A 55543-nucleotide genomic window follows, 5' to 3' on the forward strand; every position below is an offset into this window, starting at 1 on the left:
AAGACTGGACGACATCTATATAGAATTCAAAGGGAAGTAGGAATATGTAACAATGACATGGGATTAAGAAGACGAGAAGAATCAGTTATAATAAGAATTAAAATAGGACATACTGCATTGAATGGAAATGTAAATAGAATTAAGAAACATCCGAATGGATTATGCATGCATTGTGGGATTTGTGAAACTGTAGAGCATGTACTGTTGCATTGTAGAGCATATAACAACGAACGACAAATGCTAGAAGCTAAAGTAATAGAAGAAGGTGGAAGCATGATGCTAGAAGATATATTAAGTAAGCTAAAAAGGAATAAGAATATTAGATTTGCTTTGTTGAAATATCTTAAAGGTACAGGAAATTATATAAGAATATAATGATGTTTATTTATTTGTTTATTTATTTATTTATGACTATTAGTATTATTATTTAGTATGATATACATGCATATGATACATATACATGCATAGATGCTCCACACTCCAATTCAGATGGTGGCGGTGATGCACTAATAAGCTAGTCTGCCAACCGCCAATAAACAGAAAAAGAAGAAAGAAGAAGAACCCCGTTGCACACCGTTTCCAGGAAACATGTCGTTCAAACCGGAAACCGTAGCAAAACAGCGATTATAAGTGAATATAACTACATTTAAAATGATTAAATGTGTGATAAGGGGAATTCTTAGTTAATATTAGAGCTAGTTATGCTGAGTGGTAAAACGGTTAATTATCGTTTTTCTCTCAGAAAAGAGAATTTTGTGGATTCTGAATATGATGTTTTCAGAACATACATCAGTCACATTGATGTGGTCTGTGGTTATATTTTGGAACAAAAGCTCAGTGGAACATTTACTGCAGCTTTCAATCATTCAGGAAGTACACAAACAAACTGTATGTAGAACTGAGAGTGGAGTGTTCAGCATTTACCATTTTAAATAGCTACTGTCACATTACATTTCACGCCATGCAAAGCTTTCTGAAATAAAATCTTATTTAATCAATAATAAATAGGAAATGTAATCAATAGACAAATAATAAATGTAATATATAGACAAACTACACTTAAATGTGATTGAATTACCGTTGGAAAAATGTGAAATAAAATAAATATGAAATAAATAAATAAAAATTGTATTTGTCACAGGCATCTCTTTAACACTAATAGCTTATGAATGCTCAACTGCTCAAGTTTTTATTCATTATCTTCATTTTTGTAATTGTGTCATTTAGTAATTATTTCTCACACTTTGTTTCTTTTTACATATGTTTACATTTGCAGTGTACTTTCTTGTAATTTTGACATCACAAAATTAAGAAAATATGTAATATAAATATATAATAAAATATATAATATAGACCTAAATCAATTAAATTTTTATCAACACTTGACATTGCATTTGTAAAACATATATTTGCGGTTACAAGATACTAAAGTTGTTTGTTTTTGAGTGTAATTTTGATATAAAGTCAAAGTTCAGATATTTTAAGTAGCAGTTGTTGAATGTGGGTATGAAATGTGGGTACAAGATACAAAAAAAAGTTTTAAAGCTGGGTCATTCATCTGTTAACGGGGAAGTGGTTCAGTTATGGTCATAAGATTTCATACCACTGAACACACAACTATCATAATTTTTGTTTAAACAGCTGAGGCTACTTAAACGGTTTAGTTTTTAGTTCAGTATGTTTCTTTTCTTGACTTCTCTTGGTTTCCGCTTCCCAAAATAAAGGCTCTGATGCTTTCTCTTCCACCTCAACAAAACTAAATCTAAGTCTTCATACCCACAGGTATGTCGTACAGATACCATGTTCTCTGAATTTGAAATAAAGGTGGTTTGGCATTGATATTTTTTTCTCTGAATGTCATTTATTATATATAACGTTTCTATACAGAGGTGTGATATTGACTTGGTATTAACATACTGTGTTAGTGTGATAAACATTACATCATTAAAACTTATTGCAGTAAACCATTTATGAAAATGACATTAAGATACTTTTACCCAAATATTAACTGTTTAACAGTTTTATTTAATATGGTCACAAAAACCCCTTAATAATCTATATAATCAATACATCATAAAACAAGTGTCAAAGATCAGATCCCACCAGGGGAATAAAAAAAAAAACAAGTTTAACAGACTGTATACACAATATCAAAATTTCCCTTATGAATTTCAAATATTGCACAAAACAGTTTTGACTGCATAATTTGATAGGATTAAGAACAAGACACCTAGGACACAAGAGGAAAATACACTTAATCTTTTAGAGCATTATTTAATGCTGGAGCACACTGATAGTGATTGAGTCCCTTTTGTTATTGGTCAGCAGCAGACAAGTTTGGTCCCTTGTGAGCTCCCTACTTCCAGCTCTTACATAACAGGGAAACTGGCCAGGCTGGCAATGCCACATGCATTGTTACGGTTACGAGCCATCAGGACGTACCCCTTCTTCCCCCAATCTTCACCCCAACTTCAGGAACAGAAACAAAAAAAAACAGATGGATTAGGAGAATTTTACACTAATACATGCTGACTCTGACAACATCGAAATGTATTTATTCTTTAAAAAATTAAATATTTATATTTTTAATTTAAATGTCATTTTTTAAATTAATCATATTTTTTAAATTATTAATCTTAATCATTATGTTTTTTATTTAAAATAAATCATTTTAATTCCATTTTTTATTCATTATTTTAAACAATGCTGTGCACTGCTCCCAGCAAATTTTTCGTACCTGTTCTTCACAATCCAGTACTTTTTCCCTTTTGGTGTGGCTCCGTAGCCAACAGCTAGAACAGCATGGTTGACATCGTCCTTGTTGCAGTTGGGATCATAGTACACACCTAAAAATGGGTTTTGAACATAGCAGGGATCAAGATTTTAGTCTTATTAGGGACCTTCACTATAAACATTTCAGCAAAACAACAACAAAACACTACGTAGATGTAAAAGTGATGTCAAGTACCGCTTTTGTAGTACAGGAAGGTGGACTGCATGGCATCTATACCCACTGATACAGGTCCCACCTTTGCCACGGCAGCAGTCAGTGCTCTCTCATTACCCTGAGGAATCTCTTTATACCCTTTACAACTGGCCGCTCTTGCTGACCTGTTATAGGCACACTGCTGGTCCTGCAGGGGGCAGTAGTGAGATGAAAAATTATGACCGTCAAAAATTTTTTAAACAATCTCTAGGACACATTTCTCAATACTTAGTTCCCATTTTCAAAATTCTTTACACAGATCTCCTTAAAAACTTTCAGCTGGGCACATCCAAAATGTACTAAAACAACCAAAACACTTCATGTCTCAAATCAAGTCATTCTTCCATTAGAGTAGTAAAAGTAGAACTTTGTCACTCATAAAACAATGACCTAAAATAACACCAACAACAGTGTAACTTGAAAGATGTAATCATTTAATGAATTTAGTGCCAAAGCAATAGAAAAATGTCTGCAGTTTAACTGACAAAGACTGCTGTTGAGCTCACTGTTTGAAGAGTTTCGAAATGTGAACTACTAAGTATTGTAAATTACTGTCATTGGTCATCAAATCATTGGTGTCTTTGTTTGCATTTTAACCAAATAACATTGATAAAGTTATTTTTTATTTCATTTGTTTAGTTACGCAAAAAAACGTTTAGCCTTTTAAGCCATTTAGCATAAGGCTAACTATTACCATTCCGGCATAGGGGTAGCTCTCCTCTGAATCAATGCCTTGGTTGTCTCTGACGTATCTGAAGGCATTTGTCATATATCCTCCACCACAGCCATCGTTGTCAGTCACACAGTCCACCAGGTTCTGAGGACTGAGGTCTACCAGCTGACCTTTAGTCTTCTTCAGCTGACCTTCCAAAGCCCCAACAGAGCTAAAGGCCCAGCATGAGCCGCAAGAACCCTGAGGTGAGCAAAAGAAAAAAAAAACACTGAAGACAGACTAAAACCCTAATATACTGGTGGAGAAATAATCTTTTTGACCACTTAATGGCACTTAAGTACAGTGATAACTATAGTTGACTTGAAAAAACAAATGATAGTTAGATGGTATAGATTAAAGTTAGATGGTAACCCTCATTCTGTCGAAATTTGCGTGAAAGCACATGAGGATAGGGTTGATCGTGTGAGAGTTTCTCAGAATGAGGAAATATTACAGCAACATTACTGAAATATTTTGAAATATTTCCTCACTTGGTTCTTGACAGAAGTGACGTATCCCAGTTTACGGTAGTCAATTGATTTGGGCAACTTTTCCACTGTGTCATAAGGCACATATGTGTTAGTTAGGTCCCGGTACATGGGCATTTGAAGTCCCATGACTTTCTCTGCCACTTCTTCTAGTGTCTGCAGAGAGATAAACATGCTGATCAACCCTCAAAAATGTTATCAAGTTACTTGGATCTAGTTTCCTTTATAATACATATGTTGTTGTTGGAACATTCCTGTTGTCATGTTTACTCCGCAAACAAGTTTAGCAAGATTGTGACATCTTAAACTTAAAGTGGCAGGATCACACATATACAGCTGTTTTCCAACATATTAGACTGGCAAATGTTTGAAAAACAATGCGTTAAACATTCTACAGCAGCAAATTATTAGTAGATTGAATTATGGCACTTACCATATCTCCAAAATGGTTCATGCCCAGATTATAGGTATGAATCCCCAGTTCGTACTCTCTGTTATGGGCCTCAATAAACAGCATGTTCTTCTCCCAAATCGCCCGTCGAATAGACTCGTCATCCTGTCCACCATAAAGCATACATGTAAACACTTGACACAAACAATGAGTGATACTGAATGATGTAGGCCAGTGGTTCCCAAACTGTATACAAACCACCAGCTGATGATACATTGCATGACCCTGGAAATGATAATAATCAAAAGAGGATTCATATTTTAGTCGGAAACAACTGTTTGAAGTTAAAAATGTCTCAATGGATTTGTTTATTACAAACATGCAGCTTTTTGCTTCACACAGAGTTAATTGATAGACTGAAGTCATGTAGATTACTTGATGATTATTGTGATGTTTTTATCAGCTGTTTAAACTCATTCTGACGGCACCCATTCACTGCAGAGGATCCATTGATGAGGAAGTGATGTAATGCTAAATTTCTCCAAATCTGTTTCAATGAACAAACAAACTCATCTACATCTTGAATGGCCTATGGGTGAGTAAATTGTCAGCCTATGGGTGAGTAAAATGTCAGCAGATTTTTTTTTTTTTTTTTTTGGTTGAACTATTCCTTTAATTAAGATGTATTTATACTCTAATGCATGGCACCTTTAAGTGAGGATTTAGGTGGAATTTGCACATAATACTTAAAACTCTATAAAATAACTAACAGATCCTAAGGCTGTAAGATCTTCTCTTTTTTTTTTCTTTATTGAGCTGCGCATGTAAAAGCACAGCCCTATTAGAAAGGGATTTAGCCGTTACATTCCAATCAATGTAGTCATTAAAAAATACAAGCTAGCTTTCCCCTCTTTTTTCCAGAGAAGGGAGAAACAGATGGCTTTTTCATGAAAAGACTAACCCAATCTAATTCATTAACTCTTTTGGCACCCTAAGGAAACAAATATTATTGTATTGTCTTTATGTGCTATTACTCACCAGGCCATTGTACTCCCTCTTGTGGGTGAGTTTCCAGCTCTCCCATGCTTCATCCAGTGTGAGATTCTCCAGAGTGTGAGCTAGTCCACACCACACCACCACCACAAGCAGGGTGATTCCACCAAATGTATGCATTATGCCCTGACAAACAGACCTAGTCAGAGGTGTAAAGCCACACTGTAAACTATAGCACACCCGCGGTGCTCTTGCAACCGTGTTGACCGTAAACCACAAACAAAAACGAGACCCGCAGTGAAACTTATTTAGTCAGTTTAGAGAAATGAGGATTAAGTTGTGATTTCTGAAATGAGCAAGAAGAGATTTACCGTGTTATTATATAGATTTTTTTAGTTATTTTTTTAAGGTTTCGCGAAGAATAAAAAGAAAGCGAAAGTGATTGCAACAAAGCTGCACCCACAACTTCAAATGTTTCGAATTTCCATACTTTTTTTTTTTTTTACAAGTATTAAAACAGCATTTTATAACACTTTACAGATAAACAATGCAAATCATTTACGAGGAGTTAAAAAGAAAAACAGAGTGGCAATGAGGAAACTCAGTTACCTAGATGATTTCCAGAAGTTCAGAACAAAAGGTGGATGCTGGTTTGAAACTGGGTTAGTGGACGACCCCTTTATATGCTGGAGTTTTGAGGAAGTTGCTCCTGTTGCGGGAAAAGGATGAAGACCCGCTTCATCTGGAATCGTTCAAACGCCAGCTCAAAGCGATGATGTCAGGAGTCAGGTTACAGTTTTAGGAAAAGTGGGAAGTTGGGAATAGTGTCCAAGGTCGTGGAAAGAGATTTGTATTTCAAATAAAAAATTAAATTTACTAAAACCAGCACTACTAACAAGAGAATTTATAATAATATTTTAGGGATCCCTTGTGTTATTTTCAGCTTTAAATAATATGAAATTATTTGCATATAATGTTGCATATAATTTGCAAGCAGTAGCAAGAAGTTCCTATATGCATCCATTATTTTTACATAAACAACCTTTAGTTTTACATAATGCATTTGGTGTAGCTTTTCCTTTATATACCAAAACTGCTTAAATTCTCTCTAAAGTCTTGTGAATTGCTTACTGATAGCGGTTTTTAATTCTTTCCATTGATTTGAGCAGGCTAGATGGTTTTAGTCACACTAACAAAAGAAACAGTACATCCAGCTTTTCAGGTAATATCTGTTGGGTTCCTGCAAATGGATGGATGTGATTAAGAGTTTCTTATTAGAGTTTGTAACCTTCTGTGCATTCATCAGCTCACAATTTCAGTTGGTATTTTAGCTGGCATAAATAGAGGACATATGACTTCAAACTCACAATTGATTTGATAGTATCAATAATCTTTTTGCTAAACTTCGTTCTCCTGAGGCCACGTTAGCTTGTCATGAACACTTCCGCTTGTTAGTCAACAACCTGTTCCCTGTGCAGTGTGTCACTGCATGAGGTCTACTTGAAAATTGTCCCATGATGTCTACTGTATAGGCATGCGGTCAGCACTAAGATATAAATGTATGTCGAGGAAAGTCCCCTAGTGTTAGTTGTTCATACTATGTGCAGATTACTCACAAACATACAAGCAAATCCATAAATATCACAGGCCAAAAGCAGCACAGCCTGCTGACATGGTGACAAGTCTGAGAAGACTATAAGAATGTATTCAGCTTTTGTTTATTGAAAAAAAAACTGTGTCCCAAATGTATCCAACTCATCTTAAAAACTGAGATTTGATTCGTCAGTTTTGCACAAATTGTTTGAGGAACACAGTTGCTATAAATTTCACCAAATGTACAAACTTCCCCCCCAGTGTAGCAAGAAAGAAGATACTTCAGATACTTACTGTGTACCTCATTTAACTGGAATTTCTTGGTAAAACATGGTGCTCACTGGAATTAATTTGATATTATTACATATTAAACTGCAATACCTAAAAGGAAGGATTGACTCTGACCCGGGTACATTAAATGATTGAAGCATTTTTTGGTAATACACACCTGCTCATTCATGGTTACAAAACTTTAGACTTTTTTTTATCATTCATCTGATCCTGATCAGAGCCATGTGTGTGTGTGTGTGTGTGTGTGTGTGTGTGTCTTTTTGCTAAAGCATTAATGATTACACCTTATATATCTTAAAAAAAAATTTTGATATTGATATTGTCGGTGTGAATAGTTAAATTGTTGTGAAATTATTTTGTACAATAAACAAAGAATTAGCATTACAAACAAATGCTCAAATAAACACAAAACACTGCAATGCAATCATATTAACCTGATTAAACATGAAATATTAGGTATTCATTTGAATACATTATTATTGTATTATTATAAATTGAAATAGCTCCAGCATGACAAATGTTCAGTTGTTACACAGCAAAAAAACAACAACAACAACAACAACAAAAACTCCTCCTTAACCCAGCTAGCTGTTAGCAGCAAACTCTACATCTGTTTTATGTCACTTTACATTCCAGTCTAACCACACAGCTGAAGGAACCCAGAATGCCTTGCTGCAATCACATGTCTGCTCCCATGACTGTCACTAGACTTTTGACACTTTTTTTTTACAGTTTATTATTCAGTGTGAGAACTACAGAGCCATGCATCAAACTTCCCTTTTTTGTGGGCACTATTGTATATGTCCTATACACTACCTGTCAAAAGTCGGACACACTTAAATACCTATTTTTACATTTTAGTGAAATAGTGAAGTCATCAAAACTTTAAATTAACACAAATGTAAGGTGACCAAAAGATGTTCAACAACTCAAGTTTATTTATTTTATTTAAGCTACTTCAATTGAGCTTTACACTCTGGAATTCTTTCAACCAACCTCATGAGGTGCGTTCTGGGATGTTTTTTAAACATCATTCAACGTGATTCAATGAGCAAATATTTGCATTTGATTCCATATGGGCAAACATTTTACTTACTTTAACTTTTTTTTAATGGGAGTTTATAATTTATATTTTTAAGACTTAATTGTTTAATATTATATTATATTATATTATATTATATTATATTATATTATATTATTGAGTAAAAAGTTCTGAAGCAGAGGCACTCCATTCATAAATCCCATCACAGGAGCTTGTTTCTGTTTTTCCAGTGCTGCCTCCATTGATGCACAGATGTCCACATGCTGGGGATTAGAGTTGAGACACAGAGGCCTGGCAAACTACACATTGTTACAGTGTGACAAACAGTCTTTGACGAGCAAGAGTACATTCACAATTCCAAAACTGTACTATCTGCCACGTGCACAGGGATCTGAGGGTTTGTGATGGCAGGATTTGACCAATACAAATCAGTGTGCAGCCCGTCTTACTCTAAACCAAGGTCAGTACGGCATTTATAAAGGCAGGTCAAGAGATTGTTGTGTCAGTGGATACAGAGAAAAATGGAGAGAGAGAACATATTCCGCTGGGAATGATGTAGTAGATTTCAGAAGGTTGTGCTGGGATACAAGATCAATCCTTTTTTAAATATACAACAAACAGCAGTAAGGCTTTTGTTTACAATATGGAAGAAAAAATAAAACTAAAAGCAAATAATCCCAATTGCTGGCTTAACACCAAGACCAAGCTCTGCAGAAGAAAGAGAAAACACTCTGAATGAGAACTAACTCTTTAAAGCGCTCTCATTTATAGGATTTTCTAAACACAACAAAGTAATATGGCAACGTCTGTGGTTATAATTTAATATTTTATATAGATTAATGGATAAGATTTAAATATTTTAAGGCTAAATATCTACATAAATAAATAAAGATAGGTACATATGGTACATTCAAAGATATTTTAGTAACTGCTAGCTTAAGCTGAACATGCAAACATGCAAGGACAAATAGTTTCTGAAACAAACATGTGCAACACGACAACACACAGGCATTTTAAACCCTATTCAGCCCCAGTCTTCTACCTCAGTGCCCAATTTAACTCAGCTCTCCCAAAGTCTGAGGCATTTAAGTTAAACAATTAGTTTTTTTTTTGCATAAATAAAGACTATTATATTATATAATATTATATAATATTATATTATATTATATTATATTATATTATATTATATGAATACATTATATTATATGATATATCACTGCTGGTAACTAGACTACAGTGTCGATAAAAAGACAAAGGGTTGTGCAAAATAGGCCAGTCTTGTTATGATGTATTACTTTTGTGAAGTTTAAAGAACTTAGAGCTACTAAATGAGGATAAAAGTGAATGTTTCCTATATTAGAGATGTTTCTGCTCTCAGTATCTTCCTTCATTTGAAATGTATTCCCTCTAGTGGCCAGATTTAATTAAAATCCTACAGGCAATGTGGAGGGTGTCACTGTTCTCCTAAACTACTAATGTATGATATTCCAGTGCAAGTATCTCTGTTTCAATGTGACTTGTACTACCAACAGTAGTAACTAAAGTAAATAACCATGTGGAAATAAATCTGTTGCCATTAGGGAACATCCTTATGATGCTTGTGAGCAAATGTATACAGTGTCTATGGCATGACCTGCCTGATTCACTGTTTTTGAGACTAAATATCACACCTGTTATTCATTTGTACATTGGTGACAGAATTTATTTATGGTTCATTGGGTGCAATATCTGTCCCCCTCACACAAAAAGAGAATAAAATAAAAGATGACTTATCATTTTACGTTAATAGTGCTGAGTAATGTTGTGTGATGCCCAACTTCAGGCACTGAAGTTATTTAAGAATATATGAATGTTAGTGATTGTGTAGCTTTTTCATCATGGCATGAAGGCTAAAATAGCTGCCACAGTCTGTTTAACCACCGACATGTTTTAACACAAGTTATATAACATTGTTGTCTCTCTACAGATGGTCAAACTTTGCATTTGCTTGGAGATCTGAACATGGTCAGCATATTAGAGGATCTTGGTTGCAGGCCTGCACATCTGACTCAAAGCCTCATGGAAAACAAATAGTGATTTATCACAGTCTTAATTGCACTGTGTTAGCCGACGCTGTAAAAAATTTTGTTAACAAAAAAGGATAAAAATACTACAGGAAAAAACTGAAAAGTGGCCAAGTTACCATACCCATATACGGTTAAACATAGTGTATACTTACATACATACACACAGACAGACAGATAGATAGATAGATAGATAGATAGATAGATAGATAGATAGATAGATAGATAGATTTGAAAGTAAAAACAATTAATTATCTCATAAAATACTGAGATACAAAAATGGTATTTAACAAGGCAATACATATACTTTTACAGTTAAATATTGTAATACATAAGAGTAATAATTATTATTAATATATTACATTTTATTAGGTATAGGCTACAAGTAAGAATCATATATTATTCATGTGGAAATGGGCATAAGCTACCCATAATTCCCTATGTGCGTTGTACTTTTAGTTTATGTTATAGCATGAGCTATTTATTGGCTTTCATAGAGATTTTTTAATGACTTTTTATGGCTAATTCTGTGTAATTCCGTAACTCTTGTAATATTGTCACCGTATTTTTATGGTAAAGTTCTGACAACCACATAGCTACAACCTTTTACCTTAAATTTAAAAAAAAAAATACATATGTTAAAAAATAGATACCGTTCTCTTTTCGACAAATGCAGTGCAATTATAACCAGTTTACCACAGAAAAGGCACGTTTAGTTTAACACTGTGAGTCTTTGTATCGTATAAATCGACTGAAGCAAACATGTGTCCTTATTTGAAATGTTTCCTACATCTACAAGCCACGAGTTTCACTCAAGCAACCATCTGCTGTTTTACCTAAATCCGGAGATTTGGCCAAGCCGCGCAAATATCTGTCATTCTCTAAGAGTGCCCTCACGAGGCGTTATCCTTCACTTGGCTCTGCTGAATAGACCAGTAAAAACCGATCTGCTCTCTAAAACCGCTGTGGTTTTGGATGTTCAGTAGCCTAGTACTGAAACGCGCAGGTGGGAGTTGAAAGTTAGAGGATCGAGTGCAGAGGAGCGTCAGTGCGGAGAACAGCCAGCCTAAATTAGGTTACAATTATCCTACTAGACCCTGGGGAGGGATGTGTCGTTGACAGAAGGAATTAATGAAGGAGCAAAGCGATTAAAAACATTCGGGTCTTGTCTCAAGACATGCTCGTCGTCTTTCTGAGCACGATGTTAGAGGACATTGTGCAGAAGTGAGGAACTGCGAACCGAGATGGACAGAGACCTGGAGAGCTATGACATCGCTGCCCTGCATATATCGTGAGGGAAGCGGGTGAGTTCCGCTTTGATTTTTGTTCGGATAGTTTATGCAGGCTATACATATACATTCAAAACGATGTTTGTTTGGAGTTCTTCAGGGTTACGAGTAATTTGGAAGTAACTCATTTTGTCACAACCAGACTTCTTACATGGACGTCAAAACATATGTTGTATATTACATTTAAATATATAAAATGTTAGGCCTATATTAAAGTTAAACAACAGACAATAAAGTTGACGGCTCTTGTTGTACACTTGAGTAATCACAATAATTTTATTTAAACACTTTGGTTTCCAAGGTAGAGGTGATAGAAGGCATATGTACATTTTCAGTTTGAATGCTTTCTTATGTATTTACGTTTATATGTTTCTTTTATAAACTTTAATTATTATTAAAATAATTTGCCTAAAATATCAGCTAGTCTGTAAAACTGGAATAGGAAAGCATTGATTTGACTCGATAGATAGATAGATAGATAGATAGATGAATGGATGGATTTGTTGACTCATTCATTGCTTTTCATTGATTGATAGACAGACTAATTTATAGAGTGTGGATCAGACTCATTGACTCTAGATAGATAGATAGATAGATAGATAGACTGACTGACTGACTGACGGACTGACTGACTGATTGATTGATTGATTAGTAGACAGACCAATTGGTAGAGCATCAGTTAGATACATCGACTCTAGATAGCCTAGATAGATAGATAGACTGAAAGATAGACAGATAGATAGATGGATAGACCAATGTGTTGATTGATTCATTCATTTTCAGTGATTGAAAGACAAACTAATTGATAAAGCATTGATTAGAGTCATTGACTCATAGATAGAGATAGACGGACGGACGGACGGACGGACGGATTGATTGATTAGTAGACAGACCAACTGGTAGAGCATCAGTTAGATACATCCACTCTAGATAGCCTAGATAGATAGATAGATAGATAGATAGATAGATAGATAGATAGATGGATAGACCAATGTGTTGGATTCATTCATTTTCAGTGATTGAAAGACAAACTAATTGATAAAGCATTGATTAGAGTCATTGACTCAGATAGATAGATAGACAGACAGACAGACAGACAGATAGATAGATAGATAGATAGATCTATTTCTTGTTCATTAAAGCCCACTTGACAGGGCCAAATCATAGTCCCATGAGGCGCATGACTTTGAAGGCCTTCCTTTTGGGAGTCAAACATACAACTAAATATAGTATTCGGGACCCCAGTGGTCAGCTCACACTGTGCGCAGCAGGTGAGTTCAGCTTTCTGTCTCAGGTCGCACGGTCACTGAGGCTTTTGGAGGCGCCTTGCAGTCATGGATGTCTTAATTAGCACTACTCAATCTGTGCAAGTTCTCTCTAATGAGATTTCAAACAGCATCCCGCACCGCCAGTGATGTGCACAAAACAAATTCCTGTCGCGCCCCGCATGAGCCAGCGCTAAAGGAGCGCAAGGTTTGGGGCCAGTCCAGATGGGCACTTTAATCAGAAGAGTTGTAATGCACAGCAGGGCCTGATTTATCACCAGTTGATGGGGCAGAGTGGTAAAAGCACTTACTTGATCACTGGTTTGTTTTGCTTGGTCACTCGACATTCTCATCACGCCCTTATGAGGTCTGCTGCTATGAGATCATTTTATAGCAGGGTTTAATATCACTGAACAGGTGCAGATACCCTGTTTTGACCAGTTTTGCCTTTTTAATAAAGCAGAGCAGTTACCTTTGGACTAAATTTGCAATTTGGGGCCCCGATAAGTCTGCCTCACATTGTGAGCATCATCCTGGTTCTTTGTGTAATCCTGCTGCCCTTAAACGGATCTATTTAGGACTGCTTAAACACTGAACTATCCAGGGCACCATATGACCCTGCTAATGGGTGTCCTGTATTACAACACGCAGCCAGATGCAGAGGTCTCACTGGGGAAATTTCTCAATAGACCAGACCTATCTTTTAACTAAGCAATAGCTGTTTTTCCCGTAAGAGTGTTTCATTTAAGAGCTGGATCTGTGACCTTGGATGGGAGGCAATCTGTCAGCGCGACTGGGTTGCAACCTCAATTGATGGATTGAAATCTATGGATGTCTAATACATACATGAGTGAAGCAGATTCTGTGCTTTTCACAGATGACATATGAGCCTAAACCACGTCCATATGTGTGACCTCTTCACAATCACACTAAAAATCAATGGACTCTGACTTGATTTATACTCTGTTCTTCAAGACAAGTGTATCACTGGAATGAAATCTGAATCCGGGCCTTCACAAACAAATTGTCTCCGTCCCACCAGCATATTTACTGAATTGCAGATGCTTTTGATGCTGCATGTTTCTTCACAGGTTTATATTATACAGCGTATATGCAAATGTTTGTCACCCATTGTCCATAAAAGTGCCTACAATTAACAATGAACGTGAGCACATGTGCAATGACCCAGTTACATTAATGCATTCAGTTTAGCCTGAGGTGTCATTGAAAAGTTCTGTTAAAGTCAGTTTAAACCACTGATACACGTTCGTGTGCTGCCTTCTGGCAGGCAGTAGGAACATATGAGATGATCTCATGTTAATTTTTTTTCCACACATATTTTTCTTTTGCATTACATTTGATTCTCTTTGGGGTACACAATATACATGCGCTGACTAGTGACCAGCCCAAAGCTGAATTATCATAATCTGTCCTTCAGACTGTTGTGATCTAAACCCAGCGTGACCTCTCTCAACTGCTCCACATAATCATGAAAAACAGAGAAGCATGAATATTCATATTTGTTTGTTCAAGTAAAATATAAACAACATATACAAAATATTAGATACTGTTCTCTAATACCTACAGCCATTACTTGTCTATAATTTACATTTTATTTAATCTTTCTGCCGCAAAACTAAATAATGTTCATACAACAGTAGCGAGTTTGAGTTTGTTTCTTCATCAGAACAGATTTAGCATTACATCACTTGCTCACCAATGGATTCAACCGCAGTGAATGGGTGCCGTCAGAATGGGAGTTCAAACAAAAACAAAATCACTATAATCCACACCACTCCAATCAATCAATGAATGTCTTGTGAAGCAAAAAGCAGTGTGTTTACAATAAACAAATCCATCAAGACATTTTTTACTTCAAACTTTCACAAGCTTCTGGCTAAAATACAAGTCCTCTATCCATAATATTGCTTTCTCCAGTAAAAAAAAAAGTTGACTCGTTTGAATCAGGAGAGAAATATGCACAGATCAAGCACTATTGAAAACAGTTCTAAAGAAATATGCTGGTGGATTTTGATGTGAGAGAACAACAGGAGAATGCAATACTTTACTGTATGAAACATTATTATGGATTGTGGACTTGGCCTGAGGGTAAATTTTCATTTTTGGGTGAACTATTTCTTTAAGAAAATTTAGATGTTATGGCTGGTAACAGATCAATGTCCAATATTAAAATCCAATACTGTTTTGTCCAAATAAATAAAAACGGAAATCAATGCTACAAGTGAATTTAGGCATCACAAATTTATAATGTACAGCATAAAAAAAAACAGATATTCATTTTCTGATATGCTAAAGCTTTCATTTAAACATTTTATCAAATTAGTTAGTTAGATAACGGCAAGTATAATTTAAATGTAAAAACAAATGCACATTTAAATATTCAGTATTTACAGATAGAAAAAATCTCAGTCAATAACCATAATTTTAATAATTCATTTAGTACTGAGCACTGTTGTTTGTTGTCGATTCCCAAGGAATGCATAAGCTGATATTAAAAGCATAAAAGTGTCTGCAAAATGTGCAAACCTACTGCCACAAAACTCATACTATATTACAGCCTGAAGTGTTTACAATACAAATTGATTGTTAGAGGCCTGTAGCCACCCTCGTCTTCCACATCTTCCTCTCACACTCCTTTAGCGTAAAGCAGCAAAATCAGTCACACGTCAACAGAAGCTGAGACTACAAATGCTTGTATTATATGCTACAAATGCAGGCACACAACAGAGATGTTTTTAAACTCCATCCTTATGGCTTTCAGCAAAGGTGGATTACAGAAGAATGAGCAGAAGCGTCTTGTAAATTCACTGTGGGCTTGAAATACAAGCACTTTGAGGAAGCATCTGTGGTTTGTGCATCCAAGTGTGAACCTCACCTTCTCGGTTACATTTATTTTTCTGTTCCCCGGGCAAACATGTCCAGAAGATCTGTCATCATATCCCATTGCTAAACAACACCTGTTTTAGGAAAGCTTTTAATACTTGCATTCATTCATTCACATGGCTGCATTCTGTGGCGGGGGTGGAGGGCCAAGAGCCATAAACAGCCTCTTTCTCACTCAGTTGCAGTTGTTGCTGTGAAGAATTGATGTGAGGAATTCTAATTGGAGATTGGAGAGTGGCTCTGGGTAGTTTTCACCCGGCTGGGACGAGAATAGCACGGGCTCCAAGGGACAGGTGAAGTACATTCCCTGGATGCACTTAGAGGTTAGATATCACCCTAAATATGCAGGTCAGAGACCTCTGAAGAGTTCCTGCAATTTTAGACACTGTTAGTGTAAAATAAGCCAAATTAAGGATAAAAATATAATCTCTTGTTGGTTTGGCTGCCATTTTGTGAATATGCTGTAATGTTACATATTAATTTCAAAACGTCTGGATTCCCTCATCTGTTTGCTCGGCACGTCCCTCCCTTGACCTTTTCGCACAAAAATACACAGTTAAAGCTCAATAGTACTTCTTTTAGGACTGTTATAAGAACATTTGCACGCCTGGAGTCAGTGAAGTGCAAATTGGAGTCTGTCTGCTGAGGGTTTAAGTGTTGTGGTTTTCTAATGGAGTCAGGGGAACAGCTACAGCAGCAGAGGAAAGGTTTTTCTCTCCTGTTATTCTACCTGGCAAAGGTCCATGTCATTTACTGTAACCTAATGAAGCCTGTCTGACTCTAATGAGTTTTGATTGTTGATGTGAAAGTATGAAAGTCAGGCCCAATATGAGAAAACAACACATTATGTGTGTGTGTTCAGCTTAGTGAAGGCCGGCTAACTGTGATGACATTGCATCAGATCGACAAGAGCACACTCTTTGGCGGAGTGTTGTTTGTTAGATAAGAGCATTTGCCAAAGCTGGTATAGACAGTCGTGGTATCCGATTATGCAAATGTTTTACTAAGAGGCATCTTCTTGAGTTTGGGCCACAAATTTTAAATTTGACAGTTAATGAAGAAAAACATAAAATATAAAATACTTTCAGAGAAATGCCAAGAATATAGATAGACAGATATATAAAACATATGAATAAAATATATACAAATGTATATCAAACCACAAATATAGTATAGAGAGAAAAGAAAAGAGAAAGAAAAAACAAAACAAAAAAACAAGAACAAGAAAATTACATTTTCAGTTGATTGCAACCTCAAAGTAAGCCGTTGAGATGTTTCAACATTAAAATCATAACATCAAAATCATGTAAACTAATTTTTTTTTGCTTTATTAAAGAACAGCTTAGTTGTCAGACAGTGTGAAAAAGTTATAGGCAAGCAGCAAGACAGAGCCACCTCCATGTCCAGATCTCGTACACCTGCTGCACTGTGTCTTTCACAAGTCGACAGAGAGGGATTCACAGCTTTAATTTGTGTAAGCCAGGCTCTCTGCTGTGTGGAAAACCAATATGGTGTCAAAACAGCCAAGCCAGGATTGACTCTCTCTCCCTCCTTTTGCTAGATACAGCATTATGAGTCAGCTTATTTGGCCAGTATAAGGCCTTTGTGTAGAGACAGGGGACGACACTAGACTCAGGGAAACAAGTCAACCTAATTTTAAGTGGTTTCAGCAGGGACGAGTTCAAAATAGAAGCTTTGTGAGTAAACAGGAGATGTGAGAAAGCCAGACCCATGCTAATAGGCTATAATAAGCAAGCAGGCAGTAGGAGAGGTGTAATGCAGGACTGGATTAATTGAGATAATTTGTCACGACAAGGTAGGAGTTTATACCCATTTTGTTTCATTCATTAGTATGCAAAGGACTGCTGGAAATGTTTACAAATTCAATGTAAAACTATGATTTATTAAGCAATTTAACTTCAATTTAGTTAGGTCTGCTAATGTGATCATTTAGAGATGCAATTTCTAACTAAGAAAAGCGTTTTCACAGTTTTTTTTTAATATTATTATTATTTTATCCTGCTGTTTTTTCTCTTTATTGAGCTTTTCACCATTCCTGAGGTTTATGAAGTGTTAAGGCTGTTTACCTATAATAATAAACCGAAGTGAAACATGATACAATTTTTTTCTGACTTAGAAGCAAATTGACTTGCTATCTTTTCCTTTAGAGGTGAGCAATAAATGAAAACTGTGTGTGATAATGATAAATGAAAGATTCATGTGCTGTTAATCGTCTTTAGCAGATGCAGGAGACATTTAAGATTCACTGAACAAACAAATCCAAAAAAATAAATAAATAAATAAATTACTGAGTACTTGTTGAGAACAAATCTCAATCTCAGACATCTCAATCCATCACATTGCCTTTATTTGAACTATTTCAGTGCAAAGCTATATATCCTAGTTGTAAGGTTATATTGCTATGCAATTTCACTCTTAATTCAGCGCATGTATGTTCAGATCTTACTCCTGGTTCAGTGTGTATGCTGAATTTATTTATACGGAAGCCTGTTTCTGCCAAAATAAATAAATAAATGTTAATTGCACGTTTTTATCTCACAATTCTGACTTAGATATAATTATATATATATGTATTAGTTTACATCTCAGAATTCTGAGTTTACATCTTGCTATTCTGTTTTTTTTTCTCCCACGTAATTGAGCAGTCCATTGTTCTGTTCTGTTCTGTTGAATGTCTGATGCCATTTGGCTCAGCTCTGTCCATTAAACTGAACATCTGTCCATGCTGGGCGGGTAATTCCTAATTTGTGTCAAGGCCTGTGCACCTGCACCCTGTGACATGAGGTTAAGATGGACTGTAGTGAAAGTGCCCTGCACACCTGTCCTCTCACACCAGAGGGCTGGAGGGAAATAAGCGTGTTATTGTGTAGCTGTCACATGTCTCATCATTTGTATTTACCTAATGACTGTGCATACAATTTTTAGTCTTATACCCAAACAGGTCCAGAACATTCTGCTGTCGTCCTTCATCAGAAATGGATGAAAAGCTGTTTTACAACTTCAGCTGTGTCTGGATCAGTCGGTCTGTCTAAAGGCAGAGGATTAAAGAGATTGTTAGCACAAATCATCATAACACAGTCTCAATCCTTTTTCTTGTTTCTTCTCTGCTCTCTGGTTTTAGGCTTTTGGGAGTGACGTCTAAATGTACCTTCAACAATCACTGAGCCTAACATAGATACCAACCTGAAAACATTGGTTATGAGAACTGGCACTACAAAAGTCCCTAGGTAAGCAGCCCCTTGGTAAACTAGACTTAAAAATAGTTATGGGGAGGCAACTAAGTTTGTCTTCTGATTCAATCATTTAACATCTTTAGCTCTTGAAAATGCTTCTTGTATATGTAGATTATTGCTTAGTACTACTTAGTACTGTTCCACTGTGATTATTTAAAAAGCATTTGGGTCAATGGCAAAATAATTTTTTTGTCCATATCTATTCATGTATTCAAAAATACATCATTGCAAATCTCATAAATACAATGTTACAATGAATTAAAGTTAATTTTGATATTTTGGAGGAAATAAAGTCAGAAATGTCAAACTGTTGTGTCATAACTAATAAAAAGAATGAAAAGAAAACTTTTAGTAGTTTGGCATAATCTTTTTTATTTTTAATTATAAAAAAAAATATTTAAAAAACTGCCTCTCTACCTATAGAAATATTAAAAAGATACTTTTTAACTTTGTGAAATATATTTAAAAACTTAAAAAATCCACTCACATGTAGATTGTAAATTGAAACTTCTTGAAAATTACAAAACCATATGAACCATTTTTAAAACCATATGAAACCAATCAGAAATACATTTCTGTGAACTTGACATTTGTGACCCTGGACCACAAAACCAGTCATAAGGGTAAATTTTTCGAAATTGAGATTTATACATCATCTGAAAGCTGAAGCTTTCCATTGATGTATGGTTTGTTAGGATAGGACAATATTTGGCCGAGATACAACTATTTGAAAATCTGGAATCTGAGGGTGAAAAAAAATCAAAATATTGAGAAAATCGCCTTTAAAATTGTCCAAATAAAGTTCTTAGCAATGCGTATTACTAATCAAAAATTAAGTTTTAATATATTTACAGTAGGAAATGTACAAAATATCTTCAACATGATCTTTACTTAATAGCCTAATGATTTTTGGCATAAAAGAAAAATAATTTAACACATACAATGTATTTTTGGCTATTGCTACAAATATACCCCAGCAACTTAAGACTGGTTCTGTGGTCCAGGGTCACATTTGTTTTTTAAAAGATTTTTCCTCATATTTGACACATCATTGACCATATTCTTTTTGCAGGAAGGAGGTAAGATGTTCATGGATCTGTGTGGCCAGTGGGGCGCATGGACAGTCCTGCTGTTGTGGTGCGTAAACCTATCGGCTGCTGACCTCACCTGCCCACAGAAATGCACTTGTTACCATGACACTTTGGAGGTAAACTGCTCCTCAAGACACCTGACGGGTGTGCCTGAGGGGTTACCAAGCAATGCCAAACGCTTAGATCTTTCAAGAAACCAGCTGAAAACACTGGCCAGGCGTCAGTTCTCCAGCCTATCAAAGCTAGAGGACCTGGACCTGAGTGAGAACATAATCTCTATGATTGAGGTGGAAACATTTCAGGGGCTAAAGAACCTGCGATACTTGAGGATTAAGAACAACCGTCTCAAGATCCTCCCGGTTGGGGTCTTCTCCGGCCTCTCCGATCTTCGACGTCTGGATATCAGCGAGAATGAGATCCTGGTTTTTCTGGATTACACATTCCGGGACATGATTAATTTACAGCAGCTTGATGCAGGAGAAAACGACCTGGTGTTTATCTCGCAACGGGCATTTGTTGGGCTTCAGGCGCTGAAGGAGTTGAACGTGGACCGCAGCAATTTGACCTCTGTCCCCACCGAGGCTCTGTCGCAACTTCAGAGCTTGACCAAGCTGCGCCTGCGCAAGCTGACCATAAGCGTGTTGCCCAACAACGCTTTTCGCCGACTGCACCAGCTGCGCACCTTGCAGATCCTCCACTGGCCTTCTCTCGAGATGCTAAATAGCAACAGCTTAGTTGGTCTGAACCTTACCACCTTAATTTTAAGCAACTGCAACCTCAGCGCCGTACCTTATGCTGCGCTGCGTCCTCTCACCTACCTGCAGTACCTTGACTTGTCCTACAACCCCATCACCTCCATACAGGGCAACCTTCTTGGGGAGCTTCTGCGGCTCCAAGAGTTGCACCTGGTAGGTGGGAACCTGCTACGTATTGAGCCGGGTGCCTTCAGGGGTCTGGTCCACTTTCGTCTGCTCAATGTGTCCTCGAATCAACTGTCCACATTGGAAGAAAGCGTCTTCCACTCCGTAGGGAACTTGCAGACACTGAGGCTGGACCGAAACCCGTTGGCTTGCGACTGCAGGCTACTCTGGGTCATGCGACGTCGGCGACGGCTGGATTTCGATGGCCGCCAACCCACCTGTTCGCCTCTAAATCAGCACAAGAAGGCTTTTCGTGACTTTTCAGAGGCTGATCTCACGGTTATATTTACGTGCAGACAAGCGCAGATTCTGGACCACCAGCAGCAGGATGCGAGTGTGGTGGAGGGCATGAGTGTACGGTTTGACTGCAAAGCAGACGGCTATCCGTCGCCTTCTATTACTTGGCTGTCAGCCCAGCAGACTGCACTTAGCTCTGTTGGGAGAGTACGAATGCTTGCTAATGGGAGCTTGGAGGTGCGTTATACCCAAGTACAGGACAGTGGAACATATCTGTGTACTGCATCTAATGCAGCAGGTAACGACAGCATCTCAGTGAGTCTGCAAGTGGAGGGGCTTCCACAAAACCGCACAGCATCGTATTTCTCAGACGAGGGATGGATGGAAATTTCATTACCTCCTTCTACCAACTCCTCCGCACGGGTGTCAAGTCCTTACCCGTTTGATGCTAAAACCCTCATCATTGCTACCACCATGGGATTTCTTTCTTTCCTCAGCTCTGTGGCGATCTGTTTTGTGTTTATGTTCTTCTGGAGTCAGAGCAAAGGTCAGATAAAACACACTGCCACTATAGACTTTGTGCCACGATCATCCATGGGTGGAGGTGGAGATGGTGGGGACACTGGGAGATTCACAATGAAGCTTATTTGAGCTGAAATAGAGAATTCATGGCCATGGTTACAATTAGTTGAGCCTTTAAAACTGTAGTAAATCTTAAAAGTGGAGCAACTGCTCATACATAATGCAGATTGCCAACACAGCAAGGTGCAAAGCCTTATGATAACATAACAAGTCTGAATGACAACAATGTAAATAGGTATAGTAACTCAACTTTAATAAATAATACTAATCTCATTCATGTTTTGCGAGCCTGATTGACATTAATGTAAGTAGGTAACTTAACTCTTTATAATAATAACAATATCATATCAGTAATAAAGTCTGTAATATTGCTGAGCAATGCCAAAGTCTGAAGACAAACAATCAACAAATACTTTTATAGTCCAATAGTAATAATTCATATTCAAAAATCAATAATAAATAAATGTAAAAAGAAAAGAAATTGTATTTATTTACTATTAACTAGTATTAATTGTAAATTCTATATAAAAGTGCAGTGCATAAAATATTATTAAACATGAAATTTATTTACTATGAAATTACACACACACACACACACACACACACACAAGTAATGTTGTCTCTGGTCTGTGAGTGTAAATGCGTTCAGGGGGCGTGGCTTTGGACGGCGATTGCAGGAAGGGTGGGACGTTCGCTTTCAGTGCTATCAGGCTAAAGTTAGCATTTTCCAAGATCTCCTATTGTACCTTTAAATAATTAAATAACAGTTGGATATTATTGTGGTGTGCCCTTGATTTGGTGTGTTATTGCTTGATTTTTTTAAGCTCACAGCTCTTAGTATAATGAATAAAATATATTCCTTTGCGAGGGCTCTGGTACAGTTAGCCTTTAGAGATATTCATTTCACTGCCAAATTAATGCGATGATGCATTTGACAACACCTACAATTAATTTTAGATATTGTAACTTTTTGTTGCACAAATGTATAACCCATAGAACTATGTATGTTGCTATAGAAGTCTTAAAAGCCTATAAACATATATTGTAGTTTGTAGCATTACAACACAAAATAAGTAAACTAATATGTTTTTAAAAAGTGAAATATTTTTAATGGATAAGTTAATGATTGAAATGCATTACTGTATTACATATTGTGTGTGATATTGTACATTACAGCTGTTATTCTTATAGGTTGCAGTAAGATTACAAACATTCTGCAGGTCATTCAGAAATGTCTTGTGACACTTTTTTGTCTTTCTTTTTTTTAACAACATCAAGTGATATGGCTATGCACAAATGTCATGACCACACATGGTCATTTACTTAAGATGCTTTGCAATTTATGTAATGTATATAAGATATATTTCCAAATTTTGATGTTTTTGCTAATGCATCTGTAAATTATCATATTTTGCATTGGATTATTAAAGACTATGCAAGTCTGCTTGTTCAGAAAACCATCTTGAACATATATTGTAGTTTGTAGCATTACAACACAAAATAAGTAAACATATGTTTTTAAAAAGTGAAATATTTTAAATGGATAAGTTAATGATTGAAATGCATTACTGTATTACATATTGTGTGTGATATTGTACATTACAGCTGTTATTCTTATAGGTTGCAGTAAGATTACAAACATTCTGCAGGTCATTCAGAAATGTCTTGTGACACTTTTTTGTCTTTCTTTTTTTTAACAACATCAAGTGATATGGCTATGCACAAATGTCATGACCACACATGGTCATTTACTTAAGATGCTTTGCAATTTATGTAATGTATATAAGATATATTTCCAAATTTTGATGTTTTTGCTAATGCATCTGTAAATTATCATATTTTGCATTGGATTATTAAAGACTATGCAAGTCTGCTTGTTCAGAAAACCATCTTGTCTTGCTATCTTTACTCCGTAGTGTTCCATTTTAAACCTCCTCATTAAAAATTCAAATTCATTTATAGGTAAAATTAATTTGAGTCCTTTGCAGGGTTCATTAATACAGTTGACAGCTGTAATTTTAAATGACATTGTGATCATACCTCTTTGTTACTTTGGTGTATGCAGTATAAAATAGTCTAGATGTAAGCTCCATGTTTCATCAGTGCAGCACCTATAACCATGAGTGGCTGCAGTTTTTCTTTAGCTCACCTGATCGTGGAGGATAAATGACATGAGATGTAACGGTGGTGTCAGGAGAGAAGAATCTGCATAATTATCTGCATCAGTCACTGTCTTGTTTGTTAAAAAGAGAAATAATTTTCCTCTTCTGCCTCTCATCTGATTACCTACGATTTAAGTTTGATATTACAGTATTTATACAATTTTTTCAGTGTAATAACAAAGTGAAATTGATCTGTGAAGGGTATGTTTTATTACGCTGATGACAGATTATTGTCTGAGAGTACAGGAAGGGACAGGGGACTCGCAGTGATGTTTTACGCAGGCCGTCGTTTTGTTGGACAGACAGTTCTCAAGCTTTAACTGGATTCTGCAGGGCGAGAGAGAGACAGAGAGAGAGAGAGAGAGAGAGAGAGAGAGAGTGAGTAAGTCAGAGCAAATCATTTCTGCTGCTGCCCAGAATAACCCAGAAAAAAAGATAATAATCACGTGTATGACCAGTGGTTTAAACCCTTTAGGATTACCTCTAGATGTCTCAATCTATTATATAGGTCTGTCTGGCTACAGATGCGCTCAGCCCACAGACAGAATCTTGTACAGAAATCAAATAAAAATGCTTCTTATTCACAAAAAAATGTGTTACAATTAAAATACAATTCAACCAACAGTTAAACTAATAATTTTATTAAGATGAGAATTATCACATATCTTGAAACCTATATACTGTATATACACACTGTAAATATTTATTAATGTTGTAAATAAAACAAAAATTGTAGAAATATCTTTCTACTTCAAAATATCAAGTTTAATTTTATATGTTACTTGCCATTTCTTTGTAATTATTTGTGGAATTTATTAGCAATTTCTGAGTGAAAATTATTTTTACACCATGCTTATTATTTTCAAACTAATGTATTTATGCAGTCAACATCATCTCATGGTCAAACAAAGTGTGATTACAGTATGTTCAGATCTCTGTTATAGACTCACAAAAGTTAGGAACTATTTGTGCCACCACTTTGACCAAAGTACATGGCACTCAAGCCTTTTGGCCGCTAGGTGGAGCCAAAGAGAGACGCATTTGTGAGACAGCGGTCTGTATGTTTGCAAATTTGCACAATTTAAAAGCTTTGAAACTGAAATATATCAGTTTACCCAGACATCATTTGAAACTACTTATGATAAATGTTGAAGATTTTTGCCAAATAATTGAATGAGGAAGAAGCAAAGGTAAGTATCTTTTCAGGCCCACTCTTCCACTGATGCAGTGAGCATTGGCTTACTGATTCTGAGCTTCAGGAGTATTGATAGGTCTGATGAATAGGACAATAACATGGGCAAGACACAGAGTGAGCTGATCCTTAATGCTGATTCTGTCAAAATCTGAGTATTGGCAAGACCTGACAAAGCAAAAGTAACAGCACACTAAAATAAATAAATAAATTATATATATATATATATATATATATATATGATTTACTTTTAAATGTTAACATATTTTGATATAAGTTTAGCATATGCAGGAAGATAATGTTAAAGCCGGTATGTTATAGGAAAAAAATAGAAGCATCTGCTAATTTAGTTGTTATAGCACAAAATGTAAAGTATTAAAATGGGTAAGATGATTCCTGCTAGGGTAAGTTGGCCCACTACCCTGCCACCCCCTGATGAAGTTTTACAGTATATATAAATGTCTTTTGATATAGTTCTTTTTGATATTTATACATTTTCAAAGGTGTCACTAATGTAAAATACTAAACCAACTATTAAGTAATTTAGTTGAATAATTAAATACAAAATTAGGACACAAAATTGGGACACAAAATTGGGACACAAAATTAAAGCAATTAACCTCAAAATGGATTTGACTGACTAAATGTGACAAATGATGATATTCAGAATAATAAAATAAAAATAGCATAGCCATTCATTCAGCAAGATAGCTGGCTAGATGGATGGATGGATGGATGGATAGATAGATAGATAGATAGATAGATAGATACATTATAGACATTAAAAAATATTTTTTATCTTTACAAGGACTGCGGCTCTCTAGGACCGAACTTGCCTACCCCTGGCCTAAACTATGGTAACTTGTAACTAACTTGTAACTATAAACTGTAAGCCAATATTTATAGTGACTGCGAGATCTACAAACTAGGCTATTACAGTGAAATACATTATTCACAATGCATTGCATGTAAATTTAAAAAAGAGTGTTTATCTTAATCTATAGATGTCAGTCCGCGTGAAAAAATATTTTTTATCTTTACACACTGCCAATAACCTACATAAAATTAAAGTCCTAAATGCAGGGTTTTTTTTGTTTTTGTGATTTAGTGATTTATTAATGTATGCATTATAAGGTTAAAATACTGGGTCAGGCAGGGGCCACTTGTGCTTTTAAGGGGCACACTTTACCATTTATCTTAGAGGGGGGACAGAAAGGACCCCAGCCCCTAATATATAACAATATATGCATTTGTTATAGCCTAATGTTTGCTACACCCCTACATGTAGGCCTAAACCAGGGGTAGGCAAGTTCAGTCCTAGAGAGCCGCAGTCCTAATCTATAGATGTCAGTCCGCGTGATCGCTGTTGTGAGCGCATGTTTGCTCGCTCCATTCCCTCTATTCCAGTAGGTGTGACGTGAAGGCAATTAGCGCTCAGATTCTCAGAGAGGTCTGGCGAGGGACAGACGGCGCCCGCTTTTCACACACGCACTTCTGCAAAACAACACCAGTCCTTTATCTGCGGCGAGAGTTTATTGACGTGGCGTCACTCCAATTAAAGCATCGCGGAACAACATGAATCTGCTCATACTGGCGACTCTTTTCTCAGTGGTTTTGGCCGAAAAATCACCTCGGCTGAAATTCACCGTGATGGGTAAGACTTTATGTTTCTTCAGTGTAACAGTTTAAGTCTGCATGGATTCTGTGGAGAGTAATGGAATTTTTTCGATCTCAGTCTCTGATGGTTATCCTTACTAAAGCAGAAATTGCTAATCTTATTTTCCCCTGGGGAAAACAAAAATTGCTGCGTAATAAGACTTCATATTTCATTAGGATGTAAAAAACAGAAAAAGTCAAATCACAATGTTAGTGAATGGAAGCAGGCCAAGATGGGCACTGATTGCTTTACATTGCTGTTTTGAAAACAAAAACCGATTGAGGCTTATATGCACGTCATGACTTCACTTTATCACGTAGGCTATGTGTGATATTAATTACGGTTAAGAGTAGCCTACATAAGCCTATATATTAGACTACAATGAAAAATACAGTAAACGCAACGCGTTAAGTACTGACACTGTAGCTATACAAATTAAGCAGATAGTGATGGAGACAAAATATCTCAACTAAACATATCCTAAACATTTCTAACATATCTAAGAGCCGAAGGTTCATACAAGGATGCTGGAAGGATTTTTGACTGTGTATCCATAGTAACATATCTTTAAGACATGTTAGTGGTGTTGGTCAAGACTAGAGCTAGTAGTCTGCTTGGGATGTGCGAGTAAACAAGCTCCTGAATCTTCCTGGAGGCTACAGAATAAGCAATTTTCTGAAACGACCATTCACTTTCTCACTAAACTTGTAAATGCATTGAATGACGTTGCTAATTTTGAACGCAGTTTTCGTGTAGAATACGCTGCAAGTGGGTTTGATTTAAGAAAATCATAGGACGCAATCTACAGAGCTGCAATGCAGGTGCACGAGTTAACGGGAATGATGGCACTGCAGCAACTGATGCATTTCCAAGACTCAGGACACAACATGGGATCCAAGAAAAACCACACTCGCAGAAGAGAATAGCCCATGGAAAATTCCACGAAACCTACCGCTATTATTTATTACAAGCACGTTCACAGTAGTCTATGTCGATACAACCAATATGGGACATGCGATTCACAAGTGTTTATTTGAAAACATCGACATGTCTCACGGTCATCGCCATCAGTGTTACGTGATACTACAACGTCTTACAATTACAGATATGAGGAAGCAACGAGAAAGACCAATATGAGTCTCCAATGAGGTCTTGACCGCCCACTTCAGCACCATGGACAACGACGCTTGTCCAAATCCTCAATTCAGTGCACGTCTTCCCTGAAATCACGAAGGATGCGATGGCGAGACAAATAATCCCATAAACTAAAGTTCTGTGTTATGGAAAACGACACCTTCGTATGCAAATAAAAACCGGATCAGACTGGTTTGCAGGCTTTTTCGACCTCGCCAGACCCCGCTTCGAATAGCCAGTTATTAAGATGAAATCTCTAGCAGCGCAGACTGAGACAAACACCTGTTGCAACGTGTTAGTTTTATGAAATAATCGCAAATCTCCGCTTTATACAATGTAGTATCAATAATTTATAGTTTTACATAGCTGCTACCCCTGACAACCACCTTTGATAGTTTTCTCCATTTAGGTCAGATGAAAAACACCTACGAAACTGGCTTAGGCATTTGAGTTAAACTTTTAGATCAATTAGATCTCAACGGGTTTTGCTCTAAAACCCAGATTTTACAGTGAAAATCAATTCAAAGCCCTTAAATAATATAACAATGTTTAATATACATGTAGTAACTGCATAAGTCCAACAATATGCAAAATGATTTACATTGAACAGGCAGAAGAGAGGAAAATTGACAGTTTTGTTAAAGGAATAGTTCATCTGAGATGTAGATGAGTTTGTTTCTTCATCTGAACAGATTTGGAGAAATTTAGCATTACATCACTTGCTCACCAATGGATCCTCTGCAGTGAATGGGTGCCTTCAGAATAAGAGTCCAAATAGCTGATAAGCATCACAATAATCCACAAGTAATCCACACAACTCCAGCCCATCAATTAACATTCTGTGAAGTAAAAAGCTACATATTTTAATCCATCATTAAGAAATTTTAAACTTCAAACCATTGCTTTCGGCTAAAATATGAGTCCTCTATCCATAATGTTGCTTTCTCCAGTGAAAAAAATAATGAATCTGAATCAGGTTGAAATATGCACAGATCAATTGAAAACAGTACAAAACAATTCTAAAGAAATATACTGGTGGATTTTAATTTGAGAGGACAACAGGGGATGCACTTTTCAACATTATTATGAATTATGGACTGGTATTTTGGCAAGAAGTGACTTAATGATGGCTTTGTTTTTTTACAAACATGCAGCTTTTCAATTCACAATTGACTCACTTCAATAACTGATGGACTGGATTACTTGTGGATTATTCAGCTGTTTGGACTCCTATTTTGATGTCACCCAGAGGTGAGCAAGTGATGTAATGCTAAATTTCTCCAAATCTGTTTCAATGAACAAAAACTTATCTACATCTTTAATGGCCTGAGGGCGAGTTAATTTTTTTAGCAAATTTTTAATTTTTGGGGTGAACTATTCCTTTAATGCATATACTGGATGCAACACTGGTTCAAATATTCAGTTAATATTAGCAGAGTTTGGATGCACAGCCTTTTATCTCAACAATAAAAGCACTGGAAGCATTTAATGCACTTAAATTAGCTCATATAAAAAGCCTATTATTTTGTTATCCTAACTATACATATTTTTATGGCTAGTTGCATTTTATTATTTGCATTTGCATAATTTTCCCTGTGACACATTTTTGAATTGCAACTCACCAGTTGAGAACCACTATTTTAGTAGACACACATTATTTACTCATGCAATATGTGAATATATACATATAAAGACTGCCAGAAACATTGTTTATACACTGCATTTCTGTCAATTTGTCTATAGAGTCACCTCGGTTTCGCTTCATGAAGCCGGAGAACTACACAACGGTTTACCACCAACAGAAAACTGATGTCCTGTATGTGGGGGGTCAAGGGGTCATCTATAAGCTCACCTTCAGTGATAAAGGAGTGCATGACACGCAGGTAGGGGGGCTGACACCATAACCTGAAGCCAAAGTAGATCTATCACTGTCCTAAATCCTGACCCAGATTGCTGGTTCTCAGCAAGTAGCAAAACTGTGCTATTATTTATGGAGCAGAACAATGCTTTATATAATGGAGGTTCTCTGAAATTATTAATTGTGGTTGCATAAAAGCAAGCATTTCTTGCCATGGAGGGATAGTTATGGTTTCTTATCATTTTACTGTCGCCATAACACTTTATGATCTGTTTCTCACTGTAATCATAGAATATAGCTTTAACATGATGAGAATAATTTGTCGGGACATTATTATGTACGCAAGGCTGCATGATTAGTAATGTTGTTGATGTGCTCACAGATCCATGCGCTGATGGATGAGAATGCAAAAGAGACATGTGTCTCTAAATCACCAGTATGGAAGGTAAGAGAAACAATCCGACAATATTTAGTCAATCAGACCTCAAGTTGCCTGTGATTTCAAGCAAAGAATAGGATTATCTTAACTCATTTAAGCCTTGTGATTCAGTGCACTCACAAATCTAACCACAAGAAATGACTAGCACAATGTGCCCAGTTATCCATTTTTTCTAAACCATCAGGTTTAGCTGGATTATAATAAATAAAAAATTCTGAAACTGACTGTAATCAGAACATTTGTGAACATGTTTCCCAGATGCTCCTCATTATGCAAGCTGGAGCCTGGCTGGATTCACTGCCCTGGTTCAACTTCTACAGAAATAGTCATCCATGATGAGTAGGTCATCACTCAGAGTTGACTGAATGAGGCTATTTTTTAAGGGTAATGGCACAGACAGCCAACTGATGAGTGATGGGCTTCTTTAAATATCTAAATAAAGATGGTGGTTAGGAGTGGTTATGTTGATCATTCTGAAAAACAAAGTTGATTATGTCCACAAAATCCAGTTTAGTATAGAAAAAAGTAAAAATGGATGACATACTGTGTTTAGCAACTATATCCATTTCTGTAATTTATAATATATGATGTCTATATGTTTTGCATTGACACAAATTGTGTCCTTTCATCTTTCTGTAGCAAGAGTGTGATAATTTCATCACAGTAATTGAGAGAGTCGGCGATTCATTTGTGGTCTGTGGGACAAGAGCCGGTGCTCCTAAATGTTGGCTCCTGGTAAGAAGCCTTACCTGCCATTATATATGTGACTATTACAGTCCTGACACAGTTTAAACTCCCATCTGTAAGCAAAAAATGTTTAAGATGTGTCTTTCTTTGTTATTTGTTATGTTATAACATAGCATTCAGAGTAAGCATTTGATCAATTCTTGCTTTCGTTGCCAGTGCAATGCTCTACTGTTTGAGACACAGGAAGGTCAAATTATCTATCTATTCTGTAATTAAAGAAACAAAAACAAAAACATGCACACCACACCTGCTCAATGCAGACATTTCAAATTCCTTTAATATCACAACTGTTGTGAAGACACTTATCGAATGTTAGTTGTTTCAATCACTATTTCAATTGCTTTAGCTTTTTCTGTGGATTACATCAAAGAGCAAAGGAAAACGAGACCTGTTTTCCCTGCGAGCTCAGCTGCTTTGGCAGAATTCATCCTATTTATTTAACTGCTTCTGTATTATTCTGCACATTTTCATAATCTTAGTGTGTCTCTGCCGTGGGTGTGATTTATAACCCAACCATTTAACAGTTTCCTTCACGACTGTGCTAGGATGAAAATCAGACGGAACGGAAAGCAATACAATAAAATGAGAGTTTGACATCTGGAATGTGGGACACACATTTAGTGGATGAATAATATTATGGAAAAAAGTTTTCATCATCTTTTTTTGCTAAAACGTGGCCTGATTTCTCAAAGTACTTGCAGTGTCTATGCTGTTTTTTTAAATGAAAAGCCTGAGAAGTACTGAATAATCACATCATCTCTCTCACCCAGGTAAATGACAGTGTACTGACGGACATGCCGGAGGAAACAGCAGCGTCTAACATCTTGGCACCTTTCCCTTCTCAGCGCTCCATCAGTCTATCAGCAGGTAGAGAGAGAGGAGAGGAATGGTGAAAGGGAAAAAGAAGGATATAATCCAAGGAAGATGAGAGAGAATGTTATTTGTTCACATTTTCTTTCATTTTGATATGTACAGTGCATCAGACTGTAATGTAACTTTTAATTAATTTTATTCTCTGACCTGACATAAATGACGTCCATCAGAGAACAGAGATCCAGGTGTTATAAACAAAGCATTATACTGAAAATATAGAGTGTATCGGATGAAATAACAGCACAACTTCCAAAAAGAACAACAATCCCTGTAGTATATGATAAAGAGAGCTCTCACCCTTCTCTTCTCGTTCTAAATGTCAAATACAAAATTGAGTAGTTTATATGCTACGTGTGGTTAGCAGAGCTGAAAGGTCAACACTGATTCTGACTGAAATTGCATGTCTCAACAATGTCTCTTCTGTCAGTCAGAATTAAGTAGAAGCAGCCCTGGCATGAAATTGCTTTGTGTGTGTGTCCACAGCCCTCTTTTTTTGTTTGAGTATCAAAGTATTGCAAACATGTCTAAATTTGAATCAAAGTTTAAGGGAATCTTTGATTTGACAGAACTGTAGTCACAGAGGTTTGGCAGATGGATATACTTATCTCTCTCTCTCTCTCTCTCTCCTCTTTTAGATGGGAATCTGTACTCTGCTTTGTCAGCGTTTGCAGGACAGACTGGCTCTATCCGCCGCACATATGGCTCCAAAAAACAGCTGAAGACAGAGAATAAATGGTTACAGAGTGAGTTAACAGTTGTTATCTATACTGCATTAGCAGTTTGGAGATTTTCTTGAAGGACTGAGCTAACGAATCCAGCTATGCTGTGTCAGCCTATTATTCAATCAGATACATTACTGTAAAACAGAGTTTGTTTTAAAGTCCTAGAGTGACCAAAAGAAAAAAAAAAAGGAAAAATAAATAGAAAATCAGGGGGGAAAAAGAAAATATAGTTTAAAATTTTTTTTTTTTTTTTTAGGTTTAAAGACTGATGCTTTTAAATACAAGTTTAAGCCTATGAAAATAATAAATCTGCTCTCACCCTCTCTCTCAGATCCCCAGTTTGCTGGAGCTGCTGTGATACCATACACAGAGAAACTCAAAGATGAGATCTATTTCTTCTTCAGTGAGGTCAACAGTACAACCAGTCTAGATGAAGAGCCATACAGGGCTCGCATAGGACGAGTCTGCATGGTAACACGCTTTTATCCATTCTTGCTCCATATACACTGCTGTGAGGACACTAGGTTTCTGATAACCTTTGCATCTGCGGCTCAGGTTGATGAGGGAGGGCTTCAGAACATGCTGCCAAACTCCTGGACTACATTCCTGAAGGCACGTATTATGTGTGGAAAAGCTGGAACTCCTGTACAGTACAACAGCTTCAAGCAGGCTTTCGTTCTGTCCTCTTCTCACCGCACTGGGTTGATATACGGCATCTTCTCCAATGCTTGGTAAGCAGATGTTAAGTCTAAAAGTGAGTGGGAAGACATTTGACATCAGGCTGCTGAAATAATGCCTCCAGCAAGACTACATTCTACACCAAAGTATACATCCCTATAGATTTTTACTCAAAACACTGACAAAAACATTGTCAGTTTTGCTTACTTCAATCTTACCTTTTTTAAAGGTATATACAAATATTGGTACCATATTGATCAATATTACAATTTTTAAAATTTATCAGTGGTTCGATATTTAATGCATGTTTAGTGCACGCTCATTTCCCCAATTTTTACATTAACACTGGTAAATGTAATCTTTAGCAGATCGCTGAATGAATATACATTTTTTAATAAGCCGATTTGGTGCATTTCTTATAAGAAACATTTTTTATATTTGAATATGAATATTTTTGTGGAAACCGTAATAATTTTTTTCAGGATTCTTTGATGAATAGAAAGTTTAAAAACAGCATATGAAAAATATTTTTTTGAGATCATGTAAATGTCTTTACTGTCACTTTTGATTAATTTAATGAATAAAAGTATTAAACTTTTGAATTGTAGTCTATGGAATATATATATATATATATATATATATATATATATATATATACTGACAAAAACATTGTCAGTTTTGCTTACTTCAATCTTACCTTTTTTAAAGGTATATACAAATATTGGTACCATATTGATCAATATTACAATTTTTAAAATTTATCAGTGGTTCGATATTTAATGCATGTTTAGTGCACGCTCATTTCCCCAATTTTTACATTAACACTGGTAAATGTAATCTTTAGCAGATCGCTGAATGAATATACATTTTTTTATACTGTTCATTATAATGTTGGCGATCCTAAAAATTAATTTCACCTTTATTTATTTATTTATAGTAAATAGTAAAAAATAATTATAAGTAAAAATAATTATTGTTTTATCTGTATTGGCCCAAATTTTAATGTCTGTGCATCGCTACTGTACTTGACTCATTACATTTATCTATACTTGATTAAAGGAATAGTTCACCCAAAAATGAAAATTTGCTGAACATTTACACACCCTCAGGCCATCCAAGATGTTGATGAGTTTGTTTATTTATCGGAACAGATTTGGAGAAATGTAGCATTGCATCAGTGTCTCAGTAATGGATGCTCTGCAGTGAATGGGTGCCATCAGAATGAGACTCCAAACAGCTGATAAAAACATCACAATAATTCATAAGTAATCCACATGACTCCAGCTGATCAAATGTCTTTTCATGCAAAAGGCTACATGTTTGTAAAAAAAAAAAAAAATTCATCATTCACTTTTGGCCAAAATACGAAATTGTCATGAATTATTCCTTTAAGATCCATTTCCACATTTATGTATTTTACAGGAACACCACTGTAGTGTGTGCATACTCCATTGAAGACATTGACCAAGCCTTTTCTACATCCAAACTGAAGGGCTACAACTCACCTTTATCAACTCCCCGTCCTGGAACGGTACAACACACTGAAACATTAACCAGTCAAAGGCAAAATTATGTGCCAACAGACAGTCATGTTGTTATACAGTATGATTACATTCTAAACTTTTATTAAATTAATTTTGAATTTATCTACAAAACAAAGGCACAGTCCGATTCTTAATTTGGTTCACCTTTATCCAGTGTGCTTTTAGGAATAACACTTTCGCTCATAACCAGAAGATCCTGACTGTGATCAAGGATCACCCTGAGATTGAGGACATGATCATCCCGGTCGACGAAGCTCCTCTAGACCTGCCAGTTCAAGACCACTTCACACATATTGTGGCAGACACAGTCTTGGCTGTCAATGATGAACACTACAGCATCATTTATCTGGGCACAGGTACTGTGTGAATTGCAGAGAAATGTGCTTTAAAATAGCACTAAAATGGTGTATTTTTGGGAGCTACACCAATATTGGAATTATGACTGACAGACAAATAGCTTTTAATATTCTATTATTGCCTAAATAAATAAAGAATAAAACATGGAAACTAAAATCTTCAGTTTTAAATGCTACAAGGGAATTCAGGCATCACAACATATTAATTTACAGTATAGAAAATGGTTATTCTTTTTGAGATTTGCTAAAGATTACATTTAACAGTGTTATTAAATGATTACTGTTTTTAAAGATTAACTTTAAGTGAGCTTGAGGTGCGGCAAAAGTAATCTAAATGTAAAAATAGAGGAAATGAGCAACACTATTAAAGGGGTCATATGACGTTGCTAAAAAGAACATTATTTTTGTGTATTTGGTATAATGAAATGTGTTTATGCGGTTTAAGGTTCAGAAAACACATTATTTTCCTCATAATGTACATTATTGTTGCTCCTCTATGCCCCGCCTTTCTGAAACGCGTAGATTTTTACAAAGCTCATCGTTCTGAAAAGCTAGGTGTACACTGATTGGCCAGCTATCCAGTGCGTTGTGATTGGCCGAATACCTCAAGCGTGTGACGGAAATGTTACGCCCCTTAACATACTGTGATGCTGTGTCTTCCGGCATGACGAGACAAAACCAATAAAACCCATTACAAACGAGGCATTTGTTGCATCCAGTGGGGACATAATTACAGAAGGAAAAATTGAAATCGCATCATATGACCCCTTTAAATATCCATTATTATATATTGTATGGATATAATGGATTATATTATATTATACTGAGATACCGATAAATTTAAAAAAAAAACTCTACTATCAACAAATATTCAATATGGCACCAATATCTAGCACCACATTTATTTTTTTAATACTCATTGTATTATTGTTTTTGTGTCTTTTCCAATGCTACTTTTTCCTGTGTCTCCTGTACAGAGAAGGGGAAAGTCCTGAAGGTGCTCCATGCCATAGAAGGAGCCTTTATCATAGCACAGTACTCTTTATTCCATGATGATAGTCCCGTCATCAACATGGCCATTGACTCTAAAAAGGTAGTGGCCCACATTTTAAAGAAGCTAACTCACATTAAAACAGGACAATTTTAGCCTGCAGTGGTAGGACATATTATTCCACTGCAATCTAATTATTTTTAGCTTTGAATCACTCTTTTTAATTTACAATGAGTAAGTAATTTAAAGGCTGTTCACATAGCTATTTAAAATAGTGTTTGATAGGAGCCAGATGGCACCTTTCACCGCTGTATTCTGCTTTGTGCCAGGGTCATCTCTATATTGGCACAGAGCTTGAAGTGCAGCGCATCCCCCTGGCTGACTGTGGTCGTTACGGAGCCAGCTGCCAGGAATGCATCCTTTCACGAGATCCATATTGTGCGTGGGATGTTTCCAAGAAGAAATGTACTGCAATCCCAGCAGACTACAGCATTAGCACTGGGTACATATGGACTCACAAATGTCCCAAAACAATAATGCATTACTGTTTTTCCTGTTGAAGTAACCTAAGTTTCATATTTTTCTGTTCTCCTTATTTAAAAATCAGAACTCTTGTTCAGACCCTTGACCACTCCAATGCCTCGGTCTGTGGCTATGTTACAGGTAGGTTGTTCAAAAAGACTTCTAAAGGTGCAGTTTTCTGGTTGTATCTCTGAACACTTTATAGCACTGAAGTATTTGAAATATTTCCAAACAGTTTCAGATGCTTCTTCTTCCCAAATTCCCACTGAAACCCAGTTTTGCATTGATTCTATATACAGTGGGTATAGAAAAGAACCATCCCTCTTTAAAATAATCAAATTTTCTTGCTTTGCAGCCTGAAATGAAGACTGATGTTATAAGTTGCACTGAGTAAATACAGCTGGATAAAACAAAAACTGTCCATCTTCATTTCAGGCTGCAAAGCAACAAAATGTGATTATTTTAAAGGGGGTGATTCTTTTCAATACCCACTGTATAGTTTGTATTTTCCTATCTCTTGACATAAAAATATTTGTTCTGGAGTGTGCTGACCAAACAGTTTAATGGCATTGAAAATTGCTTCTTTTTGAGAATCTTCTTTACAAAAAGAACAATAAACACTTAAAACCCTAGTAATAAAAACAATTAAAAATAAAATCTTGTGGAACAAGTGTTCTGTGTTCAGAAGACACACATTAATAGTCGTATTATGTCTGCAACAAAGGCATTAAATATATATATATATATATATATATACAGGTGCATCTCGATAAATTAGAATGTCGTGGACAATTAATTAATAAAGAGTTTTACATTGTTACAAAAATGAATTGCTGAAGAAATGCTGTTCTTTTAAACTTTCTATTAATCAAAGAATCCTGAAAAATGTATAAATCAGCATATTATAATTATTTCTGAAGGATCATGTGACAATGAAGACTGAAATAATGGCTTCTGAAAATTCAGCTTTGCCATCACAGGAATGAGTTACAATTAAAATATGTTAAAATAAAACAGTTATTTTAAAATGAAAAAAAAATATTTCATAATATTACTGTTTTTACTGTATTTTTTGGTCAAAGAAATTCAGTCTTGGCAAAAGAGACTTCTTCCAAAAAATCATTGATCCCAAACTTTTGAACAGTAGAGTATATATAAAATAAAAGTATTTTTATTCAAAATAATTTCATCACACTAAAATATTTCCTGTCATCCTGGGCTACAGCTCCTAAGGCACGTAGCACCATCCCCAAACAAGTTTTAGTGGATAAAGATGGACCCGTCCTGCTACCATGCCCCGTGCGTTCCTATCATGCCACTTACCGCTGGAAGAAAGACAACTGCATCAAGCAATATCCTTGCACCATCTCTGGTTCCTCCTGTGTGCTGGCGCCCACCCCTGACCTGCCACTAAAGGAGGGCGTGTTCCGCTGCATGGTGGAGGAGAGCGGCCTGCAACAGGAGGTGGTGTCCTACAAGCTGGTGTTCAACGGTGGGCCCCTCTCCACCTCGCTGGCCTCCACCCTGGGGTCGGCTCTGCTGCTGGCTGCCGCGGCACACTGGCTCCTGTAGATCCAATGAATCCTGGGGGCTCAAAAGGAAACAAGTTTAATTCTAAGGTCAGCAGAGCATGAGTACCTAGGCCGGTCCAACTAAATTGCAGGGGAGTAGCTGGTCTCTTATAAACTGTGTTTCTTGTTTCTTATTCAGAGCAATGACAAGTTTATTCTTTTTTTTGAAGGGCCAAGAAAATGCCTGAAATTGTCTTATTTTGCAAAATGCTTTATCATCTCAAACTCCAGTGTTATGTATAACATGAACTTGTGTAAGTGAATTTCATGCCATCAGCCTGAAAGCATTTAGACTTATATACTGTATATTAAATATCTAATACATTACTTGTATTTGTAATGCATAATACAACAACTTTCAGATGTTTCAGAGGACTGCTTTGCTAACTACACTCAGACATGGAATCCAAATCAGTTCTTTAACTTGGTTAGTTTTCTTAGTAACACCACTTTTCAGTAAGGTTCAGTTACATTAGTTAAGATTAGGGTATCTTGAACTAACTATGAACAATTTTGACAGCATTTAGTAACCTAGGTTAATTTACTATTATTTAATTTAATATGATAGTTTGTTGTCAATTCATGTTTGTTCATAATATATTAACTAATGTTCATTTAGACAGACTGCACACTATAAAGGTAAAAAAAGACAAAAGAAAAACAGCTTTACTAAGCTTTGGCAAACGTTTCAGTCACAGCATGACCGTCTTCAGTGCCCTTTGGGGCATATGCTTTTTTTCACCTTTATAGAGTGCATACCATTTTTGCAATTTTTCAGATTATTGTGGCTTACGCACCCAGATATTTTTAGGCATGGTGAGTTTGGATATTTCAATGTATTAGTTCATGAAGAAATTAACATTTTATTCATTTAATTTATGCTGTTCATTTTCGTTCATATACCTAATGATTTAACAAAATTGAACCTTATTTTAAAGTGTTACTCTTTCGTTGGAATGTAGAATTGCTGAGTTACAGATGTGTTAGATGTGCGAGTACATGCTGACACATGAATATACTGTTATAAATCTTTCAAATTTCCATTGTGTGCCATTAGGACAGTTTTGAAGCCTTAAAACAAGGATGAGACCCTTTTAAGCTGTAAGGGTCACATCCTAAGCACAACTTGCAAACTGAACAGAACCTGCAGAATCTGCTGGCTTTGTCTTTCCATTGAGTCATTCCGACCTGACGCAGAATGTTATTTCAGCACGATTTCAGGAGTACATGCAGCTGATTTGTTTGCGTCTGTTTTGCAAGTTTGAAATCACTTATCAACAACAATTAGAAATGTAAACTGAAAAACAAATCCATACAAAACAGACACAGATTCCAATGCTTTTGCTCAGTGGGTGGACAGGAAGAATAACCATAATCCTTCATAACTAGTTTATCTCAATACATCACTGTGTTTAACAAACAGGCATAAACACTCCTGAATCCTTGATGTCTGTGCTTTTCATGCTCATGAAGCACATTTTAATATTTTGTGTTCATATGAAATAAGCTTCAGTACATGTAACAGGGAGTTGCATTTTGTAGTCGCAGTGTACAGAGGCTTAATTATAATGTTTTAATTGTAATGCTCTGCATATGCTTTTCTACACCATTGCTGCCTATGGGAATAGAAAGTATTCCTGATGGATCTAAACAGTCATCCTGCACTAAGGTGTTCAGAGTGTAAATCTGTCACCATTTTACTTCATAACATTTCATTTGATCATGACTTCAGCCGATAAAACTTTATGGTGATTATCTTATACACATTACAAAAAGGAACAAATAAAATATGCTCATATAAGAACATTCTAGCATACTTCTAATCGTCATCTGCACCCCTAACACACACCCCACCACTATTTCTGTTTTTTTATCTCTTTCTCTCTCTCAGAGCAACTGACCCCAAATGCCAATTTTGTCTTTAAAGGGATAGTTCACCCAAAAATGAAATTTTGATGTTTATCTGCTTACCCCCAGGGCATCCAAGATGTAGGTGACTTTGTTTCTTCAGTAGAACACAAACAAAGATTTTTAACTCAAACCATTGCAGTCTATCCCCTTGTTCTTTCCTCACAATATTTTGGGAGTGTTATGAACGAATTGATCACTAATTAACCAGAAGTGCACTGTATTTCAGATGATGGATGTTTTGACTTTGTTTTGTATTTAGTTATGTAGTTACGTCTTGTGTCGCTCTGTTTCTTGCTCTGCTGGTGACATAATCTGCCAATCCTAAACTAAAAGGAGCGTTTTTGTTTTTTATTTCCATATGAATCTCTGGGTTGATGTTTCTGGAAACTTAAGAGTCATAAATGAAAGCCATGTAAATAGCCCAGGGACTGACTGCAGTGTTGCTTTACGCATTAATGCATTACCTATTTATGCTAGTGTGTGCTAACCTTCTGTTTGCATGCTGAATGCCACAGCACTGTCGCCCTCTCTGTGAACTCGTACCTCTGTCTCTTGGCCTAATTTGCTACAATGCACTAAATGAAGGAACGTTGTAGTGCCAAACCAATGTTGTGTCATTTTCATCAAAGAGCTTTTCTAACTTTTCCACTGTGCTTTGAAGCCAAACGTTTACCTTTCTGGCACACATATAGCAGTATCTAGATACATACTGACACATGCACACATTCTAAAATACTTCAGGCAGTGTAAGTGACTGTTACATGTTACATGTTTAGTTTTTATTAGTTTTTTACTCTGTAACTGGTGTTGTGAAGGTAAATTGTGTTTTTATTTTCTGTCTGTCATTTGCTATGCCTTGTTTTTTTTTTTTTGCCCGAGACTTGTGGCAGGGAGTGTTTTCTCATGTAGGGAAGCTCAGCATGGTTTACTGCTCAAAAGCATCTTGCAGTTGTGTAAGCTTGCACTTAATAATTCATATTTATAACTGGTTACCAAAAGTCATAGCAGTTTTTTTCTAAAGGGATTGATGACATTTTAAAATACAGAAACATATAATTATACATTAAATGTTTCCCTGAAAATGTGCATTAAAATAAATAACAAAAAATCTACTGTATTTGTTCTTTATTGTTCATCAATGTTTTATATATATATATATATATATATATATATATATATATACTATTTTAACATATATGTGGTACAAAATGCTGTTGTGCAATTTGTGGTTAAATGTTGCCTAAATGTTCAAACATTAGGAAGCATGCAAAAACATGCAGTTTTGAATAGAAATTAGTACTAAAGGAGTTTAAATAAAGACAAAAAATGCACCGATGATCTGTGAAAGCGTACATTACACAATTAAAACAATTAAAAAGCTGTAATATGGCACAAAACTAGGCTACACAATGTATAAGCATCTTCATGAGGGAATTTCCTTGGCAATAAGCATTCAACATGTGGTCACATGTTAATTTAGCAGATGTCTTTGGCAAAAGGCAAAGAGTGCACTAATTGTAGTGACTTCCAGATCTTTAAAGGAACAGTTCACCCAAAATGAAATTTTTGCCATAATTTATTAAAGGGATAGTTCAACAAAAAATGTAATCTGTTACACATTTAATTTTTTTATAGTTACATTTCTTTCTGATGAACTGCCTTTAGCTGAAAATGTAGTGTTTACTATTGTCCTTTTGCATTATTGACACACTATTTTCCTATTTAATACTGTAAAGTTGCTTTGACACAATCTGTATTGTTAAAGCGCTATATAAATAAAGGTGACTTGACTTGACTTTCTTCTTTAAAGGGTTACTCCACCCCAAAATGAAAATTTTGTCATTAATCGCACCACACGGATTACGTTTTCTATGTTTATTTACGCTTTGATTTGAACGAAAACATACAAAGTATTCTCGTCGCTTCATAAAATTCAGATTGAACCACTGATGGCAGATGGACTATTTTGACGATGTCTTTCATATTTTTCTGGGCCTTGACAGTGTTATTTACTTGTCAGTCAATGGGACAGTCACAAGCCTCCCGGTTTTCATCCAAAATATCTTAAATTGTGTTTTCCGAAGACGAACAAAGCTTTTATGGGTTTGGAACGACATGAGGGTAAGTGATTAATGACAAAATTTTCATTTTGGGGTGGAGTAACCCTTTAAAACACACACACACAAGATATTTTGTAGTAAGTTTGCAAACTAACAGTTTTGGTTACCTTTGATTTCCATTGTATAGACCAAAAAATAAATACTTCTCACACATTCGGTGTTCCACCGAAAAAAAAAAAAAAAAGAAGTTAGACAGTTTTGGAATAACATGAGGGTGGGTAAATTATGACAGAACTTTTATTTTTGGTTGGACTAGCCTACCCTTTTAAACCTCATGTTGTACCAAACTGTTGAGAGATGCTGAGAGAAGAACCAAACTTAGGGAAACCACTATAAATCCCTCTATGTCTAAACTTCTAACGTCTAAATGAATTGGTTGTCTACCTCAAACAATTTACACATAAGCTAAAATGTTTGTTTGCAAAAATTTTTTAAATAAACAACAGGTAATCTGAATCACAGTTGATTTTATTCACTATAGCCAATTCTAAAAATCAGATTGTACTTGAAGGGTAATATCTCTATAAAAGGGATAGCTCACTCAAAAATGGGAATTCTGTCATCATTTACTCATCCTCATGTCTTTGTATGACTTCTTTCATCTGTGAAACATAAACGTACATATTTTGAGAAATGTCTCATACTTTTTCATACAATGGAAGTCTATGGTAACCAAAACTGTCATTCAACATTCTTCAAAATATTTTCTTTTGTGTTACACAGAAGAAGGAATTCATACAGGTTTGGAACGACATGAGGGTGAGTAAATGATGACAGAATATCCATTGCTGGGTGAATATCCCTTTAGTGAGATTCCCCCCCCCAAAAAAAACAGCCGTTCTCTTTCACGTAACACAGCTGAATAACTGAACCATTACGGGGCGGAACATCACCGCTTACAGTTTTAGCACAGACAGCACAACCCAGGCACAGATTGAAGGAAGGAAATCTGATACGATGTGCTCGAACTTCCCTTGAACATTTTTGTTGATTCATCTAAAGTGTCCACTGCGGGAACCTCTGGACCAACTTTATGAGAGTCGACTTACAAGGTTTGAAAACTCTTTTTTTTTTCCCAGATCGACAGAGGTGAGCATTAATTTGTCTTATATATTGTATTATAAAAAGGAGCACGCTATGCTATGCCTGTTTTTGATAAATCTGCCTTCTGCAAAATTAACTACCGACTTTAAATCTATTGGTCCGTATATGTAGCTAACAGTCGCTAACTAAAATCCACCTGTGTTTGTATTAGCTACCCGTGTGTTTGTCTTCAAACGTTTATCAAATTAATCAAATCTTAAAGACTCGTGTAGGCTACTAACGGAAGCAACTTTATAAACACCGTTTTCTCCCTCCTCGTCGATTTTCTCCCTCCTGCTCGTTTTTATTAGCACAATATTTATTCTAGTGTCAGTGCAATATAACCTACCCAACCAAACGCTGAATAGCGAATTTTCGCGAGCTTGACGTCCTGAAGCACTGCTGAAGGACTCTTGAACAGGTGTGCTTTTTTCCCCAGGTCAAACACACGTGTTTGCCTGAGTACAAAGCTGAGTACTGTTGTAGGCAGGGGAGAGTGGGGACGGTTGCAACAGTTTTTGCATTTCCTTCAGTTTATCAGAGACGGTTTGTATTGGAAAGCCAAAATTTTAATACATTAAAGCCACATCTGTCAGCTACCCACCTACACTGCTGAAACGTGTACATATGATAATATACATACAATTTATAGCTACTTGAATAGACCAAGTCAAATGTTGCGACATTCATTAATATGTAATTAAAATCATTCTTAAATATCATTTTGCAATTTCTTTATTTTATTTGTGCACAGATAGGGTCTTCAATAAGTTAAACTGGCTGTATAAAAACAAAGAATAGTAAATGGGGAAAAAAACTTTTTCTAGAAACAAGTAACAACAATATTTTGGTTAATTATTACAATACATTTGAACTACAAAATATTAATTAAATCAAAATCAAGACTAAAATTTAATAATAGCCTACTTCTGTTAACTTCTGTGACAGTTTACTGAACTGGGTTGCATAAACATAGCCACTATATTAAGACAGTTTGACTAACTAGCAGTTAACCAAGTGGTAATCAGTCTTACTTTTCAGATTCAAATTAGACAAATCTACCATTATTTATTAAACTGACTTTATAAGTAAGTGTGTGTGTGTGTGTGTGTGTGTGTGACAAAGAGAGGGTGAGAGAGAAGGAAATAAGTCCACATTAGACTAAATGATTTAAAAAAATAACTATTTACTAAAAAAAAAGGTGAGATACCTGACTATTGAAAGGGGTTCTTTATTAATCCATAAAATGACAATTTTGTAATTTTATGGCAAGCTTTTACATCAATGTTGTGGTAAGGAACAGCATGTTGGGACAGTTCCAACAACGTGTTTCAATGGTCCCTACACTAACAGCCATGATAAAACTTCTTATACTAGCTTGACACAAGATCTTTGGCACATGTCAGCTATGTCTTTACAATGCTTCACGCAAACAGCTTAGACAGTATGACAAAAAATCTGATCACAAAAAAATTTACTTTTTTACCATGAAAATTATTTTTTGAAGAAGGAATGGTCACATGTGGCTGCTTTCTTCCAGGAAGGATAAGGGGCTAATTGAGCATGTGCAGTATGAACTGTAGATCATCCTGATTGAAGAAATAAGCCATGTTTCAACTGCCCCTTGTTGCAACCATGCCCACTCTCCCCTAAATTATAAACAGAAAAATTGTTAGGAAAAAAAAAATGAAAATCCTGCTATGCAGATGAAACATTGAATCCCTTAATAGAATTCGGCAAGGAACCTTTTTTTCCGATAAGGAAGTAAAGACAATAATGAAGGGTCTGTTATAGAGGGCAGAGCTACTTTAGGTTAATAATTTCCTTTTTCATGTCCTTGGCAGAAATATTGATTTGCGCATTAAGTCACATGGCAAATAGGTGTTTAATTATTACTGTGCATAAGCATTGCACTCTCATTAGGACTCTTTAAGACATTTTGACTGACTATTCACTCTTTCTGAAAGATGAAGTTGGAAGGTTTATTGTGGATTGCTGCTTTTTCCACAAACCCAGACTTTGAAAAACTACAGGTTCTCATGTAAAAGGTAAAATATTTCTTTTTTAATTGTTGGCTTTTATAGTGTAAAGAAATCATGTAAAATAAATCAAGTATAACTATAACTATTAATCAGGATGTTTGCCATATTTTCATATTCGCATAGCAACATTAGGATTGATTTTGAGATATGCTCACATTTTCAAAAGTCAACATTAGACATTGTTGTGAACAAAGTGTATTGTGAGAACATTTCATTTTTCCAACAACTGAAAACTGACACTATGACTGATTCACGACTGAATAGAACCATTTATTGTCTGCCAACTTCTTTCTCATTTCTTCATTGTCAGCCATGCTTACATAGCTATTACATATATAATTATGTTCCTGTGGCTCAGTGGTAGAGCATTGCTTTAGCAGCGCAAAAAAGTTTGTGGGTTCAATTCCCAGGGAACACACATACTGGTAAAAAATGTATAGCCTGAATGCACTGTAAGTCACTTTGGACAAAAGCATCTGCTAAATTCATAAATAATTAATTAATAATAATTATACTGTAGTTATAATAATTTCTTATCCTTTCCAGTAAACACGGCATATTTAAGTGAATTCTGAGCTTGATTTGCTTGCTTCACCATGTCCATGTCATTAAGCATCCTTATTATTCTAACATAAATTAAAATGCTGAAACTGAACGGTTGGGTTGCTAATAACGGAAATATTTTTCCATATCCTCTGTTTCAGATCTAAGCAAAGCCCGCGAGAATGTTTGTTTCACTGGCTTTGCTTCTCAGCCTCCAGGCAGTTGTGCACATTAAACCAGCTAAAGCCAAGCTGCCCTGTACAATAACATCTGATAGGCGTTCAGCAGACTGTAAAGGTCTACGGCTGGACCATGTGCCTATAACAAATCTGCCTGCCTCTCTGGAAGAACTCGACCTGTCTTTCAATACCATACAGGTCATCAGCAAACAAGATTTTTTCAAATTTAGTCATCTGCGAGTCCTCAAGCTTAATTTCAACAACATCACTCTGATTGTGGATGATGCCTTTCAGGGAAACATTTTTTTGGAGAATCTAAACTTATTTAATAACTCTCTGAGAGAAATTCCATTTAAAGCTCTTGAGCCGCTCAAAAATGTGAAGGTTTTAGAAATGTCCAATAATTTGTACACTCAAGCATCTCTGGATGCTTCTTTTTTGAAGTTCACCCAGTTAAAAGTGCTGTCCATTGGTGGATCCCTGGTCAGTAGTTTGGGAAGCCGTGACATTTATGTGTTGAAGTATATCTCATTGGACAAGTTTGCTATTAAAACTGCCACTGGTTTTAAAAGTTATGAACCTGGGTATTTCAGCTACCTTAACACAAAAAACTTGTGGCTCGATATAGCGTTTGACAAAAACCCAGATATACTTCCTATGATATTGAAAGATCTGGCAAATAAGACTTTTGATGTGCTACGTTTCCGAAACCTTTTTGAATTTCAGTACTATACTGGTAAACAGGATATTTTTTATGGCCTGCGGTATGTAAAGACTCAACTCCTAACCTTCTATCGAGGTAAATTCAATGAGGAAGTTATGAGAATGGCTCTGGTAAATGTGGAAATCAGTTCAATCAAAGGCCTGGAACTGCTGCTCATCGACTTTGCTCGTTCACAGAATATAACACAGGGATCCAGTGTGACGAACTTGACCTTGGAAAAGCTTGTGCTCTCGTAAGTTATATTAACTTCTATATTTTTCAATGTTGATTTAAAAATGCTTAAATATTTATCCTAATGTTAAGGTTTTTTTTGTTGTTTTTGTTTTTTATTGTAAGATTTAAAAAAAAACGTGTATATTTCAGGAACTGAAAACCAGATCCTTGTTAGAACCCTTTCCATTTTTCCCAAAAAACAAAAACGGGATCAAATTACGTTTGTTGCTTTTACCATTACATTGTAATAAAATACTCTACTAAGATACTGTTTTTTTTGTTGTTGTTGTTGTTTTGTGAATCATCAAATACAGTACATGTAGCTTACAATTAACTGTGGGACTTAAATCAGTGAAGTCACTGACTAGTTGTTCATATGATAAAGATATACGTTATGTGGTATTTTTCAGTGGCATTTATTAAAAATAAAATAATGAAATATGTTACCACATATTTCCTGGTGTATATATAGTTAAGGCTTCTTAACTAGAAGGCTTAACTTTTGCAAGAAATTCTTAACCTTTATTTAACCAGGAAAACCTCTCTGAGAATAAAAATCTCTTTCATGGGAGTGTCCTGGCCAAAATGGGCAGCGATACAATTAGTTTCATCACAAATTTACAAAACAAAAACAGACCAAGAACACTTAAAACAATTACATATCATTGAGTCATCTTCCATTTGTCGAATAACTGTTTTAAAATTATCCACAGACAGCAAATTTTGTAATTTCAATTTCAGTTAAAGAAGATTCCAGTCAGACGGAGCTGCATACATAAAAGCCTTCTTACCCAGTTCAGTTCGAACAAAAGGAACAGAGAGAGTATAACAATTTTAAGAACGAAGGAAATATTTCTCAAAATTTTTTCCGTTGTATAAAGCAACAAAGATATGGAGGCATCATCCCCAAGATGGCTTTATAAATGATTAAATACCAGTGCATTTTTCTTCTGATAGACAAAGAAGGCCAAGCTACTCTGTTATACAAAGTACAAATTCCGAGTATGGGTCACCATATATGGCCACACGTCACTTCACTTTCACTTTGTGTTGTCACGGAACTTCTTGTACAGCAAGTGGTGCAACTACAAACTCTTCTTTGCCCAACAATTAGTATATTTATTTCTTAAAAGTACAAAAATAATTGTTAATGGAACCATCAAGGAATCAGAATCATTAAGAGGAATTGGAAAAGGAATGATTAAATTCTTCATGATTCTCATTCCTACATATAAATCTGTATTTATTTTTCATCAAAGAATTCTCATCGTCTTAATTGTTTTGATCTTGCTTGCTGTTTTGTTCTACAGGGACATCAGTAATCCAGATATAATGCGCTTCGACTGGAGCTTTACCTGGCTTAATCATGTCCGCCAATTCATTGTATGGAATGTGAACTTCAACAGCGTGCCGTGCGATTCATGGCAGGAGATGAAAAGTGTTGAGCTTCTGGACATCTCTAACAACCAGCTGAGGGACAGTTATATTTATAACCCGCTATGTGACACTAGAAACACACTACACAAGCTTGAAACATTCAACGTCAGCCGTAATCGACTTACCAGCCTCAGTGACTTGGCATCTCTGACCAAAGACTTTGTCAAGCTGACTACAGTCGATATGAGCCACAACCAGCTGCAATATATGGGAAATCATGCCTGTTACTGGAGACAGACCATTACCAAAGTAATCGCTCATCATAATAGTCTGACGAGCGACAGTTTTAAGTGCCTTCCCACTTCTGTAAGCTTCCTCGATCTTTCATACAGCAGCCTAGACCAGCTTGACATGGACTATTTTAATAAGGCATCCAATCTGACTGAGCTCCTCCTCAGCAGCAACAAGATCAAGTTCATCCCTTCCGGCTGGAGGAATCAATACTTGAGGACGCTCGCTTTAGATGGAAACTCCTTTGGACTTGTTAGCATGAGTTCTTTTAAGGACATGCCTAGCCTAAGTGTCCTGACCGCAGGCAACAACCCTTACCACTGTATCTGTGATCTCTATACCTTCATACAGGAAACCACAAACAAGGGCATGGTGACCATCACAGACTGGCCAAACAACTACAAGTGTTACCATCCCGAGCATCTTCTTAACACAATGGTATCACAATACTTCCCTGGTCATTTAGCCTGTAATATTACACTCGTTATCATCATCTCTGTGTCAACAACAGTGGTCGTTGTCCTTGGTCTCATGCTTCTGTGCTACATTTTTCACGTGCCATGGTACATTAAAGCTACATACCAAATCATCAGAACCAAGTACAGGGCCCATAAAGAAGGTTCAGGTCAGGCTGTGGACTACACCTTTCATGCTTTCATCTCTTACAGTCACGTGGATGCAGACTGGGTTCGAAACCAGCTGCTCCCTTGTTTAGAGAATTCTAAGCCTCCTTACCGCCTCTGCATCCATGAAAGAGACTTCACTCCAGGGAAGTGGATCATTGACAACATCATTGAAAACATTGAAGATAGTCATAAGGTGCGTCCACACACATTTATGTTCTTCAAAGATGCCTGTTTACAAAAGAAACATGCAATGTCAGCATTCTTGAAATTGTTGGAATAAGGATTATCCAAAATCACAAAAGTGTAGTTTGCATGTAAATATCTAAGCCTTCGAATTATAGAAGCCTATTTCCATCTCAGAGTAAAAAAATAAAACGTTCATTATATATCTCAGAATTGCAATGTTATTTCCCATAACTATGACTTCATATCTCACAGTTGTAACATCATATACTACCAAGTTTAGTCGTTAGGATTTTTAAAATGTTTTTGAAAAAGTCTCTTATGTTCACAAAGGCTGTATTCATTTGATAAAAAATATAGCAATAAATATTGTGAAATATTATTAACATTTTAAATCATTCATATTTTGTTACAGTTTAAAATGTGGCTTTTTCATGTGATGGCAATGCTGAATTTTCAGAAGCCATTACTCCAGTCTTCAGTGTCACATGGTTTTTCATAAATTATTCTAATATGCTGCTTTGATGCTCATAAAACATTTTTTATTATTATTAATGGTAAAAACAATTGTACTGTTTAATTTTTTTGTGGAAACCGCAAATTTTTTTTTTTCAAAGGATACTTTGATGAATATAAAGAAGTTATTTGAAATAGAAATAATTTGTACACAAATGTAAAAGTCTTTACTGTCACTTTTGATCAATTGATCCTTGCTGAATAAAAGTATCAACTTCCTTAAAAAAAACTTCAAACATTTGAACAGTTGTGTGCAGTGTGACGCAACATGACTATTCATCATATCTAACACTTGTAACTTTATATCACATAGTGTAACTTTATGGCCCAGTTTCATAGACAGGGCTTAGCCTAAACCAGGATTAGGCCATAGTTAAATTAGGACATTTAAGTCATTTTTATAAACGTGCCTTAGAAAAAAAAGCATTACTGGTGTGCATCTTGAGACAAAACAAAGGCACTGATATATTTTAAGATCAGTCAGTGCAAGTTTCTTTCATTTGAAACAGCTCAGACTTACATTTTAGTCTAGGACTAGGCTTAAGTCTTGTCTGTGAAACCGGGGGTATATGTTGCAAGTGCAGCTTTATTTATATTCTTAACTTTATATTACACAATGTGACTTTATTTCATATTGTAAATTTATCACAATTACTTTATTTTAATTTCTTTAATCTGAGGTGGAAATGAGCTTTCATATAAAATAACCCCTAAAAATAAATTAGAGAGCAACTAAATCAACAAAATGTGGAAAAAAGTGCTGAAACATCTTCAGTGTCACATGGTTTTTCATAAATTATTCTAATATGCTGCTTTGATGCTCATAAAACATTTTTTATTATTATTAATGGTAAAAACAATTGTACTGTTTAATATTTTTTGTGGAAACCGCAAATTTTTTTTTTTCAAAGGATACTTTGATGAATAGAAAGAAGTTATTTGAAATAGAAATCATTTGTACACAAATGTAAAAGTCTTTACTGTCACTTTTGATCAATTGATCCTTGCTGAATAAAAGTATTAACTTCCTTAAAAAAAACTTCAAACATTTGAACAGTTGTGTGCAGTGTGACGCAACATGACTATTCATCATATCTAACACTTGTAACTTTATATCACATAGTGTAACTTTATGGCCCAGTTTCATAGACAGGGCTTAGCCTAAACCAGGATTAGGCCATAGTTAAATTAGGACATTTAAGTCATTTTTATAAACGTGCCTTAGAAAAAAAAGCATTACTGGTGTGCATCTTGAGACAAAACAAAGGCACTGATATATTTTAAGATCAGTCAGTGCAAGTTTCTTTCATTTGAAACAGCTCAGACTTACATTTTAGTCTAGGACTAGGCTTAAGTCTTGTCTGTGAAACCGGGGGTATATGTTGCAAGTGCAGCTTTATTTATATTCTTAACTTTATATTACACAATGTGACTTTATTTCATATTGTAAATTTATCACAATTACTTTATTTTAATTTCTTTAATCTGAGGTGGAAATGAGCTTTCATATAAAATAACCCCTAAAAATAAATTAGAGAGCAACTAAATCAACAAAATGTGGAAAAAAGTGCTGAAACATTTTATAAATTCCCAAACAGCATCCTAACATGTTTTCTTGTTATTAAGGTAATCTTCGTGTTGTCACGGAACTTTGTGAACAGTGAGTGGTGCAACTACGAGCTCTACTTCGCCCAACAACGGGCCATTGGCAAGACATTCAGTGATGTCATCCTGATTCTGAAGGAGCCCATAGATCCCACTTCTCTTCCCAGTAAATACTGCAAGCTCAAAAAGATGCTCAATACCAAAACCTACCTAGAGTGGCCCCAGCAACCCACAGAACAGAGCTTTTTCTGGGTCCAGCTGAGGAGTGTTCTGGGCAAACCAAACATAACAAGACAGCGTACGACCAGCCGGCATAGCCGCCTGTCTTCAATGAGGTCTGTCTCCCTGATTGAGCTGCCACAGGACCAGAGTTCTGCAGATACTAAAGGTACAGATGAAGATGGCCACCAAATCAATGATCAGCCTTCTAATAGATGCCAACAGACTTTAAGAGAACTTGCTTGAAGGACATAAATAATATATCAGTGGCAGAGATGACCAAACAACATGCATCTTTTATTTTCCCGACATTCAAAATATGACATGCATTATGGTAACTGATCTGCAATTATGTTCAGCTAAGAATCGTCTAAACCGGTTTGTCTGACACTCTGACTCATTGGTTGCGGAAAGACTGGAAAAAGATCATTCTGACTCATATGTTCAGTCAGTAAGCAAAACAAACAACTAGAGAGATCTAGACAGTCATTTACTGACCTAGTAGCCCATAGCATACACAACAACACACATGCTCACTCTGACAATCAATACAGTTCTATTTACTTTAGTATGCAAGTATATATACTTATCTTAATTAGGGTAGTGAACTGCAATACTGTTCCCTCACCTTATGCCAGTATCTAATTATGTCATGAAATAATGTTTTAATATATTTTAATGAAAATATTTAACTTTTAAAACAAAAATTATTTTGTAAATACAGACTATTTTCAGATTTTATACATCCATTTTCTTTGCCAGACTTTTAAATGTCTCTAATTTTTTTAACACATAAATGTATTTTGTATCTGTGAATTTGTGATTAAAAATGTGATACCTTCTTTTTTAGATTATTACTTCATGGAATGATAAAAAACTAACGGTGTTGTCAGGACTATGAATATATAGATAGAGAAACAGATGTTCAGAAAATCATTATATGATAAAGTTGCCATGGTAACCAAATAAAATAGTATAATTCTTGTAAAAAAAAAAAAATAATATATATATATAAATCTAGGCATAATATAAATCTCAAGGCAGTTTGAATATCATTTCACTGTCATTCCATTATTCTTTATGATCCGGATTAAGCATAACCTGTGCCCCTCCCTCCAAATTTGATATCCCCATAGCTAACTTCACATTCAACTCCAGTAATTATATTTTTATGTCTGTTCTATCTAGTTGTAAATCATGAATCATAAAATGTAATTTACTGAACAGATGGATCCTTGCAAATAAACAAGAAGCTATGACGCATCATGTTATTCGATTTGCAGCCTCATAAGTTTTACTTTCTCACGTGATTTTTTTTTCTCCGTGGAAACATTCAGCGTGATAAATGTGGCAGATGTTTAGTCATCACTATTTTGTGTGTGTTGGTGTGGGTGATACCGCTTTTACTTTAGTGTTATTTTAATATCAGTGATATAGTATTACAGTTTTTGTTAATATTTTGAAGTAGATTTTATTTTTATATTTTCTGTTTGTGCTTTACTTTTAGTAATGTAGTTGTTTTTGTAATTTTATTTAGTTCATTTTATATAATTTTCATAAATTTTTATTTATAGTTTTAGTTTATTTAGTTTTAGTTATGTTAGTACTTCAGGTTAAGCTAAATGAAAATGAAAAATGTAGCCTGAAATAAAATATAAGTTTTTTTTTTAATATTTAAATTGATTTTAGTTGTTTCTTTGCTTCAATAATGGAAATGTTTTTGTTTTAAGTTTAGTTAACAATAATAACCTTGATAACAACAATTGCAATTTTTTTCAAAAACAAATACAGTTTTATATGTCATTAATAGATTAATTCTAGTCACATGTATTAGTGTGATAATGAAACACCAACTTGTGCTGCCAAAAACATGCCTCACTCCACCTCATAACATTGCACAACATCAGATTCCTTTAGCCTGATATCATTTGACCTGGTTTAAACCTTAGACTGAACCAAAAAATCTTTTAATAAAATGAAAAGTGAGTAGGCTACTTCAGGTGAGATCTGAGATTGAAGGATGCCAGGAATTCACTAGTTGGCCTCAAGAGTCATGCTTCAAGTTCCAGCACATGGGTAAGCATAGCATAGCCTCACACTGAGTCTTTCCTGACAAATCAGCAATCATCAAAATCATAGCTTTGTGAATTCATTGTATCTTTGACTGGGTTAGTGTACTATTCAAAGCCATGGCACCTGGTTGCACTATTGTTGCGTTTGATAAGGATCACACCGACACAGCGAGTAGCATCAACTTATCGTATCTTTTTACTTAACCTCTCTGTTTCAGACCCCAGTAAACGAGCACATACATTGGTCAGGCATGACAGAATGCTTTCAGCACAATCAAACTCGATGCATCACTGAACACTAACTCAATGCATTATCAAACAACACTTGTGTGAGAACACAACACTAGTGCCATCAAACAGAATTACAAAAATTGCGAACAGGTCAAACACGTCCAAGTCTACAATTGGTCAACTAAACAGACAGTCCCACCTCAAACTCACACCGTTGGTCTAATGTATTGAAGTTGGGCTCAAACAAACAGAACAGTGATTTGCATCACAGTGTTTACTTTTAGTTGGTGGGTAAGACAACTGACATGATCAGAAAATGATATACTTTACCTATAAAAATTACACTTACAGTCACTAATTTCCTTGTGAGTCATGTTAAAGCGGGCAGAGAAACCATCTTTGGCCACAGCCATGTCAGTGTGGAAGGAAAGCGACAGAAGACCTGTGGAAGACTGGATCTCTGGAGGGATCTTCGTGCCACAGTATCGTCCGATCAGGGGTCCCACTGAACACAAGAAAAGGGGAAAAAGAACTGATTTGAGATCAGTTAGAGAGGCTAGAAGCATTTCTTAGTGTGAAGTGGATCTGCTGAGGCATCGCGTGCCTCAAATTCCCTCAGCTCCATGGATTATGAGCTTTCCTCATAGTATTCCTCTGATTTCTCTCCTACTTATCCCTGATTTACTGTCCCTCTCCCTTGCTCCTGTGATCCCTGGATGTCAGCACAACAAGAGCTGAGTTTGATCCCAGACTGATAGTGTGTGAAATGGGAAGTGATGAAATTTGAGTTACTGTGTGAGTAGTTGAGATGTTCAGTTCACAATACTATGAACGCTATCTTCTACACAGTATTTGTGCGACTTGATAAAAGAAATGAGAGGAAAAACGTAAAAAGGAAAACAAAAAAAAACTAGGGCTGCACGATAAATCGCATGCGATATTTAACGCGCATCTTATCAGTAAAGCCGGCATTTAGCAGCATTAACTACACAGAGCCGTTGTTCACTGACGAGCTGCGCAAAAAATCGCGCGAATATGAACGTGGTTTTGCGCAGCTCGTC

At 35.8% G+C, this 55543-nt stretch overlaps 4 protein-coding genes and 1 long non-coding RNA gene across 9 annotated transcripts; 3 read left to right on the forward strand and 2 right to left on the reverse strand.

Moving 5' to 3' along the window:
* Positions 1-1884: 1884 nt before the first annotated feature.
* On the reverse strand, positions 1885-6322 carry LOC107717769 (cathepsin K-like). Of its 2 annotated transcripts, none has more exons than XM_016524611.1 (8): positions 6180-6322; positions 5616-5756; positions 4620-4742; positions 4190-4342; positions 3681-3899; positions 2969-3134; positions 2738-2846; positions 1885-2469 (listed from the first exon to the last, which is right to left on the reverse strand). In XM_016524611.1, the coding sequence occupies exons 2-8, from the start codon at positions 5748-5750 to the stop codon at positions 2370-2372; spliced, it is 1005 nt and encodes a 334-aa protein (XP_016380097.1). In that variant the 5' UTR covers positions 5751-5756; positions 6180-6322; the 3' UTR covers positions 1885-2369. The 2 variants fall into 2 exon arrangements, with proteins under 2 accessions (XP_016380097.1, XP_016380098.1); XM_016524612.1 differs by having other exon boundaries at positions 5616-5769.
* Positions 6323-11526: 5204 nt separating this feature from the next.
* On the forward strand, positions 11527-22434 carry LOC107717768 (leucine-rich repeat and immunoglobulin-like domain-containing nogo receptor-interacting protein 1). 2 transcript variants are annotated; one of them, XM_016524609.1, is made up of 3 exons: positions 11527-11863; positions 19160-19265; positions 20344-22434. In XM_016524609.1, the coding sequence occupies exon 3, from the start codon at positions 20356-20358 to the stop codon at positions 22168-22170; it is 1815 nt and encodes a 604-aa protein (XP_016380095.1). In that variant the 5' UTR covers positions 11527-11863; positions 19160-19265; positions 20344-20355; the 3' UTR covers positions 22171-22434. The 2 variants fall into 2 exon arrangements, with proteins under 2 accessions (XP_016380095.1, XP_016380096.1); XM_016524610.1 differs by lacking the exon at positions 11527-11863 and adding an exon at positions 17609-17833.
* Positions 22435-24468: 2034 nt separating this feature from the next.
* LOC107717771 (uncharacterized) lies at positions 24469-32384 on the reverse strand. Its single transcript, XR_001637342.1, has 3 exons — positions 32311-32384; positions 32057-32147; positions 24469-24590 (listed from the first exon to the last, which is right to left on the reverse strand). It is a non-coding gene; the product is annotated as an uncharacterized LOC107717771 (long non-coding RNA).
* On the forward strand, positions 27004-40443 carry LOC107717770 (semaphorin-7A). Its single transcript, XM_016524613.1, has 14 exons — positions 27004-27109; positions 29990-30129; positions 30487-30549; positions 31183-31278; positions 32061-32157; positions 32799-32906; positions 33217-33356; positions 33441-33616; positions 34986-35094; positions 35262-35463; positions 36441-36556; positions 36784-36956; positions 37062-37117; positions 38202-40443. The coding sequence occupies exons 1-14, from the start codon at positions 27031-27033 to the stop codon at positions 38546-38548; spliced, it is 1902 nt and encodes a 633-aa protein (XP_016380099.1). The 5' UTR covers positions 27004-27030; the 3' UTR covers positions 38549-40443.
* A 3031-nt stretch (positions 40444-43474) lies between these two features.
* On the forward strand, positions 43475-53482 carry LOC107717772 (toll-like receptor 2). Of its 3 annotated transcripts, XM_016524616.1 has the most exons (5): positions 43475-43630; positions 45629-45709; positions 46408-47381; positions 48673-49849; positions 51982-53482. In XM_016524616.1, the coding sequence occupies exons 3-5, from the start codon at positions 46429-46431 to the stop codon at positions 52423-52425; spliced, it is 2574 nt and encodes an 857-aa protein (XP_016380102.1). In that variant the 5' UTR covers positions 43475-43630; positions 45629-45709; positions 46408-46428; the 3' UTR covers positions 52426-53482. The 3 variants fall into 3 exon arrangements, with proteins under 3 accessions (XP_016380102.1, XP_016380101.1, XP_016380103.1); XM_016524615.1 differs by lacking the exon at positions 45629-45709 and having other exon boundaries at positions 43475-43667; XM_016524617.1 differs by lacking the exon at positions 45629-45709.
* The last annotated feature ends 2061 nt before the right edge of the window (positions 53483-55543 follow it).

This window comes from Sinocyclocheilus rhinocerous, unplaced genomic scaffold (assembly GCF_001515625.1).
Source record: "Sinocyclocheilus rhinocerous isolate Xijiao unplaced genomic scaffold, SAMN03320098_v1.1 scaffold1204, whole genome shotgun sequence".
Classification (NCBI taxonomy): domain Eukaryota; kingdom Metazoa; phylum Chordata; class Actinopteri; order Cypriniformes; family Cyprinidae; genus Sinocyclocheilus; species Sinocyclocheilus rhinocerous.

Coding starts and splice junctions, on each gene's coding strand:
- LOC107717769 (XM_016524611.1), bottom strand. CDS start 5,750: ATGCATACATTTGGTGGAATCACCCTGCTTGTGGTGGTGGTGTGGTGT. Junction 4,743..5,615: donor AGAGGGAGTACAATGGCCTG/GTGAGTAATAGC, acceptor TATGGTGGACAG/GATGACGAGTCTATTCGACG. Junction 3,900..4,189: donor TCACTTCTGTCAAGAACCAA/GTGAGGAAATAT, acceptor TGCTCACCTCAG/GGTTCTTGCGGCTCATGCTG.
- LOC107717768 (XM_016524609.1), top strand. CDS start 20,356: ATGTTCATGGATCTGTGTGGCCAGTGGGGCGCATGGACAGTCCTGCTG.
- LOC107717770 (XM_016524613.1), top strand. CDS start 27,031: ATGAATCTGCTCATACTGGCGACTCTTTTCTCAGTGGTTTTGGCCGAA. Junction 30,130..30,486: donor AAGGAGTGCATGACACGCAG/GTAGGGGGGCTG, acceptor ATGTGCTCACAG/ATCCATGCGCTGATGGATGA. Junction 35,095..35,261: donor CAACTCCCCGTCCTGGAACG/GTACAACACACT, acceptor ACCTTTATCCAG/TGTGCTTTTAGGAATAACAC.
- LOC107717772 (XM_016524615.1), top strand. CDS start 46,429: ATGTTTGTTTCACTGGCTTTGCTTCTCAGCCTCCAGGCAGTTGTGCAC. Junction 47,382..48,672: donor TTGGAAAAGCTTGTGCTCTC/GTAAGTTATATT, acceptor TTTGTTCTACAG/GGACATCAGTAATCCAGATA. Junction 49,850..51,981: donor ACATTGAAGATAGTCATAAG/GTGCGTCCACAC, acceptor CTTGTTATTAAG/GTAATCTTCGTGTTGTCACG.